The 72,089-nt window shown below is 41.2% G+C and overlaps 1 protein-coding gene and 2 long non-coding RNA genes across 6 annotated transcripts; 2 read left to right on the top strand and 1 right to left on the bottom strand.

The window, feature by feature from the left end:
- The first annotated feature begins 33,843 nt into the window (after positions 1–33,843).
- Positions 33,844–45,045, top strand: LOC130153138 (uncharacterized). 3 transcript variants are annotated; one of them, XR_008823234.1, is made up of 3 exons: positions 33,844–34,020; positions 44,603–44,832; positions 44,959–45,045. It is a non-coding gene; the product is annotated as an uncharacterized LOC130153138 (long non-coding RNA). The 3 variants fall into 3 exon arrangements; XR_008823233.1 differs by lacking the exon at positions 33,844–34,020 and adding an exon at positions 36,179–36,931; XR_008823232.1 differs by lacking the exon at positions 33,844–34,020 and adding an exon at positions 40,896–44,399.
- Positions 45,046–52,203: 7,158 nt separating this feature from the next.
- On the top strand, positions 52,204–54,658 carry LOC130152779 (uncharacterized). Its single transcript, XR_008823106.1, has 3 exons — positions 52,204–52,250; positions 52,343–52,445; positions 53,083–54,658. It is a non-coding gene; the product is annotated as an uncharacterized LOC130152779 (long non-coding RNA).
- Positions 54,659–55,738: 1,080 nt separating this feature from the next.
- MBIP (MAP3K12 binding inhibitory protein 1) lies at positions 55,739–71,846 on the bottom strand. 2 transcript variants are annotated; one of them, XM_056346756.1, is made up of 9 exons: positions 71,671–71,846; positions 67,361–67,480; positions 65,442–65,663; positions 65,243–65,339; positions 63,671–63,736; positions 61,828–61,980; positions 59,211–59,308; positions 57,822–57,860; positions 55,739–56,680 (listed from the first exon to the last, which is right to left on the bottom strand). In XM_056346756.1, the coding sequence occupies exons 1-9, from the start codon at positions 71,788–71,790 to the stop codon at positions 56,573–56,575; spliced, it is 1,023 nt and encodes a 340-aa protein (XP_056202731.1). In that variant the 5' UTR covers positions 71,791–71,846; the 3' UTR covers positions 55,739–56,572. The 2 variants fall into 2 exon arrangements, with proteins under 2 accessions (XP_056202731.1, XP_056202730.1); XM_056346755.1 differs by having other exon boundaries at positions 55,739–56,683; positions 71,671–71,845.
- Positions 71,847–72,089: the final 243 nt, after the last annotated feature.

Raw genomic sequence — 72,089 nt, 5'->3', positions numbered from 1 at the left:
GGAGTGAAGTAGTTACACTGTGTATGCAGCTGCATCATGCCCCTGTGTCCTCCTATAATGTGCCAAGTGAAAAGGAGGTCTGTGGGGAGGGTGGGCCAGGCTGTCATGGTGGGACCTACAACATGAAACCCTGCCTGCATAGCGCAGAGCTGCTGTAGAGCCCCTCTGACTATGGCACCTAGCGGGAAACTGAGCATGTTCCCAAGAAAGGACAGTAAAATTGCTATCAAAACCGCTATCCTCAGCAAAGTGTTTCAGTGACTAATTAGCAGCATTATAAAAGGGCCATACCTCATTTCAAGCCTGAATTTGCCTTGGTCCTACTTCCAGCAGCTGGAGCCTGTTGTACCTTTCCTCAGCAGACTGCAGAGGCCTTCGTTACATTTTTGATTCCTACACAGACACTTGTAGACTGTGATGAAGTGACCCTTTAGTACCTACCCCTTGTAGTTAGCTAAATAAATGCAATGTATTTAGTTGTTTGCTTTTGGACATATTTGCCATCCTTTTTTTATTGCCAGACACCCACCCTTGGATCAGGTGAATGCAAATCTTTTATTTAAGGCCCAGGTCTTGCGTCCGCTCTTTTTCAGGTTGACTAGAAAATTCAGTAAGAATTGATTATTCATTTTTTACCATTTTATGAATTTTATCATTTATCTATTATTCACTTTTATTGGGGGATTTTCTAAGTGCATCTGAGTGTGCGGGCACTGCTGAGGACAAGGAATGAATGTACCCTGAATCTGAGATGTTAATAGATTGATTATTTTTTTTTTAACTCATTTTTCTAAGCCCATTGGGTTTCCTTTCCTCTTCAGATTGATATTTTTGTTTTAAACTCATTATTTTAAGCCCATTGGGTTTCCTTTCCTCTTCAAGTGGAGCAAAAGCCATTCCAACGCTCCCCAAGGAATGGAGGGCTTCCCAAGGAAACAAAGAGATGGGCCATGTAAAATAAGAAATCACCTTGCAGCACTGGGAGAGACTCGGTGTGTTTGCCTGTGGGTTGTATGTGCCCTCATGAACTGTGTGCGCTGCTTCTGCGGTGCTGCCCGCACCACCCGTGCACCTGGAGCGGTGCAGGGGGCAGAGGGACAGGGGATAGGAGCTGATGGCAGAGGAGGGGTAAAGCCTCTCCCTGCGGCTGTGGCAGGGACAAAACCACTGCCTTGGATCTGCACTCAGTGTCAGGTTTGCTTTTGCTGTGGCGGCGCTGGAGGGTGTATGCTGCCTTCAGCTCAGGCTGCTGTGTGAAACCAAACCTCTCAGCGGGGATACAGCCCCTCACTGTGGAAAGCATCCCGCACCCCCCCATCATGGTACCCCCTCTGTCATATAGGGTCCCCATCCCATTCCCCTTTTGCGTTAGGGCTTTGTCTTCCCCTGGAGAGTGCTGGAAAATATTCCTGCAGCAGCCACAGTACAGGGCTGTGCCTGGCTCTGTTACAGTGCCTTCTTCTTGGAAATCTTGGGATGCCTTACCAGGATCACCTTCCCAGGTCAAACCTAGATTTAACTGGCAGTAAAACCTCAGTTCTGACTTACTATTAGTTTTATGATTGGTGATGTTTATTTAACTTCTCATCTATCACTGGCGTGGGATTGCATTACGGTACAATAAGTATGAGCACAGCTATTTATACACGTAGCAGTCAAGGGATTTGTACCCACTCTGCATTTATTTCTAATTACTGCAACATTTTGAACTAGAGTGAATGGGGGAAAAAATACTAAAATTAGTTTTCTAGGTCTGTGCCATTACATCTAGGTAAAATAAGCCACGGCTGGGGAGAAAAGTCTATGTTCAGCTTTCCTCTAAAGCACGGAGAAAGCAGAGAGGTGTGAGCCAAGCCACAGGCAGCAGGTGTGGTGGTGTAGCTTACTGCGTACACTTGGGACACTGCCACTGCAGAAGAGATGTCTGTGCTGGACTTGAAGGTGCGATGGCAGCAGGAGGTGGAGCACAGACTTCTGCAGGGCCTGGCACTTGGGTCATCGGGCTCTGGGATGTACCCTGGTTGCCAGATTGCATACTTGCACTGCTTTCATTAGTTGGATTAAAGCTGGAGCGGGTGTATTTCCAGACACTACAACACCCCCTTCACACTGCTCTGCAGATACACAAGCACACACGTGTGTGCACACACTCACACGCGCAAGCACACATACACAGACAAAGCCTGGAATCACCCACCCCTGCCCGGTGCTCTCCTTTGTTGCTGCAGCCGGTGCTCCTTGCTTTTGCTAACGGCATTGCACGTATAGACTGAGCATCATACTCTGGCTGCCTCTTACACCCAGGCTGATCTTACCATGCAAGAATAGCTAGCTACACAACATGGGATGTATCATTAAAAAACACCCCCATATTAAAAATCATCACAGAATTCATTCGGCCACGAGTGTCTTCTGAACTCAGTTGTGGGTTTCGTAGACTGGTGCCTTGCATCATTTGTAACTGAGCAGAATTAGCGAAAGATGTTACTTTTTCTGGGTTATTTTAAAATATCTGTCTGCATGGAGAGGTGCCTTTCTTTTTCAGTTCTTCTCCAGCCTGTGTGCCTCCTGGTGCTACAAAGCAGTAAATAAGTGTCTGTTGTTCAGATGTTATTCACCTTTCCCTTTTGTTCTAGCCAATTTTGTTGATACAGTGTGAGAAATGTTCATTTCTGAGAGCCATAGCGAGCGTTACATTTGTACTTCTGGCTTGTTGTCTTTTATTGCATAATAAAAAGTGAAGTCAAGTACTTTGTTATATCAGTAGATACTACTTTTGCCCACAATTAACCCTTCAAGCAATATATAAAGTATATAAAGTGTAATCCATGGAGTTTTTCAAATTATTGAAGGCTTTGTAGTGCGACAGTTCCTATAGTTCTACAGCCCCAGCAAGCTGGTTGTAAAACACATCTTACTGCTTTTGTACTTTTGTCTGACTTTTCTTTACACAACGGTTTACGGATGCATAGCATGCTCAGCCTGCTCATAAATTAGGCAGCATAACTATAATAGAAATCATGATGAGGCTTGAGTCTTGAACTGAATGTTATCACTCTATGTGTCAATAATGACTTCAAAGCAGCTGACATTATTAGTGAGCATCTCATGGCCATTGACGGCATTTTTTCTTACTCTTCTTAAATATCGCAGTTAAATTATGTAGACGAAATTACGACCTAGCCCATTGCATAAGATCTGAAGAAATAATTAAGGAATTAAATTAAATATTCCTGTTGAACACAGAAAGGTTCATGGCTGCTTTTAATGTAGAATGTTTTCTCGTTTATGAATCTTGAGGGGGAAAAATAGAAAGCATTTTTTTTAATTTCTATCCTGTTGGCACATTTTTAGCATCGGGTACAACTAACGCAGCTCATCAGAGTAATTAGCTATTTACCATTTAAATTGTGGTGAAAGTATCTTAAAACTTCTTTTGTGCTCTTATTGCTTTTTTAAGGAGCACATTTGTACACAAATCGCTTGGCATCTCTGTATCAAGGCTTTGATCTCCTGCACTATCAATTGTTGGCTCAGGTACAAGAGACTGTAAAATATACAAAGCTGTCTGCTCTAGACTCCAGTTGAAATAAAGAAGGAGGCTGTTTATACACAGCCACTCATTAGCTAAGTCAGTCAATATTTACATGTTGCAAGTATAATGCCTTCTTTATGTTAGATAAATTATTTAATTCAACCTCTATGAAACTTCCTTTCAAGAGGCTAATATTTACAAATAAATAACTTTTTAGTTCCTTAACTATAATCATAGCCTGAATACAATCCTTTTCATCCTTTTCTTTTTTATCCCAACTACTTGCTCAGCTTTGATAAAATATTAAGGAGTGTTTTATGATTGATACATGAAGCCATTTAAATTTCCTTGCCATATAATGTATTTTTTTGAAAATGTCATCAAGCTGGGCAACTAGCTTTTGTGTTGTGTTACATATGTTTTCCAAGTTTGCTGCTAATACTGTATGCTATAGTTGTGGCACGCCATCGTCTGAGAATTAAAGTTCAAGCCTATAGGATCTGGCAGTTTCTAGCATTGCCAGCATGTGTTTTACTGACAGAAATGCACGTAATGCATTAGATGACATACATCTGTTGATGACTTGTTTCTTGATTAATGCTTTCCAGCAAATTAGGGCTAGAAGCAACAGAACCTTTCTCTATTCATGCCTCTCTTGCTGTGTTTGGACTTTTTACAAATCTCCAGCCCAGCTCCGTTCTGGCCCGTAAAGGCAGCTGTAAGTGGAGGAAGAGCTCAGAGCTTTGTATCTTGTTATTTTAGTACCTGAAATGGCACAAAAATGTCATGATTGCAGATTATTATAATAATAAACAAGACAGTAGCAGCATCTTTTGGAAAGAACAGGAATGAGGGGGAAAAGATTTCTGGCCTTATGTACATACAAGAAAATACAGATGTGTGTTCATGTGTTTTCAGATACAGAGGGTGTTAAATCCTAAGCTCGTTAGGTCTTCAGTGTTTAAAAAAAATAGTGTGGGTTTGTGGGTTTGGAGGTTTTTTTGCGTTCAGACCACTTTTAGCATGTGGCTCAGAAATATTTTTTCCCCCATTTGTATATGTACATAAAGAAAAATATTTTCCTGCTATTATGTGTTTATAGCTGGTTTTGTATAGTCCTATTGTCCATGAATTATGTTAGTGGCATTTTTGTGTAAGTGTTTCAAAATATGTTTCAGAGATGTAAGAATGCAAGCGATGTTATTTGCAGATGTCACCTCTGACCGTTTTAGAATTTTTATGAGTTTCTCCAGTGGCTCTAGTAATAACTGTTTTCTTCAGCATTATTGTACCCAATAGTTAATAGTATATAGCCATTATTTCCTCAGTGAAAGTCCTTAGCACTGTGATAGTAAAGCTGTGTATGTCCTAAATGGATAAATGAGGAGTGTTTTGTATGGGGAATGTAGATACGTGTTAGGTTTCCCAATGCAGACAGACATATTCCACAAAGAAGAATGGAACATAGAGCAGTATTTTTCATTTTTTATTCCTTAAAATAAAGCAGAAAAAATAGTTTTATTCTTCTTCCGCCCTGACTCTTCTATTTGTGGATATTCCTAGAAATTCCACTGGTGCCTGTGATTTACTGACACTTGAAAGATTTATGTTCCACCTACTTTTCATCTTCTGTTGCAATTCATCCACTTACTGATGTCAGAGCCCAGGATAGCTATATAAAATTAAATACTTGCAGGTAAAGTGTTAGAAGAAGGGATGTGACCAAAAAACCATGGTCCAATTGACTTGGTGTGCTCCTAAGCTGTCTGAGGGGCCAACACAAACCCTCCCTCCCTCTCAAAGCCTTGCTGGCTCCCAGCAAGCGGAAGGCATCGCTCCCCTGGCCTGCAAAGACAGTGAGTCCTAATGGCTTGGTTATACCTTGGTCCCCCAGGGGGGTCAGGTCTCTGCTTTGGGTCCCCCTTCCAGCAGCTGCTGTCACCTCTCGCAGAGCCCAGGCAATTGCCGCAGGCGGTACATGGCTGTGGTTAAATGCCCTTCGCTCCCAGTGCAGCTTGGATGGGTGAGATCAGGCTGGGTGAGAGGTTTGGAGACCAAACGAAACAGGATAAACAAAAAAATTCTGATGTGTAAAGGGAGGGGAGAGAAGGGAGGGAGGAAGGGATGGGGGACAAGCAGATTATTTCCAGGTTATCTGTAAATCCACAGTGATTTGGTGTTTGAGGCTTATTTCCTATCAAAATTGTTGCTTGAGAATAGAAGGATACACTTTGCGTTGGTGTGCACGGCTACGCTTCTTGCTAGAGCCCAGGGCTTTCCCCAGCTTGGATCGCAATGCCGTGAGCATCTCATGAGCACCGTAGGCAGGGCTCCTTCTTCAACCACCTGAACTGCCCCCCTTCTTTTTGTTTTCTTTGTGGATACCGAGTGCCGATATTGAATTTCCGAGCAGCCTCGGTGCTGAGTGAGCCTGGCAGAGGCTGAGTGCAGGAAGCCTGAGCCGGCACGGGGCACTAAACCGGGACATACCTCTCCACCACTTGAGAGGTCGGAGTGGTGGAGCTGACTCATACCTTGTAGCCATCAGGCTCCTGGGGACTGGAGATACTGTGGAGCCAGTGTACTTGATTTTAAAGTGGGAGAGAGCTGCAAGATCCTCTCTTCACACAGCATTTCCTTCTTGAAGTGGTATTACTGTTGGCTCTAAAGAAAACACGTTCTCATGCTAAAGATTACACTAAAACCCACCATGTATTATTTATAGAGTAGCTCCCAGGGAATATTTCCTAATTTGAAGGAAAATCTTACGGATTTTTGATGGCCAAAAGATTTTCTACTCATTTGACCACTCATTTTCTACTCGTATTTGACTACTGTAAAATGATTCCCTGTTATTAGCGTAAAAGAGAGCTTTTGTGTTATTACTCCTTCTGCCTTAAAGATATGAAAAATACAGGTTTAAGGTGTCTCATGAAGTAAAGCAAAACCACCCATTAAGGTCTTTACTATGATCCTGTGTGATTCAGACCTGTGCTGTATGATGAACTGTAATAATGCCCTTTATATTTTATTTATATGAAAAAATGTCACAACATTTCATGCATGACAGCTCCTTGGTAGCTGGTAGGTTTAGGTTATTTCTCACTAGCCATATGTACTGCATACGGTCTGTGAAAGCACAGGAGCATACTTTTAAATTGTGTGGACAGTATATCAGAGAATCTCCCCATGCTACCAATTAATCTCATAAAATGTTAATGTAATCCCTTCACAAATATGTAAATGCAGTGCCACTACGGGTCTGGCAAATAATAAACAATAGTTATCTTATCCTGGGCTTTTCCTTCATGTAATTCTCAGCAATAATTTAGTCCTTGTCTTCCACTCTGAAGGATTTAAATGGAATGACCTTAATTCTGGTTTTGTTTGCTCTCTATCTACTAAGCAGCTGCAGTGAAGACGAAGACAAACAGTAGATTAACAGTGGTACCTTTTATAAGGCTGATTAGTTCTTAAAATATGCTCAGTGGAAACAAAAGAGCATGAAATGAGGTCTGAGGGAGAGGTTTTTACTCTTTTCATTGAAACTGCTACATTTCCTTCAGTAACCCACAGATACTGACTTTTCCATGAAATATTTTCTTGGAGGGCGGTTGTTTTTGCCAGCACAGCCTGTGTAATATTTCAGAAGTGCAAGGTACGTACTTCTAAAATCGTTTTATCTCATTTATTTTTCTGGTTCAGATGAGAACTTCGTGGTGGATGAATTAAAAATATTTACTGATATCGCATATCGTCCATTTTTTGGTGATTATATATATATAATCAGCTGTTAAAACCAACACTAGAGTTGATATGGGCAATAGCTGTAATGGGTGCAGCTGGTATTCCTGCAATTTATAAGCACTTGTGAGAAATATATTTTTAATATATCCAAAGTGTGCAGGAGAGGAGTGACTGGAGACAACGGGCTGACAACACGGTTTGTGGGGTGGCTCAACAGCACCTGACAACACCCTGCAAATGTAGGAAACAGTTTACCCATCAGTCAGCAAGGCAAAATGCACCAACCTAAGCTGGCGTTGGTTAACACCACTGCCTGATGAAAGGGTAAAATAATGCCTCCGTCGGGATTTCTGTTATTACTCCTATCTCCCCCAAAAGCTTACCCCTTCCACAACACCTGGTCTGCTCCGTTTGCTTGTTACCCAAGTGGAGGGGAAAGCAAGTTTGCTGATTTAGCCAGTTTGCTAAATCACCCACATCCCCTTCCTGAAGCACCTAGGCATTCCTTAGATGTCTCCTATCGAAATCCTGACCCGGCCTGACCCTGCTTATCAACCGCTTGTTGTTCTTTCAGCGAGTTGAAAGGATTACAGCAGATTAGCTAACACAGCTCCCTTCCCACATTGTTCTGTGTGACAGTCCGTTGTATAATAAACATAAAATAGCAATTTTAAAGCAAGTTTTAAGAGTGGGTGTACTGCTGATTTGCTGAATCTCATGTTTTGTTACAGTTGAATTAATTTCTGCCTTTTTTTTAATCTCTGTTCAGCAGCAGCTAGCTATTTTTTCCCCTGTTTTTTTCTGGATCTGATTTAGTTGTAATGAAATTCACCTCATGTCTAGTAAAATTCCATCCTCTGAGAAGACATTTTCCCACCTGATGTAAAATATATGTTTGTGTTTCATAGAAAGTATGCATAAATGCATTTTTCATCTTATTCTCATGTATGTTTTGATTTGTAAAATACAGTTGTTCATGTACCTAGCACCATCAAGAGTAGCCACACGTATTTGAGCATTAAAAAAATGGGTTCCCAGGAAGAACTTCACTTTGGAATTGTCATGAAATTACAGGAGCATGATGCTCACCCTGAATTTCTTGGAGAGGAGGTGAGAGGGTACAGCTGCTATAAAGCTGGGGCAAACGCATCATCAGAGGGAAATTCTAAGGGAAAGCCGAGCTCCTGAGTAAGTCACAAACCTGGATTACTGAGTTTGCAGTACTGTTGAGTTTAAAAGAAGACAGACAGTTTGGACAGTAACTTCAAAACCCTTTGGCCTGCAGGTCTGGCCTTATGGGAGACCCTGGGCCAGTGAGGACGCACCCAGAGAGCCAGGTTTTAGTCCTGCATCTCTTAAATTTGTGCAAACGGTTGTAACAAACTCTTGTCCTTTTGTATGCCAAAATCCATCCTCAGGGTTTTTTTTATAAGAAACCATCCTTTGAACTTCCTTTTCATCTCTCTAGTCAGAGAGCTCCACTTGCTTTGGAGAGCTGGCAAGCAGTCTTCATCCTCATCATCTTCAGCCCCACTGGTCACTGTGTTGTGTTTGCACGGCACGGAGCCATACGGAGCTATGGGCTCAGGATGCTGTGTGCTTTCTGCTTGCATTAGGAGAGATTTTAGGAATTCTGGAAGGGAAGCTGCTCTTATTTAGAAGCTGAACTGTGGCTCTGAGAGTGGAAATGTGAAATCACCTTTTGGGCTTGAGCAGTTGAATGGGAGCCAGCTGTTTGCCACCTACCTGGGTGAGTGTGCAAAGTTACACGTCACTTCTTGTGCACTTCAAGTTAAAGAGCTGTGAGACAGCCTTTATCTGGAAACTGCATAGCCATGGTAGCTGTGTCACTGGGGCTTGACCTAATAAGCCCTGCCAAGGTGCAGAAACAGCAGATTTTGCAGTTCTGTCACTTTTCTTGATCTCTGTCTGGAGCAAGTCCCTTTTCTCTCTCTGTCACTTGTTAGGTATGCAGAACAAACTCTTATTTTCTTTTTGTTGCCAAGTTATTAATTGATGTTCAGGAGAGGATGGGAGGAAAGACGCTTTGTCTGGCTCTGAAAAGCACCAGATGTGCTTTTTTGAATTGAGGAGAGGAATTAATTAAAATGAGGTAATAATATTAATCTGTCGACTGCAGTTAAGGTTGACTGTAACAGGAGGGGGAGCTCTCAGCGCATCAGGCAGGGAAAAGGGGGCTGGTGGGGAGCTCAGCTCTCCCAAACCAGAGAGGGGTTGGGGACCCTCCTGTGCTGTAGCAGGAATGGGGGAGGGATGTCTTGTCACTCCCTCCACTGAAATACCTGTGCGACCGCCGGGCTGCTGACACGCTCAACCCAAAGGCAGAAGCAGGAATGAATATTCAGTGATGAATGCGGGTGGAAATGCTGACGGGAGGAATGAAGTACAAATTAAGAAGCATTGGGATTCTTCTTAAAGTGTGTCTGTTTTGATTGCTATTTCTGTAGATTTTTGCTATGTATTATATTGTTTAACAGAGCAAAAGAAAAACAGAATACATGTTTACTGTGTACTAAGCTGTAAGTACCTTTTTCAGACATCAGTAATCATCCTTTCCAGCTGAGAAGGCAATACACTTGCAATAGAGCTCTCCAAAAAACAGCAATTGTCCTATTTTAATGTTTCTGAAGCTATCCCTTATGGAAAAGCTCTCCTGAATTTAATAAGGGTAAAACGAAGAGGGCTATATAGTAATTTCACAGAATTAGAAGAGAATTAGGAATTTAGCAAGAATTATACCTCTGCCGTAGATGAGGCTGGCATTAGCTGATGCGAGGCTGTGTGCAGACCTGCCTTGCTGTGTGAGTAAACAATCTGCGTGCGTGTGTGCGTGTGTGATAAATCCTGATTTACTGCCCCGTCTGGGAGGTTCTTGCCTGCACGTTCAGTGCCAGCAGTGCCAGGCGTGTGCCCGGAGGAGCGTGGCAGGGCAGGGCTGTGGCTGTGGCCAGATCCTGCTCTCGCAGGCGCTGGGGAAATGTGGGGCCAGCTGGAGTCCAAGGTGAACTTGAAGTTAGAGAGTCACTGTACCTCAGTGTTCCTCGGCAAATTGTATGAAGGCTACCAATTTCACCAGCTTTTAAAAGTAATTTCTGAGAAAATTAGAAATCTCTGAGAAAACTAGAAATGACAAGGGATTTGGGGATGTAATACCCATGAGAAGTAATTGTGGCACAGATGCCCAAGTAATTTTGTTATTTTGAAATCCCCACTCTTAAGCTTTAAAAGCACATGGACTCCATGGTAGGACAATCTTTTTTCCCCAAAGGACAAACCATTTTTCTGTTACACATAATAGTTATTAAAAAGTTTCATATTTGTGGCAATTTTTTTTCATCTCCACCTAAATTATTTTTGCATTAGTCGAAGAGCTACTCCTTAGAATACCTGTTTGTATTGGTTCCCTGCAAGGAAATCAGTGTCTCCTACTATTTCTTTTTACGTTCCCAATGTGATACGTGGAGCAGCTGAGCACCTGAGAGGCAAAAACTTCTTTCAGGTGCTAAGTGTGTGCCACCAGTAGTCCCCAGTGCAGGAGTCACACAGGGCAGGGGATGGTCCCAGCCCTGCTGACCTCAATAAACAGTCCAGACAAAAAAAAAAAAAAAAGCTTACTAAATAAGGAGGAAAAGGGGAAACGTCATTCTCATTTTACAGATGCAAAGGGGGGAAATTTATGTCAACAGGTATTACAACCCCATTTAAGCCACTCTGCAGGTTTTCAATTGCCTGTGCCAGCAGCCAAAATCTCGCCTCGCTCCACATGTGGGATATTGGGCAGCTGAAAGCGGCAGCACATGAACCTCAGCGGCTTCGCTAAAGCATCCATTCACGAGAGCATCCATATGCTGCTGGGTACAGGGTCTGGCCCTGCCAGCTGCACAGGTAAGCTGGGTTACCTGCAATACTAATTTTTGCTTTCTTTCTTTAAGACTCTTGAGTTTTATTGATAAATTGGTGCTGTTTCACCAGCAAACCCATGGAACTTTGGTGACATCCAGTGACAGGTTCTCCTGAAAGGTGGTTTTCCCCCTTGGAATGACAGGAGAGAAAGGCTGGTACCCTTCTGGTTTCCGCTAATGGGATCAGCAGATGAATTTGAGCACAGGCTGAAATTCAGAGACTCCCTCTCAAACCACACACTACTGATTGTTTTAAGGCAGTTGGGATTTACATTAGGTTTATCTTCAATCTTTAATGTGTAAATTGCTATTGAAAAGGTGATAATTAATCACAATGTAAAGGCAATATGTTGTCTGGTGATTCATTTAAATAAGCAAGACTGTTTGAAGAACTTTCTCAGGGCTTCTCCCATGATTTTCCTTGAGATGTTTCTTAAAGAAATTGACTGAACATCACAGTCAAACCTATGAATAGTCATGATGTTGTAATATTTTTCCAGATAGTTAAATTAACACTGGAGTAAAACCTCATTTCTTGGGGGGGAAAAAAAAATCGGTGATGACATACTCTGACAGTCATATAAAAAGTAATAAACTAACTGTGGTAGCTTACTTCAAGAGGCAGACATTCAGAGATTAAAATTTTGAAAACCGAATTACTGCGTTCACCTCCTAAAGTGTAGTGTTTGAAGCTAAACGGAATCTGGGGCTAAATGACATTGCAAGCTGGAGGGAAATCAATGAATATTTTAAAACTATACTCAAGCTAAATTGCCAAATGGTTAGCATTGTATAGTAACATTCAAATCACGGCAATTGTTCTTGTAATAAATATAATTTCTATAGCATTTCCTTAGATTATTCACTTAATCGCCAGTGCTATTTTACCTCTTTATAATAATGTGCGCTTTCTTTTTTTTAAAAAAAAAAAAAAAAAAAAGAACTTAGTTATTTCTTTGGTCAGGGCCTATTTGCTCCTTTTTTATGTGAGATTTTCAATCCTCGGCAATGATGCCGAGCAAAAAAGGTCCATCCACTTCACTTGTGATGCCTCGTGCATTACCTAAAGCACAACAGAACAATGCCAGACAACAGAGCCTTTCTCCCCGCTAACAATGCAGTCACCATGACAACCAGCAGAAGAACGTTTGGCCAGGAAAAGCTGGGAGCTTGGCGGACCAGCCTAATCAAAAAATGGAATAACATGACAACAATTACACTGATGAGTGAGAGGGAAGCTACAGATGCATTCAGACACCTATGGCACTGCCGGCTGGATGCATTCAGCATTTTTTTTTATTTTTTTTATTTTTTTTGTTTAGTGTCTTCTGTTTTTTAAGAGCCGGTAAATAGACAAGATCGAATTGTGTAACAGAATGTCAGTGCTCTAGTTAAATTGAAAATTCCTTTTCTTTTGCTGTGCTACTTCAAGCACACTGAAGAGGCTTTAGGAGAGATGAGGTTTTGAAGTGAAATATGTAATAGATACAATATGAGTGTCACAAGGCAACTTTATTTAGCTTTAAAAATGTAAACTCGGATTTTCAAATGCTCAGATGCAAATAAATGTCAGAGAATCGTGTTATGAATAATCGACCTCACCTTTCACTTTAATTTCAGAAAACTGGACTCGTGTCAAGCATTGATTAGAAGTGATGGCTTGTTGTTTTTAAACCAACCCCTTCTGCATATTAGTAGCCACTGTAAAATTTATTGCGGCGTTTTGTGCAGACCCCTCTTCCAGCTCCGGGAAACTTGAACTGCAACTGTACATGTGCCACAAATCAAGCAACAGACATAACAATGTACTTTGAAATATCCTAAATTTAGCATCGTGCCAATAGCCTTCTATTATAGCTCCCAATTGTACATTAGAAGTTCTGGTATTTTCTTTATAGGAAAGGAGTGAAGGGAATTTTCGCTGTTATTACTGAAAAATGTGTCTGCGATCTCTACTGTTGAGAATAATTTACGCATTTTAGGGAAGGCGATGGAGGAGGGAAGCTGCTGGTTTTAAATGGTGAGGTATTTGGGGATAGCCAGGAGGTGGTTTAGCAATTTGAAAACAGCGGTGGGTGCAGAACCCTGGCCATTTCTTTGTGTTTCTTTGACAATGGCATGCTGGAGCCATGCGGCCAGTCCTCTCCATACTACCCTCTGCCTTAGCCAAAACTGCCTCTATGCTCCCTCCTGCCCCCTTTCATGCCCTTGCTGGTTCCTGGGTAAATCTTGCAGCCAGCTTTAGATAAGATATCACATGGAATTATGAATTATTTAAATACATAATTAAAACCTCTATCTGAAAAAATGCTCAAGCAAACCCTTGACCCTGTTTGAGGCACTTTGAACCTGACTGATGGTGTAAAGCAGCCTTCAGCCATTGCAAAAAGAAAGCCAGAGGGATTCTCCTACCAGGAGCAAATCTTCACCTGGCACAGCCACCAGCACTCATCACTGAGCCTCCGCCACATAGGACTGGGAGACTGCTGGGGTCCAGGGATGGGCCATGTACAGCTCAACAACCTGAGGGTGGGATGTAATCTCACAGCAAAGCCGAGCAGTGCTTTACATGCAGTGGTCATCACACACTGAGATCATCTCCTTATGTTAGCATCATAAGAGATTTTAGGCTGCTAACTTCTACTGCTCTACCACTCTACCACTAAATTCTGCTCTTCCACTTGCTCGCCAGATTCCTAGCACCAGCTCCACATCTGAATTCAGTAGTCAGCTAGAGAGCCCCACAGACATCCTTAACCCCATAAGATACTTGTTTTGTACATGTACAAAATGCTTTCCCTCTTGCCCTCTGAGATGTTTGCATTTCACTCATGCTCATCATCTCCTTTGTGCAGCCATCTAAAACCCACCATCCCCATCGAAAATGCCTTAAGCATAGTTGAGCTCAGGCTCTTTGGAAATAAAGTTCCCAGACCAACAACGAACTCACCTCTCAACATGAAAGCCCATCACATTCATCTTGGAGCTGGGGATATTGGTGCTATGAGGAGGGACAGAGGCAAATTAGGAGATGAATTCAGGCTGTTTGGTGGGCACCATTTAGATTAAATTAGATGAGGTGTTGGACAGATTAGATAGAATAGGTCTGGGTGACAATGGTGAAGTTTAGCAGAAACCTTAGGAATAAGATAGAAACGGGGGGGGGGGGGGGGGGGGGGGGGGGGGGGGGGGGGAACTGGAGAGATTAAGAGAACAGGGACTGTGCCGAAGACGAGTTCAGGTCAGCCATACCTAGGCTGGAGGGTGGGGGTGGAGGACACATGAATCCAGAGGAGGCTAGAACAAGGCTGGGGCCGTAACCATGGTTGTACAGCAAGCTACCATCCTTGCCCTGGCACCCTTTTGCCCTTGGGTCTGTCCCTTCCTCCTACACCATGCCTGTTGTTGCTGCACCTGGCCTTCTCCTGCTTGCCTAATGAGTTCTAAACGTTAGAAGACCTGGGTTTGTTCTTCTTTTCTTCTTTCTTTTTTTTTTTTTTCTTTCCACAGAAGGCCATGCCCCCTTGTTCTACTGCTGGCCCTCCACCCCGTAAAATACCCTCAAGGCATCCATGAAGGGAGGTACAGAAAGGAGATACATCACAGCAAAGCAGAAGTTACTTCTGTGAGAAGTGGGGCAGCAAAGCCTCCATCTGCCTATGAGTGCCCTGTGAGAGAACTTGAACAAGCTGATATATTCTTGAGGAAGGCTATTTTCCTTAAAAATCTCTTTCTGTAAGAGAACTGTAAAGGCAGAGGCAGGTGCCTGCTCAGGAGATGGTGGCTCTGGGGAAGAAGGCCTGTCAGGTTGTTACAACACCTCAAGAGAAAAAGACAAACTGCACTGGTGCGTCAAATCAGAAAAGTAAGAGAGATCTTGCAAATGTAAGAACTGGAGGCATGTAGAAGGAGCAAATTACAAGGAAACAGGGCTTACGGTTCCCTCGTAAACCCCTGAGAAAGCAGACTATAAATCAGAAGCTGATAGAAGTGGCTCCAGCCAGGCTGTTGCTCTTGTGCTGTGTGTGCCTGAGCACGGGGGGCCAACGCTGGGATACGTCTGCTCTCGAGGTGGAGTCACTCACTGGTCTTGCCTTCTCCTTCCCTGGCTGTCCCGGTGACGAAGGGAGCAGGGAGATGGTGGGCTGTGCAGGTGTGCCGTGATGGTTTGGTGTGCCACTTAGTCAAAAATTGTCTTTATTAGCTCTGCAGGGCATGACTGTTCCTTTGGACTTTTCACATCGTTAAAGGAAAGATTAAACGCAATCATTTGAAAGGCTAATTCTGGAGGGATTTTGTCAATAACTTGCAGCCAGCCCAAAAGCCTTCTTAAAAACCCAGCTCAATTTTTACTTTATCCAGTTCTTTATCCATCTTTCAGTTCTTGGACTATTCCTCCACTTATCCTAGTAAACTAACAATTTCTTATGCTCTGCCACATCAAAGGCTTTTGTAAAACCTTAATTCTACCATGTCTGTTATATACAGAAGAAAATCCTTTATAAAAAAAGAAGCCATGACCTATTTTTGATAAAGTAAAAACAACATTGCATTTTCAAATGTTTTCAAACTTCATACATCTAATTGTTTTTTGAAGGGTATAAACCATATATCAGATAACCATCAACCTTTAAAATTATCAAAAGGTAAGTGTCCAGGTAATGCAATCCCATAAAGTAACATGTTGGTTAATATATGTGAAAGTAGAGTATCAGCTGCTTTACTAAGAAAAAGGAAGAAGAGGAGAAGGCACCAGGATAAGTTCCTGGGTAGAAAACATCGATATGACAAGGGTGGGTCAGAGCATGGGAAAGACAGGAATAAGGAATGGGGAAGGAGTATCCCCAGAAGGGTCTAAAGAGGAGGTTTACTCCAGAAGTCTCTCTTCTGGATCTGAGCTGCCTGCTTACTTCAAGTAAACAAGCACTTTTATTGCTTGCACATGTACATGACCAAAGGGGATGCTCCATAGCAAAAAAAAAAAAAAAAGTGTATATAATTTATACACCTTGAAATGTGGTATTTGCTTCCCTTAAAGTGCACCAGAAAGCTTTACATGCTACTGAGGTCAGGCCACCCCTGGTCTGTACTAGCCCAGGGCATTTTTTTGCTGTTTTAAATACAGGTGCTATGCTTGGTCTTTTTCAGTCAGACAATATCAGTCTGACTTGACAGGTTTTTATTTTTACTGCTTTCTATAGTGCTCACAATTTCATGTGTCAATCCTTTCAGCCATCTGGGATGAAGGTACCTTCCTTGAGCACACTGAGCTCTTCAAATTCCTCTTCCACCTAAGATAGAAAATTTTCTTACCAGTTCTAGATACTTTTCCTATTAGCCAAGCTGCTTGTGTTCCCAGGTTCTACTTTGTTATCCTAACTGAAACCTAATTTAAAATAATAATTTAGTTTGGTGACCATATAGATATTATTTTTAACCTCATCCTCTTTTCTTTGTTCTTTCTTCTCTATTGTGGAGAGCAGAGAACATTTCAGTGGCTAGTTTCCACTTCCTTTGGAAAAACATTTTGGGTAAAATCCTGACCCTGGTCTTTCCATCACTTTAACATCATGAAAATGTTTGCTTTCCCTTTAATATATAGTAAATAAGAGGTGTTCAAAACGTGCTTCTTGATCATGCCTGATTTTGATAATCCTATAACTCTGTATAAAGGATCCATAAAAAAATTCATCTGTCTTTATGCTTAGAAGATATCTTAGTAATACAAATTAGAGTATTATTGCTCCAAATCTTTTACTGAAGTACCAGCGCGCACACTTTTTCATTGATAGCAATGAGAAAAAATGTGATGGATACAAAAGACAGAGGAAAACATCGGTACCAATGCTGTATATTGTACATAATGTACAATTGTATATCATTGTATTGTATAGAATGTACATTATAGTTTGCAGTATATATACAAGTTAGTTTAGATGTTGACCTTCATGAATATGAAAATAAAACTCCAGATAGCATTCTGTCCCAATTAATGGAAAAGTTGTGTGGCCAAGTTTTTGCATATAATATTGTTTCTATTAAATATGTAGAAATATTTTCCCCTTGCATGTCATTCCAATTATTTTTTTTTTTTTAAAGAAAGGAATGTATTTCTTAGCATAGTACAATCTGTAAATTGCTGTGGGGGCTTATAGAGTTCAAACACCTCATTTATTTTCATTTTTCTTCCCCTGGTATTTAAAAATCATGATAACTGATAAAAAAACCCTGAACTCCAGAAGAAACATGGGGTTTAAGTTAGAAGATTGCTTAGTGTGTTAGTGGAACCAAATGGTAATATTTACACAATATATTTATTCTTTCACTTGAGTTTTTTCCTTTCTGCTTTTTATGTTTATCCTTTCTATAGAGTAACCATTTTCTGATTGGAGTTGCTTTTTTGGGCTTCTGATGTTTGAATTTCCCATCCATAATTAATATTACTCTAATAAATTTAGGAATGACTTAAAGTACTACCCTTCACCGTGGGTTGTTTGGGGCTATTTTCAGAGACTAGTGCACTTTTAGCAAGGGAACAGCCTGTACTCAGAGCTACTTGGAGCACAGCAAAGCCCTTGCTGCTCCCCACTCTGCTCCCCTCTGTTCCCCATTCCCCACTGACAGCACAATGACCCAGGGAGGATTTTTCTTCTTTTGTACTGTCCTGGTCCATCTCCATCCCCAGGACAAACTTCAAGAACTCACCAGAGTGCAGCTAGCAGGGGTATTTGCAGGTTTCTGGAGCACAATATGAGTCTCCATCCATCCATTGATAGTTCATTGAATATCTCACTGAATTTTCAGCATTGTAGGGCTTTCTTTTTGCTTCTTTTTTTCTTTCTGCTCCTTATTCTTCCTGTCCTGTCCTGTCCTGATCACTCATCTTCTTTTCCTTGTCCAAGGCCCCTCACTTTTCTTTCCATGGAGCCTCTTGTAACTAACATACCCATAAATAAAGTTGTACCCCTTGCAGCCTGACCCGGACAGTCTAGAGATGAAGTAAAATCCAGGCTGGTCTTACCTAAGGAGTTTGTTCTTTGTAAACAGTGAGAGATCTCTGTTCTCAAGGGGCAGTAGAAAAGCAGTCTATGTTCCTAAATACACAATAACTAGAATGCTAAAGAACGAACAACCACACTTGCAAATAAGGATCGTGTGTCAGTTTTCAAAGGCTTTGGGTAATTGTATCCAGAAGAAATTCACTATAGGTTCAGTGAATAAGCTTTCTGGAGGAAAAGCACGCCAATACTCCTAAATAGCACAGGGAATGCTGGCAAGCAAAGCACCCCTGAATCTGAGAAGAGGTTGAAATGCAACAGTAAGAATAACAAGCTGGGAACTCAATATAGCCTTTACCGTTTTCATTATATTTTTAAGTAAAAAGGGGAAAGTTGGATGATGTTCAGCTGACAGAATATCATCAACAGACACTGTTGCTGCTTCTCCTTGGACTAGAGGCAGCAAGTTGCACTCTTCTTTGAGCAGCCAGCAGCAGGAGCGGTTCCTCTGACACCTGCTCTGACAGGGTGGGCTCCTAGGAGGGGTCTGGCAGAGGTGAGGTCTGGGCTGTGGGGTGGATGGAAGCTAGAGACACACAGTCAGGAGATCTGCCTCAGCAGTGTCAAGTAAGTATTTCACCATAGAAAGGATCAGCTCAAGTCACAATGGTGATGCTGTGGTCCCCAAGACCCCACTGTGGGTCTCCAGGCTGGGTCAGTTTCTGGTAGGAGAAGCTCAGCAAGTATGTTGGACATTGAATAACAGACAGTCTAGCTCACACCTTCAGGCAAAAAGAAGCATGTCAGATGAGGACTCTGGGTCAGGTGTTGTTATATCTATGCTCTAGATCTAATTCCTGCAGAGTGTGTATGTGTGGTGACCCACAGTTATAAGCCTGCCTTCTTTTTTCGAGAGAATCATGGATCCAGTGAATCTGGAACAGACCGTGGTTGTTTTAGACACTGTTGTGTTTTACTTGAATAATAACAGAGCAGAAATTGCTTTCTTCCCTCTTATTTCATCCAAGATCCTTCTAACCTATCTTCAGTCCACACTACCTCACTAAAAGCTCACGTGACTTCTGCTTGGCCAAATCTCAGAAAACTGCATTACTGCCCTTTTTCTGCCATTAGCAATCGTCTCCTCCTTCAGCTCCAGCAGCTTCTAGATCTCCAGTAATTCACATGAAGAATTGTTCTCAGCCAGGTTTTTTTTTGTTGAGGTCTTGCAAAGCTTTGTCAGCGCCTTTTGCTTCTCTCTTCACATAAGTTTTCCCTGGCAGGCATTAAAGGTACATCTGTCACACCTACCTGCAAGCCCCTGTGGCTAAGAAATGCTAGGAAGGAGTGAGTCACAGAGTCACCAAATCAAGGTGACGCACAAACTCCTTCTAAACAGTACGTGGGGTCATTGTCATACCAAAAAAAAAAAAAAAAAAAGACAAAAAAAACCCCAACCAAACTTCTTTTTGTAGAAATTAACAATTAATAATCAATGTCTTGTCAAAATCAAATGAAATTTGGAGTTTTCTCTGTTTTTATTGAACTAAGTAACAAAATGCACTGACATCAATGGTTTTAAATCAGATTCTTACAAAAGATACCTTTTAATGCAGTGCAGAACCAGGCATATTTCTCTCCAAAAGACATAAAACCTTAAATAAAATCTAATACAACAAAACAGCAATTTGAGCGCTGAATTGTTTTCTAATATCTGGCTATGGAGACATATAATCACTGGTGCTGCATTCTTAAATTGAAGTTAAAAAAGATGGATAAAGAAATAATATCTAAATGGATATCAATGGAAAATAGGATTATTTAAGAAGACTCATCTCCTAGGTGGATAAAAATAAGATATTCAGGTAATTTTCAAAATGCAAAGCTATCTTATACAATGGAGACAGCTAAAAAGTACAGTTTGCTAGCCTGCAGTGAATGATTTGTAGTCATCAGGATCCTGCAGGTAATTGAGGATATCTGCATCGACATATTCTGCACTACTGCAAGAATATTATTGTAATGAACCAGCGCGCGTGTACGAGTGTAATTGCCCTCTAGTGCACAGCCTTGGAACTGATCCCAGCTGTGCCATAGGACCGCACTGCTCAAGAAAGGAAAAAGATACTGGGAAAAGGTCTGAGCCGGAGGGGAGCCAAATCCAAACCCCAGTGGCGTCAGGAGGCTCCGAGTAGCCACGGATGTGATAAGCGAGGGAATCCAGGTAACGCGTACCAAATCCGTCCTGTGGTCTGAACCAACACGCAGTAAGTGGAGATGACTGTGGAGTTTGCTTCAAAACTGCAGGGCTCCTCCAAACCCAAATGCTAACACAGACACGGCCATCAGGAGCCCAGATAACTGTGGGGCTCTTGTTCTGCATCCCCGCCAGCTGTTTACACAGGGTCATGTTTCACGACAGGCTCGGGGCAGGGGAGGGGGGGGAGTTCCATAACCTTGTAGCAAAATCTGGTATTTCTGTTAGCGTTGACCAAAACCACAGTGTTCTGAAGGTGCTAATTCTTTCCTCATATGTGCAAGAGAATGAGCCCTGTATTCCCCATGCAAATCACAGGTAAAATCCCCTCCATGCTGGTGAGCAAACATTGAACTAAAGTCCCTAAGTTGATAGCTCCAGCCTCCAAGTTGGATGTTTTCTTTGCATTACTTTTCACCGTGCAAGATGTCAGGATCTGTCAGTAAGGGAAAGGAATTTCTAGGCAAATCATCGCCCAGTGCAATATGTCCCTTTATGTGATGAAATTACTCGGTGACTTGTGTAGTTCACACACATGTCTCACTAGTAGTTTGGTCACAGATTTGAGTCCTCTGTTGGTCCTGGCACTGTGTCTGGTGTTCTAGTTAGTGTGGGTTACGTACGGTTATCTGTCTTCTCGCTGCTTTACTTGGTGTTACCTGACGGATGCCCCGTGGCCTACAAGGGACTGACCGTTAGCAGTATTTCAGCTCCTCGATTGCTGCGATAAGCTGCTATGGGTGAGGTAGAATAAAATAATGTAAAGACTAATTCAGTGCCTTCTAAATTTTCCCTTGGTTTGTTCTCTCCTCCATCCCTTGTGTTGCCACCTCACAACTTCTGAGCCCATTGGCCAGTTTCAACCATGTTTGTTGGAGTTTCCCACAAGAACGGTAAAAACTGGTGGTTGGGAAAAGGACAGGGAGGCCCAACGCTGAGCTTCTCCCAGGCTGAAGCTCCAACTTGAGCCCACCAAGGCCTGTTTTGCTCAGCCTGGGGGCTTGCCAGTCAGCAGCCACATGGCTTGAAGTGCCCCAGTAGTGTAGGCAGGAGACTGTAGGAGGTATCAGGGCCATGGAAGTGGTTTGTTTGCATAAGTGGCAAGTTGGAGATACAGCAGACAGGAGCGAGGTTACACAGCAGATGGGAGGTGCTGGTGTTCTGGCAGTGTGAAGATATAAGGGTGAGAACACAGATATATCGGTAACCAGCTTCACCCATTGGACTGCTTGTAGAATAGCCTGATGATGGTCAAAAGCAGAGCAAGGAGCTGAGTCCCTGCCATCCTCCCCAAGCAGGCAGAGCTTCTGCTAAAGCTGTGTTAGCACCAGCCTTATGGCAGCATCCCCCCACCATGCAGCACACAGCTGCAGCCCCTGCACCCTCCCCCAGCAGAACTGGCAGAAATAGAAGACGAAGAGTAAAGGGATCTTCAAAAAAAAAAATTAAATCTCCTAACATGGTTTTACTGCTCTTGTCTACTCTAGCTGCAAATTAACAGTCGCTATTGTTTTAATTAATCTGCCTTTTCTTGATTGCTTCAGTCCTAACTCTGGTTTGTAAGGTTGCGCTGCCCATTCTTTGCCCCTGACTACACTTCCATATAACAAGCTGGGTTCAAGTTGTTGACTCTCCTTAAGGTCTTTCCAGTATGGGATGAAGTCTGGATTCCTTCCAAGTTAGTGATAAAATTCCTACTGACCTTCACAGAATTTTGTCCGTAACGATCTCAGTATATCTCTTTATTATTTTATATAAGACCTCATCAAAGTTTTAAATCTGCTGAAGCTGTATCTGAGAGTTTGCACTCTTAAGAAAATCTACATGTCTTTCAGTCATCAACTTAAAAGAAAAAAGTCAATTTCTGCTGATCATTTTCCTGGTTTTCACACCATTGCTCTTCCTTTCAGAAAGAATAAATACATTTCCTATGCAGTTAGATCCTTTTTATAATAGTACCTGAGAAATGGCCTCTGCTACTAGACATTTGCAGCAAAAACTGTGTTATTACATTTAAATTTCTGAGACTCAGTAGCCAGCAAGTTGCTAGAGTTCTATTATAGTTGTGATACATGAACTGCACATTGTTATGGTAATGACATTTTTTTTTCCTTCCCTTTGAAGTAGCAGTGTAAATACATAGAATATCACATTGGTCTGGGAATGACATCTCCTTTGCCTCCACTCTGTGTACTGCACAGTGATCAGAACTGCATAAGAAAAAATTAAAACGCAGTATTGCTCATTCAGTGCTCCTGCTAGCTTAACAAACATCAAAACTAAACCAAAGCATCCATAAGCGTTAACTTCAAAATAAGTGAAGGGAAATATAAATGATACTTTTGCTGGCCATCAGCCATGGCATCCAGTAAGCTGGGCTTCAGGTTCAAGGATGGCCTTAGGGCAGAATCCAGATCTACACCACTGCGCCCTGAAAGCATCATGGTGGTTTATAGTGGCGGTAAAAAAACCACATTGTTTCTTCACATAGTCATCATAAAATATTACAGCTGACCAGATGGTGGAGCAATTACATTTCCATAGTTCTAAATGGCTATTTAGCTTATCCACTTGTGAACTGTTAATTAAAATTGGAAAAGATATCATTCACGTTCAAAAGGAAGACATAACTTTACGGGACATGCTTAAACAGACTCAAAAACTTTATGAAACCACAGATTCATTTCCTTCACCTTCCCACCCACCCTACTAAGAAGAACAAACCAAAAAATCCTTGACAATAGGGCTGCGGTGTAAAAAGATGAAAGGCAGGAAATTCCGGGAGCTGAGCTGTCCTGAGAGCACATGTACGCAACGTATCAAGTTTGCTGCAAAGGAGCCGAACTGTCCAGCCGCGTGGGTGAACACATGCTGCACTGCAAGTCACTCGGACACACTGAGGGATGAGCTGCTGTGGGGATGTAACTCCCTCCCCCAGAACCAGGTAGCACTGACATTAACAACACCTTGGGCCATCAGGACGCTTTTGTGACAGTATTTGTCTTTAATTCAGCTGCAACACAGATAGCTTGTGTGTTCAGATTTATGCAATATCAATATGCTGTTAAATTCTGTTGCAAACTAAGGTTTAATTTACCCATACAGATATACAGTTCAAAATACTTCCCTATCAGGGTAATGATATGTTCCTATATAAAGTGAATTTTTGTGCCATTGCCTTAATACCGGTGCACAAGAGATAATTCATTAACAAACAAAGGAGTCTTGGGGCTGAAGTGAATAAGGTAAGTAAGGTTTTTATGAAGAAGCAATATCTTTTACTGGACAATCGAATTGAATTGGAAAAAGAACAGACAATACTTTATGACTGAAACAGATGAGAGCAGAGGGGTTTAATGTCGTTTAATGCGTTCACTTTAAACCTCTCTCTTTAGGTAGTTCAAGCTAACTTTCCCAGGGTGCTTCTGTGTAGACTAACCATCAGGCTTCTGAAGACAGAGCTGTGACGTGCCGGGAGCCCTCAGCTCCCACCCAGCCTCCGGACGAAGCCAATTGAGCCTCAGCCTTTCTGTGGCATCACTCCTTTGACAAGGTAAGGCACAGGCTCCCCACCACCACTGAGCACGGCCACCACGTGCCCTGTGGTACCAGTGTGCAAGGGGGACGGGCGTGCTCCCTGGGGTGGGCTGCACTGCGCCCTGTCTCCCTTTTCCATCCCTCCTGGGGAGTCACCATCCTAATTTCGCTGGAGGATCGCAACTGCTGCAAGCCCGTATGGGCTTCTCTCTGCCTGTGGGGCAGGAGAGCACAGTCTGCTCTTGTTGTCCATAAGGTCAAAAATACCCAAAATAGCTCAAACAAGAAAACATAAAGAAAAAAAAAACGAGGAAGGGAGACCTATGTCTCATCCACTGTACAATGACTCCAGGCACCAGCAGAGCTCCGCAGTCAACGCGACCTTGGTAACCTGGGTTCATTGAGAAAAAGCAGACCTCGGTAACTGAAGTGGAGTTTGATGTCATTTGGAAACAATTAACATGCTAAATGCTTTTATAGTTTACCTACTGGGGGTGCTCAATGCACATTGCTGATAATTTCTGCCCATTTGATTTGTCAGTCATTTTTAAGTCCTCCTCCTGTTAAATGTATAATGTTTGAGGGAGCCACAGGAGAAGTGACCCAGACACCCACACCACAGTAACTGCACTATTGCTGTTCCAGAAGAATCAGCCAAGAATATAATTCACAATTATTCCTCTTCAAAGGATTCCTGAAGTGTCTTCTGTTACAGTACCCTACAACAGTACCTTAACATATACGGAATTATATGTTAGACATAATATTCTGATCCATTATGCAAGATCTTTAACTTAAAGTGTTCTCCCATAGAGACCACACTTTAGGATTTGTCCCCTTTCCAAGGAGAAGCTCACAGCTTTGTGCCTGCCCTTACCCCAGACCCCCAGGCTCTGCTGCACCCTCCCTCTGGCTGAGCAGCCCCCTGCGCCTGGCCAGGGAGGAGATGGCTGCAAGGCTCTTCCCCATCCACGGAGCAAAAGCTGCTCTTGTAGAGGACAGGCATGATCCTTGACTTTCCTGGACAATCTCCAGGGCAGTAACTGGAGGTAAATAAAATGGCAAGCAATCAGCTAAGGCAGCCTGGTTTGTTTTTTTTCTTGCTGTGGCAATTTCTGAATGCAGACCCCGAGCAAGAGCTCCTTCTCACAGGCTCCTGGCTCCTCACTTAGGACCTCATTAAGGATCTTTCCTGATGATTCCTTAGACTTTCTTTGTCATTTCCTGGCTCCCATATCCCTTCCTTTTAATACTGCAGCTGTCCTACGAAAGTATCTCAGGTAGTTTAAACTCTGCCTTGGCTGGCACTATCAGCACGTAGCAAACCAGCACTCGTGTTCATATCCAGGGTCCAAGATAGACTTGTACACCCTGCCCTCAAGCCTGCTTTTACCTCCGTGGCTTCACTTCCACATCTGTGAGAGCTAGCAGATGATGTAAATGTGAAGAACTGGATTTCTTAAAGCATTAGAAGGCAAGGGCTTTCAACAAAAAAAAATGAGGACCAAAAGTAGAACTATCTGCTGCCTCTTTTTTGAGCCCTGTCTGTAACAGTCCATCAAAGGAAAAGAGTCTGAGCTCCAGGAACAGAGCCGGCTCAAGCCTTTGCACCTGGGAAGGCCAAGTGGTTCCGTTTCTATTTTTAACACTTTGTTTATAGTGAAAAGCAAGTGCATTGAGTCTAGCTGTATTTTACAGAAAAAGCATCTTTAAGTGGGAACTGCACAAAACATACAAGTCCTCAAAACCCCCAAATTTAGGAGAGCTATAATTAACATTGGATGGAAATGCTTAAGTGATGCAAATTGCAGGTACCATCCTCACTTTTCTGCATTCAGGGAATCCCAAGTTACTTCACAGGGAATTACTGTAGGAACATTTTCATGGCCGTTTTTTGTTCAGCAGTGTTTGTGTTCGTTCTGCATTTAGTGAAGTGGGATGGAGAATCCACGTGACTGCGTGTGCTTTGAAGAGAACAACTGAAACCACCATACCAAGAGAGTCTGTGGGTATGACCTTTAGCAATATGTTAACAGTCCCACTTGCAAACTACTTGCAGGAATCAGTTTTCCTTTCCTTCACTTCAAAGTTGGATGCTGAATTATATGACTCTCCAATTCTTTTGACTGGTCTTTCTGTTCTCTGAAGATTGACTCATTTCCTGTATTTGAATAAGATAGTAAAAGTGGATATAAAATAATATTTTGCAATTGTAATCAGAATAGCTCTCAGTGCAGATATTAATAGTGAATTCTAAGGCTCTGCCCAATAACAGCTGAGTTTATGGTTTCATGGGCTAGATTCTGCTCTCATTTATTTCCCTGCAAACCCAGAGTAACTCTCCCAAGTCAGCGGACTTGCTCCGGATTTCTGCAAAGATAGCAGAGGTCTGCCTCTTGCTCCGTGTTTCTTCTGGGGGGTATGTGCATGTGCGTGTGTGTGTGTATGTGTGTGTGAGACACCGTCAGTCTGGATAGATAAATCAGGGCATAGATGAATCAGGCAAAATTAAAAGTGGTTCATTCTCTAAACTGAAACCTCTGCTTTGGGGATTCATTTTTATAAAGAGATCCATTACCTCACTGCTCCTCTGATCCAGGTAGATCCTATTTAAACTCTGTCACCTCCACCAGCTTTTACCTGTCATTTTTTTGCTGCAGTTTATACAATATTCTCCAGAACACTGAAGCATGAAAATTTGCAGAACTCAAAACAGAGGTACAGAAACAACAGGCAGAAATTAGGTATCTTTTATCAGCGAGGCATGTGGCTCTTAGTACTTTTAAGGAGAGGCTGTTGAGCAAGAGCTCTTTCAGAATGCAGTTTGGCTGTTAATTCTTGATTTTGCCAGCTGCTGTGTTGCCTCAGACTTTGCAGAAGTGTGTGCATATCCACATGTGCGTGTTTGAAGCTGTGTGGGAGGATCTCGTGCTGAATCTTGTTTTGCTGGTTGGAGTTCAGAGGCTCAACTGCAGAATGTAATTCTGCAATTTACTTCTCATTAATTCAGATCCGTAGCTTTCCTTTGGCCCGCCTGCCTTAAGCATACAGAGGAAAAACATCAAAACTGGTAACACAATGGAATTTCATGATCATCCCATGCCAGTTGTTTCATTTTTTGATGCAAACATCTATCATGTCTTTTTTTATTCAGCCTGAAGAAGTAAGAGAAAACATAAACCTGCCTTTGCTGAGACCAGGGCAAGTAGAGGAGAGTCTGCTCTGCCTGCAGGCTGGGGCAGCTGCTGCAGTGCACATTTTGAGTTACTCTTTGGTCTCAGAGGAGTTAGATGTCAAACACAGGGCTTCACATTGCTACATCAACCCCTTAATTCTGCGGTAAGTTAAAGATACCTTTGGTGTCTCTTTCATGGGGTACAGTGTGTGAAGTACATCGGTGGTCTGCTCGTTTCCTAGTGTGTATTGTTTTCCATGTTTCAAAGATTGCCACTTCACATTATAAATGGACCTTCCAGGAGAGCCGGTGTGAAAAAACACCCACAAAACCCAAATTGCTCTCTTATGACTAGACACATTAAAGCCAGTCCTTAAGTAACTTTTCTGAGCTCAGTATCTTACCCAGAAGTGTCATCCCAGATGCATGTTAAGAATACCGTTGGCCTTTTCTTTTTTTATGGTTCACAGGTTTGGAAGAGCATTCTGCAAGCTCCTGGTGAGGCTCAGTTTGTCCAATGTAACTACAGGAGTTAGGTTTAGCTGCAGTTCAAGTTTTCCATGTGTTCCTGGACATTGCAAAACAGCAGGTTTTGAAGCATGGTCACAGGCTGGTTGCTCAAGCTGGATTTTCAAGCAATGCTGTGAGAGGTCTGCACGTGTTGAACCTGGTGCTGTGCCCAGATCCAAATCATATCAGTCCTGTGATTAAACCAACAGGAAAAACTCGGTAATTTAGATACAGGTCACACATCCAAGGTTCTGCATATCCTACTCCCAGTGTCTGCATGCCAAATGGATTTCAGGAATCTGCAGCTTCAGAGGGAACAAGCTTTAGGGAAAATAAGAAAATTGCTGATCATATGGGCCAAGATTTAGAAACGTTACTTATGACTAAGTTTTGGGATAGGGAGGTGGGATGGAGGAAATGGTAGGAAAGAGGTTCACGGGCCTCTAGGGTTCACAGAGGTTCCTAATGAGGTGCCAGAGAGATGGGGCTGCCTGGGTACTCACAGCAAAGCAATGCCATGCCACAGTCCGATGACACCGTCTGAGGGAAAGGAAGGAAAGGCAGCCTGGTGTTGAGGTCCTGTTAGAGAGTCCACAAAGGTCAGGGAAGTTCAAGGTTGTCTCACACATCAGTCTGCGTGGATGACATACCATCTTCATGCCACCTCAGCTTCTCAGCTGGATATCTGCCTCCCAGGCCTTCTAGATGGTCCTGAAAGAATTATCAGCATGACCAATGCCAACATGACTGCCTCAGGTCCTTAGTCCAGTGCTAACCCCATTGCTTGCCCTTGCAGCCCTCACAGGCACTATTCATCTGGCCGAAGGCCCTGGTCCTCTTTGAGAGGAATTCTCCCTGGAACAACGAGTATGCACGACACATGCCAAATAATAATGAACTACTTGATTACCTAAATGGGACTGTGGGAGGTAGGGCTGATGGACCTAGCTGAATGCCAGATCACTATTAAAGCTGGGCTTAAAAATGGCACCATTTCAGTGTATCGTCTCTTGGCAGACTCTGCCTGCTCCGAGGACCCTTGCAAGGGATCTCACTGGGGTTGCTGTAGAGTGGAGAGCTGTCAATTCATGTGAGGAGGTCTACAAGCAGAAATATTTTATTAATGGAGTGTTTGGCTCTGGATTCTGTGGGAGAGCAAGGAGGCTTCCACACCGCTCCTCACCTTGTGTGAGACAGGGCAACTGGAAACGGTCCAGCGCCTGCAGGAGCTTACAGTCGTGGCAGACAGCAGTTAACGTGATGCTTTGCAATACAGCTTTAAGGGATGGGGAACTTTCTTGTCCAAAACAAATGATGGTGATGATGTGTTTCTTGGATATCATATATGTATACCAAATAAACCTTAATTCAGGGAAAAGAAAAAAAGCGTGATAAGGTATGCTTGGCACATACCTTGGCAATAAAATGCATTGATGGACATAATCTGTCATGGAGTAAGTCAGGTGCTGCTATTTCTTAATATCTGTCTCCTTTGGGTTTGACTGTGAATGCGGTTATATTTCCAAATATGTACTTGCTGATGTTTTCATTTCTTCAGCACTGATGACATAAAAGATCTTTGCACTGGGTACGCTGCTTGCCGAGGAAAATTCCACTTGAACTCCAGAGGAATCTGAAGAATTCTGACAGAAAGTTTGAGGGGGCAGGATTTTACTTTGCACTTTCTCTTGACTTAGGTCTGCTCCCTTTGAAAACAGCCGTAAAGCTAACATTGATTTAAATGGAAGTGTAAGTAAATCGATCCCGATTGCTTTTGGAAGCCCTGCCCTGAAAATTTTGAGTTTGCAAAACTGATTCTATTCCTACTGCTACTTTGTGCCTTGCAGTTTAAAAAGAAAGGCCTGTCTACTTAGATTTTCATTAGTGCAAGTTAAACTCATTTATTATAATCTTTCTTGAGGAGCAGTGTTGTTTCCCTTAGATTTGTAAAGTCTGGAAAAACTAATGCTTTCAAGAGATTGCACCTAGGAAAAAGAAAGGAAACACTGCTACTGTCAAAACCACTTGTTTTAACATTTTGGAAAAGGTTTTGATCATTAATTTATATGTGCATTTTAAGAAGCAATCTGTAAATGGAAGCAATATTAATTTTACAATAAAAATTTGAATTAAGTATTTAAATTCTTTGAATAGATAAATTTTACCCAGCAGAGGTTTTCTCCATGAAACTTCATTTGCTGGCTAACTTAAAAAATATTTGCCATCTCTTTGAATTCCATTTTGGAATTTCCTGGAAAATAGAAAATGCAGTTTCTGACAGTTGTAATATGTGGAAAAAGTTTCACTTTGTATTGCAGAATGAAAGGTTTGTTATATTTACAGAGCTGTACTCTTTCTAATGACATTCGTTATAGCATGGTTGAATACAAGGTATTTTTTTCTTCTGGAAGAAGGAATGTTGCTCTTATTTTTAAGGAAGGGCCTTGCATTTTGGAAAAAATAGTTGAAATAATTGGGGCTAAAAATAATTGAATTCTTAGTGTGGGAGTTGGCAGCTGAGAAGTTTTTGGGTGGATCGATGGGGAAAAACGAAGTAGAAGCCAGAGTCCTCATATCAAGCATTAGTGAGCTTGCTACTGGCAGAAGAGCTTGCGTTTGTCCTTGAAAAAGGACCCTGACATAGGAAAGAGTTAAAAGAAAAAATCTGAGAATCTGTCTACAATAAGAAAGTTTATCTACAGTAGGAAGGTAAAGAGGTACCACCCTTTTCAGCTTCTCCGGAAGAAGATGAAGAGCAGTCTTGACCGTGGTCTGTAATTTCTACAGAGAAATGATTTCTGATAGCCCAGGGCTCTTGAACTTTGCAGACCAAGACACAAGTAGGCAAAGAAAATTCAGACTAAAAATAAGGCAGTTTTATGGTGATGCTAATTAACTTTCAGAACAACTTGCCAAGAGATGGAGTGGATTTGCTGTCATTTGAAATCTCTAAATCAGGATTATGATTTTTTTTTCACTATGTGTCTTCCTGCTCATCCCTGGGATATAGACAATGCACAGGAATTACCAGCTGGAAACCTCTGTCCCATGTCATGCAAGGGATTAAGATAGTCCCTTCTGGCTGTAAGTCTGTGCATATATATTTTAGATAGAAGTGACAAATAAAAGAGTAGAAAGAATAGGATAGAAAGGTGCAAAGGTTGATGGTAGAATTGTCTGGTTACTGCAGATATTATGCTTTAATATTCAATCTTTGATTCATTTCTCTCAGGCTCAATCTTGAAAGGCTCAAGTCTTAAAATTTAAACTAAATAAGAAAAGAATGTGGCTGGAGGGATCTGCCATGGGATGGGTTTTGTACGTGAGGCACAGCCAGAGGGGCTGGGGGTGGGGAGGGAAGGTGGAAAATATGTGAATTAAGAGCAGGCAGCCAACTTGCTTATCTTTGCTGTTGTTTTTAAATCTATAGATTCCAAAGGCAGTGGATTATATTTATATAGATGTATAGAAAGAGGCTTTTGCTCTAAACAGCTCCTAATGCAGGTGAAAACCATGTATTGATTACTTAAAGAAAGTTAAAATAAAAGCAATTTTTCCCCCATTTCCACACATTGCAGCTTTTGGCCTATCCACTCATAGCTAAAAAAGCATTCTTTCCTGATAATCAAGCTTCAGCTGTCTGAATTTCAGGCCGAGCCTCTCATCTTGAGCTTTGCTGAAGAGCTTCTTTAATTAACCATTATACCACAGATGTTATTGATTTCTTTTTTTTTTTTTTTTTTTTCAAATCTGGTTGAAACATCATTGTGCTGGATCGTCGCCAAGACGAAGGCCTGAATTTTTTGTGCACTGCTTTTACTCCTTCTGCATACCTTATTAGTCTCCATGTCTGTTAAGTGCAACCCTTAGTATTGACTCAGAAAATCTAGCATTGATTTTTAGCCTTGCAGCCGTGATCTAAGGGCTCCTAATTTGGAATGTGGAAACCAGAGTTCTGCGAGAAGCTGTGTTACTGTACACTTCCTACAAGTAAGACCTTTCACTCTACCTTTTTTGCCAGACTTTTGATGTGGTTTAAACTTCTTGGAATTGTTTTGTTGCAAGAGGAACAGAGCAACATGTCCAAAGCATGTCTGCTTGCATGTAAATAAACATCTCTTTATAGATATTTAAAAAAAAAAACAAAACCAACAAACAAATGAGTAAATAAGGAGTCTGATTTGCAAAGGTGCTGTTCACCACAGTTTCTAATAATTTCAGCTGGGTTGTGGCAGCTCAGTTTCTCTGCAAACCTGTTTGCTCACCTTTAGCTGCGTAAGTGTAATTTGGGGAGCTAAATTTCGCTGCCCAGGTTTCAATATGTTGGTGGCAATTTTCTCTTTTATCCTGTCGTTGGGGTACTCGGGTCAGCATGGTGTAACACCTGGTAGAATTCATTCTTGAATTTAAGGACTTGTTAAACCAAGCCTGCACTGTCGGCGGGGGTGGGGAGAGGGGGTGCTATGCTTTGGGTTGGGGGCAAAGCGAAGCCCAAGCCTTGAGTGAATCTCAGCCTTCCTAACAACAGCACATTCCTTTCAAAATACGTCTTCCTCCGACGATGAATTCGAGAAGTAAAACAACGACAATAGGTTCTTAAATTCTGATAAGATTTCTCCGACTTTCGTGATACGTTATTTAAACATAATTTGAAGCCTTTAAAATACTGTAATGGCACCTCTTGACCTTTCCAAAATCACATGGAGCAAGAGATGGGGAAAAATGTTTATTTACTCAGTATTAGAAGCTAAATCCCTGTTCCTTCTTAGAACCGGTAGTTCTTTTATGCTGGGGAACTCATGCATGGCACTTCCATTCTTCAAACAAGAGCTAGACAGTCCTACTTGAACTGCAGAAACAATGACCTGCAGTCTATCCTATGCCTGAGTGATAAACAACAATGCAGCCCTCTTGACAAGCTCTGGCATCAAGCGTGGAGTCTTGCAGCTCAACATGTCTGCTGAACAGAAGTTAGAAAAAGAAAAGATCATCTTGTAAACAATTAATTAATGTTTGTCATGAATTATCATTTTTACTTCCTTCTCAAGAGGCTCAAAGGGAATAAAAAGGCATTTTTGCAGGTGGTGGCATTCAAAGTAAGGGCAATCAAATGTTTGAGAGCAGTGGCACAGCACTTTGAGTCTCTAAGGGTGAATGGTGCTAGGATTAGAGCACAGCAGGGGGTTGAGGGTTTCAGGTGTGAAGCTTAATGTTTGTGATCAGCAAAAAAAAGTCTTGAATTTATCTAAACTGCTCTTCTGCTAACAGTACTTCTAGCACATAAATGTTCTGAAAGTGACAAGTGTTCTCATTGCTCTTCTAATGCAAACATGATCTGCATTTGAAAGATGCATCCCTTTTGCCTAAATTAGAATGTGCATCACAAAGAGCGTAAGATGATGACCCAAAACCAGTTCTTTACACACACACTCTCTCTTTCTCTCTCTCCCTCTCCCTCCCTCCCTCTCTCTCTCTCTCTCTCTCTCTCTCTCTCGCGCACACACACACACACACACACACATACACACACAAACGCTTCAATTCAAGACACAGCCACAAAAATGCAAACTTCCACTCCTTTTTACACCGCTGCCGGAGCTGCCGCTCTGTCCATTATTCTGCCTGCACCGCAGGTTTGTAATTAGGATGCTTTACCACCGGTGCTTCAGTTCTTATCTAGCATCATTCACACAGAGTTTCGTGTCTTTGCAGCGCTGTGCACGAGTAGCTCAATTTTATTTCGGTCAAGCAGTTTTCCGGGATTTTATGCTGTGCCATCCTAATGCATGCACATTCCTCACCTCCTCCCTCTGCTTGTATTGCTGAGCACCACAGAGAAGATAGCATGACAGGAGTCCTAACAATAAGTTTAAGCTATTCTGAGGAAATTAATGGGTTTAGGATTTGTGTAGAATGCTTGCTATCCCTGGGAAAGAATAATAATAATAATAGTAATAATAAAGATTTTAGTAAATAAGACTAATAAATAGATTGCACAAATTAATTTCTGCCTCCCCTGGGACCACCTATTTTGCTTTTTTGAAAAATATTTTTCCTCTATTTAACTTTAAATAAAATCTCAGGAAGCAGCAGGAAAAATCCGTCCCTAAGGGGAAAAGCATTGGGCAACACAGGTTAGAAATGAAAACAGCAAGGGGAAAAGCCCTCAGATGTATGTACAAATGTAGGAAAACCTGCATGGATCCTCTGGTTTTGCTTCAGCTGTTTTCATGATGCTATATGCTGTTACAATTTGGTAGCCGGAGGGAGCGTGCTGTGTTCTAGAATTTGAAAACTATTGAGGCAGACAACGCAGGCTGCAGCCAGTAACCATAAAGGTAACTATACATATATATTCCTACGTCTTAATTGCACAATCAGAAGAGGGAGTCTTGTGTAATGATTTACTTCATGGGCCTGAGCTGGCCGTGTAAGACTGGGTGAATAACTTCAGCTTTCAGTTCATAAGCTCATCTATTTGTAAAATAAGATTTTTAATTGGCATAGAAGCCAATTATCTGGGAATTTTGACATGTGTCATTGTCATAAATTAATAAATTAATTTCATAAGATATTATGAGATAGAAAAGGAAGAGTGGTGAAGTAAAATAACTTCATTTTTTCCAGTCTTTTACACAAACTAATACGAACTGACAATAATTGATTAGTATATGTTTTCACCAGCTAACGCCTGAAGTTCAAGGACTGGATTTCTATTCACCCTAAGGTCCTTCCACCTCTCTTTGGCAGAGTGTCAGGGACTCCATGACGCAGCACTTTCTCGTCAGAAAAATCTCTCTTTGTCAAAACAAATTAGTTTTAATCTGCACTGCAGAAATATCTGTTTCTAGGCAGTGGTGGCAGGAGAAAGCGCCTCAGCTGTAGTTCAGCCCAGAGGGATGCTCTGCGGGAATAACCAATCTCCGGCTCACAGCTCGCACTCCACTTAATTTAGGCAGGGGTCTGGATGTGGTCTTTCCTACTCCAGTGAGTCTCTAATCCCCTTTTTCGAGTACCCATCATCAGGGCTGGAGGGAGTCTCTCTCAGTCTCTCTGTTTTGGAATTGTTTCTTTTGGGGTCACCCCTGAGCCTCACTCAAGCAAAGGCCTGATCACCCGGAGCCATCCATCTATTCTCACCCTTCCTGGCTGAGTCTTTCTTGTTTGCTTGCTTTTTGCAGAAATAACTAAGCAAGAAAGAAAAGTCTTCCTGAACCCCAGTGCGTAACGGGGAAAGGTTTGCAGCCCAGTAAAAGTTTTCTGCCTGGCTTACTGCAGTTCCCATGCCAAGACAATTTTGAATAGAGAACCCATGACTTGTGCCCCCACTTTAAGGACCCTTTTACTCTGCCAAAGTGGCTCAAGGGATCCTGGAAATGACAGGGATCTGGTCCAATATGTTTCCGCCTAAATTCCTGTTGCTGGCCGCTCATTAAGGTGGAGGCAGCAAATCACAAATATCAGGAGGTGCTGCGGGACTGTTTGTTTGTTTGTTTGTTTGCTTTCCCCCTCTCTCCCACTGCCTCTCCTTGCCTGATTTCAGATGTTACTGAAACAACTCACCCCACACACACCCCGTCTCGGAGGGGCCAATGTTTGGGGGAGACTGAGCTGGGACCTTTCCTCGCCGTCGGTCAGGCCCCGTGTCAAAACACTCCTGACTCCCGGGAAGTCGGCTCTGCTGAATCCCAAGGCTTGCCGGTGCCAGTCAGCTGCTGTTTGAACTAAGTCCTGACCGCAAAATCAAAAGTGGGTCCAAAGAAAGCTGTAAACAGTGTGCAATGAGCCATTTGAAGGCAGCTGATGCCTCATTTGGGGTGACATGTTGTGGCTGATGAGTGTGGATGATGTGGGGTTTTCGATAAGTGCCTCATCAGTATCCTCATCATGATCGTGTTGCTCAGCCACGGCGTGTGCCCTGACTTGATTGTAATTGCCTGAATCTGCTCCTGCTGCTCAGGAGCGCACAGTAATATGCAATAAAACAGCAAGAAGTGAATGTTAACCATCTGAGTTCTGACATGGCTGCTTGCAGTTCAAGTTTTCCATTAAGGACAAAAAAATCTATATCGACACACAAATATGGATATATAATTGCATGTTTAGAATAATTATTGTTTGTATATGCAATAAACGCGTTTTATAAATAATGCATGATGGTCATATACAGATACATAGAAAGATGTATCTATATACATCTTCCCCCTGACACCTGTATATACTGTATAAAAATGAACATCACATGCTCGTGGTGTGTAGGTAAATAGTAGAGGGATGAAGAGCATCAGGACCATATTTGGATTCAAATTTTTAGGAATGTAGGTAGAACCGGTAGTTAAATCTATGCATAGTCTTCATAAATCTTAATAACACGTGTGCATACAGATAAGTAATTGATTTTAGATGCAGTTAATCTACTCACGTAAATGTGTGCGTGTGTGTGCTTGTGCAGGTGTTGGGGGGGGCGGGTAAGGTACACATGCATATGTGCTTCATACCGCTAAATTAGTCTTTGGAGAGAATACAACTTATTTTTGCAAGTTAGCCAATTTGGATTAATTTCATAGCATAGCTGGCTGGAAAAAAAACCCACCAAACTTTCTGAACCCTGTGCCTGTGGGTCTGACAATGCAAAGTACTGAGAACTTGTGCCGAGGGGAAGCTCTTCAGATCAGAGACTTTTTGTAAAGTGGGAGCTGTCATTGTCCTGTTGGGGTCCCGGTGCCTGAGAGGAGTTCCGAGGTGTTGTGCTCATGCCCAGCAGTGGCAACAGAAAGGGCAGGCTTGTTGGTGGCTTGTCAAAAAATTGAATGTAATCAGAACGTGGGCTACGCTCCTTTTTAATAAACAAGTGTCATGGATGGTGTCCTTGACTTTAAAAAATGTTCAGCTTTGGTTGCAGGTCAGAAAGGTAATAAAACAGTTTACAGCTGTATAATCGTAATCTGTGGTGTCTCAGAGCCCAATACGACACCCTTGCAGTCAACAGCTTTGGGGTTACTGTATGCAGCTGGCTTTTTGGCAGTTTGGGGGACATTTAAATAATGAAATTTACACAGGCAAGCTCTGTTTGCATTCAGTTAATGCTTGGTGGAATGAATATCTGAGTTTTCTTCATTTCCACTGTGTTATTTAAGCATTTAAGTCAAAGTGCAGAAAAATGTTTCGAAATTGTTTTATGCAGCGGCTGTTGCTACTGTGCATCATCCTGTGTGCTCCGTGCCTGTGTGCAGAGGCTACCGCTGTAAGGTACAGGTCCTGCTACACCAAGACAGAAAGATCAGTGTTAAAGTGAAGGTGGAGAAGAGAGAAATTGTTATTTGCAGACCAAAATCGCCAGGGCATAAGATTGTTCAAACCCTTTAAAAATATTTCTCTTTCCCCAATTCAATTGAAATTTGCATTGCCTTGGAAATGTCCTTAATATCTTCATTATAGAAAACAAATCTGTACAGATTAAACACTCTAAGTCTGACCATTTGAGAGGTAAGACAATCATTATAATTATAAATACTTCTGTTGCCATGTGTGATCAAGTGGATTCGCTGTTGTAGCTTAAATATATTAACTTTAACCCTTTTTAATTACAGATTTAGCACAATGCTGACCGAGTCCCTCCTAGAATCCTGCATTCACCCTGGGCCTCTCTTTATGCTCAAAATATGTAGACAAATAGAGAGGAATTCCAAGGAGGATAGAAAACATGACTGAGAAGTTGGAAGGATTTGTTTATGAGGAAAGATTAGAAGAATGAAATGGGGAGCTTTAGTTAAATGGGATTAAAAGCAACTAATCTGCGTAGCGTTTGTACTTCCAGCGCATGAAACTCATCGTTCCTATTAAATTAACTACGCTTCCTTCTCCAAACTTCTATCTTAGATATATGATTACTGCTTTGCTTATTAAAAAATAACTTTTGCTATTAACGATTCTGATTTTGCATCATGTTAAGAAAAGAGCCTGCATTTGTTCAGCAGAGCAAAGTGGTAACAAAGGGATGGGTTATAACCGGGTGCAAGCATACAGAGTGTTCAGACAAGGAATGGCATTTCTCGACTCGGTAAATATTGATTCTGACTATCAGCAGAGAGAATTTTTTAAAGGGAACGATAGCTGGGCAAAAGCCCAGATTTTCTCTCACTACCTACAGGTAGTAAAACGGTTTTTCCGAAGGGGGGCTAGGAGCTCCGTTGCAAGAAACACAGACTACCAGTCCGGATTAAGAACTGGGACAAAATTTAGCATTGAAAGCAAGCTGACAGCCCTGAGTTATACAGGTTTACTCTTGAATTAAGTCATTCTTGCACTTGGTATTTTTTTCTTTTATCTTTTTTTTTTCTTTTAAAGTATGCATTGCTTTCCCATGCACAAACAACTTTGGATGTGATTCATTATTATCATTAGAAATCATCTTGAGAAAAAAATTCATTGTGATTTTTGCCAGGGACTTTCTAGACTTTCAAAAAGCAGTAGCATGTGTCTTGAAAACTTTTTATGCTCATTTAGATTAACTCAAAAGCAGAAGCTTTGTGCAAGCATAAATCAAAATTAATGCAGTGATAAATCAGGCCCCCCATCTTGGACCATTCTGAGTTCTAAATAATAAACCACAGAATCTCAAATACAAGGAAGGTGCAGCCTGGTGGAAACTGGCCTATTTGTTAACATTGCAGGATTAATGTGTCTTCAGAAGAAAAGTTTTCTTAAGAAATGAAGGATAGACAATTCTTTCAGATTGCAGTTCCTACTTAAAACGCATGACAAGAAAACTGTTTTTTCTCCTTGAAAGTTTGTGTAGCATCAGGATTCCTTTGCATAAAAGAAATACTACCTCATAATAAGATAAAAATGAGAATAAAAAAAAAAAAACAAACCCAAAACAAAAACAAAAAATCAAACCAGGAAGAAAACCTAAAATTCAGCAAAAATCAATTGTAAAAATTATTTTTCTAGCCCTTGTGTTCATAAACAAATGCATTGGCTCAGATTTTTTGCTCTGTAATGTTTAAAACTCCTATCTAGTACTGTCTATGCTGGGATAACCAATTTGGTGTGTTTGGGTGCCACTTCTAATTCCAACCTGGTGCTCTGAGCCCCTCCAGTATAGAAATGTTAATGCAGCATTTCTTGACCAAATGATCAAAGAAATCCTGCCAGATCCAAGCTGGGCGGCAAATTTGTCCTTTCCTCCCCCCTTGTGACCCTCTGTTCCTGCAACACACATGATATTACCCCCAGTCTTGCTTTCCTCTGCCCTAGCAGTATTCCCAGGAGGGTGGACGAAACCATCCCATAGGCTAGATGTGCTCACCAGGTTGCCATCCTTGAAACAAATGAAATTTTCTGAGATCTTGATTTTGCTCGAGCAACCATAGCAATGACCACATAAGGAGTTAAATGGCAGTAACGTGGGATTTAATGCTAGGTAGGAAGAATGACATCAGGTGAGAACGGGATTGTCCAATAGTGATGTTAGAAGTTATTCACATCTCCTTGCAAGTTGAAAAGGGTATTTGACTCAAAGAACTTTTTCTTTACAAGCTGTAAACTCAGAATTAAACTACACAAAAAAATGCTAAATTGCAGAAGATGGTGGGGTTTGGAATTTGAGACGGTTCTGCACTTTTATTTACATTTCTTCATCTGCAAATGCACTGACATGCGAATCGGCCTCTGCCCTCTGGTCAGTGGCTCTGGAGACACTTTCTGATCTTGAAGGCAACGGTGCAAAGGGGGAAAGAGTACATTTGGTTAAAACCCAGACTGGGAGGAGTTGATGGCAGTCCTGATGGCTGGCTCCCACAGCCAAGAGCTTTTACCAGACCTTGTGTGCTGGGAGCCCACGTTCCTTGGGACACCTGGTAGGGGTCAGAGCTGCCCACATGGAGCTGGATCCCAGCCAGCACCCTGTATGTGGCAGGGCGAAAGGAAAGGGCCTGTGCCATTACCACTGCTCCTGCCTCCCTGGGTGCGTTGGGATCGGGGAGGCTCATAACAGCTGTTGGAGCCAGTCCACCTGCGTGCTGCTCCCCGGCGTGCTGGAGATGCCAGCAGATCTCCAGGGGAGTGGAGAAGGCTGAGCAGCTATTCCAAGAAACGACTGGAATCTCTTATCTGAAGAGAATTGCTGGTTCCGAGCAGCAGAACCATGCCTGTTGTCAGTACCTGTCAGTTATATGATTTTTGGCTACAAAAAAGAAATGGACAAGATGCGCTTTGTTCATTCATTTTGAACACGGCATTTCATTTAAATTCTGTGTTGTGCCATGCTGCATGCTAGGAAATGTACCCTAGGATATTTTTAAAGCTATAAAAGTTCAGTAAATGGAGACTTCCCTGCAGGACTCAGCTATTAAATCTTTGCTTGAAAGTGAGAGCCACGTCCATTAAAAAAAATCATATTCTGGTGAGACTAATCACATCTTTGTACTACTAAAGTATGCTTAAATTCAGATGTTAATCACATAAATATTTGGCAGTTTTATGTCCTGTAGAACAAACGCCGCAATTTGGCAGAGTTAAATAACTCCTTATCTCTGAAGTTATCTCGAGAACACGGAAATATGTGGGACGCCTTCAGGGCAAAGGCAGAACATTTGCCACGTTGAGGCAAGAAGAATCGCTTCCCTCGCCATCACCTGGCCTGGCGCAGCCCCTCTGTGCTCCCAGAAGGAGCTGGGTGTTGCCAGCGGGTATAGATGTGAGGTTTGGGCCTTTGTACAGCGAGTGTGCAAGGGGTGGCGAGAGCCCACCCAGCCCCACTGGTACCCTGCAAGATGCCTTACGTGGTGGTGGCAAGGAGCCGGGTGCAGGTGTGCAGCAGGCTTGTGCTCCCAACAGAAAAACAAGGTCTGGTAGAAGGGAGAGCTAGGAACTCCTTTGGAGGAGATGGGTCATAAATCATCCTCCTGCCTGTTGGCTTTAGCAGAGTCGTTCCAGGGCAGGAGTAAAGCTGTACAAATGGTGTCCTGAGGTACGGCGTGGACCCATTTCATCCTCGCAGCCTTCACACATCCAGTGCAAAGGGCGTAATGCTGAATAACTAAGAATTTTAACCAAATGTACTTTTTCCCCCTTTGCACCGTTGCCTTCAAGATCAGAAAGTGTCTCCAGAGCCACCGACCAGAGGGTAGAGGCCGATTTGCATGTCAGTGTATTTGCAGGTGAGAAATGTAAATAAAAGTGCAGAACCGTCTCAAATTCCAAACCCCACCACCTTCTGCAATTTCTTCCCGTAGTCAGGTAAGCTACGTAACATAAACAAGTTGGTTGTTACTACGGGAAGAAAATCCAAACAAACCAGAATGTACGTAACATGTTTCATCCATAACGATGATGAGGACAGTCAGGGGCCAGCCCAGTTGCTTTCCACGCACAACCAAGGGCTCAGACTACAAATCTGATATGAGTAGCTGGGTGTGCAATAACTGCAGAATCAGCATCTTGCGTTGAAAGGACTCCTGCAAATCCTGCAGGAACATTTCAGTACTAGATGGTGTTGCTATGGGCACCAGAAGGAAGCTTAATATAAGAGAAACTGTCTGAGGAATTCATGGGGGATGGGTGTAAACAGAAAACGTACATAGGAATCGGAATGTCCCTGGCACTAAAAAGCAAATGGCATTTTGGGGTTTTTAATGTTCTGCTAGTAACATTTCAGTGTACGTCTTTCCAGAAGGAAAATATGAGCTGATACCTTTTTTCAAGTTGCCTAAAGTGAAAGACGGGTAAATAGATCTGGCTCTGTACGGTGTATCTGCATCCCGTGTAGGAGATGCATAATGAAATCTGGATGCTCCAGACATAATTTTTCCATTAGGGCAGATGTTCAAAATGGGAACAGAAAATGAAGGAAACAGAAGAACTGCAGTTCCCTCTAGTACTCAGGAAAAAAGATCCCACTCTGCCTTTGAGGACAGTTCAAACTTTAGGAAAAAATCACATCGGCAAGGGACAGCCAGATGATTTAATTCATGGCTAGATTTCACCCGTTCTGGCTGCCTCTCTGCCGGTGTAGGCTGCCTAAGTGGATGAAAAGAAAGAAAAAGTAACCAGTGTAGAATAACTGTGAGTGTATCTCAAGACAGACAATGAGAATGCAAAATTAAATTCTTGATGTGAAAAGGATGGGACAATGAGCCTCTCTCCCTAAGATACCTTCAGAGAGGATTCCATTTCAGAGCTTTCTTTCTTGCTTGCTTGCATTATTTTTCATTGACGCGTCCCAAAGAAAGGCTGAAAGCCTTTTATTATTTCTTATTTTCTTTTTCTTTCTAGTATGTGGTATAAGTTCTTTTTTTATATATATATTATTTTCCTGCCAATGTTAAAGCAGTTCCCATTTTTCTAGTTTGTTTCTGACACCTAGCTGTGATCAACAATGCTTCCCACTGAATCACTTCTTTCATCTATTCAGCTTCTGTTATTTCCCTTATCTCCTCTCCCCCCTTCACCAGCTTACCTCTCATTAACCCTCAGGGTTCCAAACATATTGTATCTCTCCCAAAGACACATACTTTTATTCAGACATAAGTCATTTTTGCTCGCTAGCCTCAGTTTCCATAATTCCCTAATAGAATAGCTGTGTGTAGTACATACTCTTTACGGCGCGGTGAACAATACACCCAGACGTTAATTTATACTCTTGCATTGTATGCTGTTCCACTTCACCTTTTTCCCCCTCTGAACTGATCGTCACACAAAACCTCATTCTTCTCTAACATAGGAAATATAGTTCAATGCACACATAAAAATCTGCTTGGCTAGCAATTTTGTTTGATCAACAAAACTATTATTTTCTAAGAGCGACTTTAACCCATGGCGATATATTTAAAATCATGTTTTAACTTTAAAAAGTGGTGGTAGTGATAGACTAAGCTACATTTCTGCTAGTATAGAATATACAGGAGGCTTCTAGGAAATAAGCTCTCTCTTATCCACGCCAGTATATTTATGGCTCATGTACAACTGCCTTTACTCTTCTGAGGACGAAAATGATGCAAAATCCAAGAGATTTTAATTCCTGACTGGTAGCTATAACTTTTGTGATTGAAACCGATGAAAACAGCTGGAAATACATCCAGCTATTCACGTAGACTTCCCTCTATGCTCTCCCTCCAGTTAACTGTGTAACCTAGCTCCTATCCTGAGGTCCTTTCCCAGCTAAAATTCATACAAAGGTTTTGGAAATGTGTGCTGTGTAGCAGGAGGTCAGAGTGTAAGTTCAGACGCACACAGAAGGGTCATTGCTCATCCTGGTAAACGGCGTACCTGTGTCAATAAGCTTACACAGGCATCTGTACTAAGAAAAAACAAGGTAATATACGGGAGATTATGTAAATAACTTCAGAATTCATCATGGATGTGAAAAGAAAACATGTTTTGGAAAACACGTTTGCTCCTTGCTACTTCAAGCATTATTAACACTGGCTCTTAAGAAAGGTTATTTAACACTCAGGGAAAGATTTGCTTTGTTCATACATTAATGGGCACGTTTATTGGAATCAGGTGGATGTTTTTATGTATCATGTTAAAGATACTGAACTGTGTGAATGGATTCATCTGTCTCAACTTAAAAACTAACAGTTTCATGAGCTGATGTTCATAAAACACAGATTATTTTTCTTTTTTAATTTGGGCAACAGTTCTCCCGATTGTATTAAGTAAAGCCTCGTTACCACTTGACTGTATGAAGCATCTTCTACCAAAAAAAAACAAAAAACAAAAAAAAAAAAACACTTAGAAAAATGAATGCATCCTTCATATTTTTAAATGAAATGTTTATACTAATTTATGGTAAACTTTCTCAAAATTCAGTAAGATTCTAGCACAGTTCAGTGCTGTCTTTTGAGCAAAAGCAAATCACACCCAATAACATTCTTGCAGATGTTAAAAATAATTCTCATCACTAAAAATTTCAAGTTCATGCCAGGAGCAAAATAAATATTTAAGTTACATTTTGTGCAAGTAGCCCTTGCTAATTTAATCCTGAGAGATACTCAGTCCTTTATAACTTAATCTCTCCTTCATCTTATGTTTGTTACTTCAGAAGGTTAGTTTTCAATTACAGACGAACTTACTGCTGCGTCAAAGGTTTAATTGAGCTCCTTTTAAAGTATCACAATTGTCACTATAAAATCCTGCATCCGCAGTAAGTGCGTTTACAGAGAACTTACAGCTTTAAATTTCACTTGGAAAAAAAAAAGCCTTATACTTTCCTGCAGGTTTTGAATGCTGATTTACTATAAAATAAGTGAATAATAATACCGGGTTATTTTGGAAAGTGTTCTTTCATGCAATCCCTGCATTTAGCACAATCCCAAAATGGCAGCCCAACAGGTGGTCCTTTCACCGCCTTCAGCCCAAACAATCGGAACAAAAAGGGACACCAAGAATCGAATGTGCTTCAGGATTTAAAAAGCTGTTCACTTCCCTTTGTTCATTTTCAGATTTAGCCATGTTCATTATTGTTGAGCCACAAATGCAGGACATTCTTTTTCGACCATTGGCCATAAATAGACACTGACGGAGGCTGACTAGCCAGCTAGCTGCTTTGTCACATGCAAGCGGAAACCGCCTCACAAAGCCGATGCATTCCTGGTGCCTCAATGGCCCTGGCAAGCACCGGTTGTGACACGCTGCAAATCTGGCAAAGTCGAGCTTAACAAAAGTATGGGTGACAAAGGCTGGAGTTTCTCTTCCTATATTTGCCTCTGTGGTAAGTATTTCATTCTGGCTTAACGAATTTGCCTGGGTGTCACGTTGACAGGCTCTTGAATGTCTAAAAATATACTTCTGCATTGTGGGCGCTCTTTGGGGGGAGCCCTTCGTTAACCAGTAATGACGGGCGTCAGGGGAGAAACCGAAGGCCGAGTACTTGTTTCGGGGTACTTTAAAAGTTGTGAAAATTCCTTGTTACAGCGATCTCAGGCTCAACACGTGTAACAAAAGATGGGCCCGGTCCTATGAGTCTTTAATGATGCCGGGAGACTTTACAGCTGCCTTCGCCGCTCAGCGAGGGATTACTGGCACAAGGAACAGGGGCAGAGGCACCAACCAGCCCTTCTTCCCTCAGGGGTACGAATAAATGCATAAAACATACGTTTTGGAGAAAAGGCAGAGCTATAATGATACCTCACTGTCCAAGCAGAGTAAGTGAATTTGTCCTCAAAATTTCTAATTTACCAAGTCCTCTTCTGCTACTGTATGCATTAAACGTAGTACACACAAGTTTTTGTTTTCTCTTTTTTTTTTTTTTTTTTTTTTGACATCTCCAGCCAAATTCAATACTTCCAGGCTCTTCCACTGCTATTACCTTGGGGATTTTCCAGTGTGAGTCCAGGGCTTCTGACGCCTGCCGCAATGTGGATGAGACCTGTGTCTGCAGGCAGTCCTGGTGTCTGGGATGAGGGTTTAAAACTAGACCCTCGTTAACTTGTTAGATTAAAATTAGACCCTGTTAACCTCTTACTTCCAGCATTTAATTGTTGGTGGAAAATGTGACTTGCTTCAAACCGTCTTATCAAAAGACACGTTGCGGATATAAATAAAAGATTAATGCATTTTAGTTCTAAAACAGCTATGTTCAGAATTGCTTACAACAGTAAAAAAAAGATCTTTGATCACTGCTGGTACCAGTTCCAGGTCATGCACAAGGAAGCACATGTCTCTCAAGCCCTACTGCTGCCAAAGGCAACAGCGTGGGCTGGAAGAAACCCACCCTCGGGCACAGAGCCTTGCCTATGTCGCTGCGGTAGCAGCTATGCCAAGCAGCGAGTTTTAGCTCTTCAGTTCAAAATGTTGAAACCAGTAATGAAAAAACTAGGCGTTGAATAGGTTGCTGAATGAAGCTGATGTTCTGTGCTGTTTGACAGCCAGGTATTTGTCTCATGGTGTACCTGAGCCCTTTGTGTGGGAGGAACCAGTTTATTAATGAATGAAAAGGCGAAAGCCAAGACCTGCCACTGAGATCCTGAAGATATTTGGGCGAATTCCTTCACTGCAGACCTCCCCTTCCAGGCTCCTGAACCCACTGGGGTGTTTTCCTTCCAAACCTTCAAGGAAGGCTGAGAGTCCTCATGGTGTTCCTCCAAAGTAGGAGGCTCCTGCCTTTTTTTTTTTTTTTTTTTTTTTTTTTTTGTAGTAGCAAAAGTAAAATCGTTCAGCTTTTTAATACATGAATGTAAAATCCATAACCCTCATAGATTTCACAGGGAATCAGTTAGTAAAATGTTTAGGCAACGACCAGCCAAAATGATCATTGGGTGCTAAATGATGAATATGTGCTGTAAGAAGATTTTGGCTTATTTCAGCTACAAAGTACACACAGGCCAGAAAAGTCAGCTCGTGAAAAGAAGAGTACAATGACACAGAAATAGGACTTGATGCTCTTTCTAATCTCATCCTTATTTTTAGTTTCATACTAGTCTTATTATCATTCCAAAATGTCCTAAACAGTCCTAAAAACTGTTTAAAATCAAGATATTTTTCGTAAAGAAAAGTACTTACACAAAACTTCTGCATACTGCTTTGCAAACTCAAGTCCAAGTTTCAAGCTAAAACTCTGGGGAAAAAAATAATTCTGTTTGCGTGGCAGTGATGATTTAAGGGAAAAGAAGTAGGAGTCACAGGACACAGAGAAACTTCACCAGAATAAATCAAACAGCACTGAAAGTCAATTAATGCAGAGGTAGAAGCAGGGAAGCATCCAGCTTTACCTCTCTCCAGACAGCAATAAGTCTCTTGCAAATTTAGCTGTCAGAAATGATTGCTTTGTTTTCGACAAGTGGCATTACTTCCTCTTATACTGGAATTAAAATTGATTGAAATTGATTCACGACTTTTCAATATTTCCCACACCCCTTCATTCCTTTCAATTTGAAAACATTATTTCAGTGAAATAAACACAGATATAAACAGCATATATATATGTTTTTCAGTTTGGGGGCTTTTTTACTTTGAGGCATCTAAGTATCAAGATGAGAGAATGCTATAACTAGTGGTTTTTGACTGGGTAGTAATTCATTCTCCATTAAGAAATGCTTTCAGAAATTATGTCCTCCTAAGGGAATGAGGCTTTAAATTTTTTTTTTACTGATTGTTCTGGGGGTGTGTGGAAAGAGGGAACAAAATAACCATAAATTCTTACACAGCCAGACAGAAAAGTTCAAATCAGAATGAAAGTTTTGCTATGCTGCTTGGTTTCCTATTCGAAGTCTTGCTGCTGCTTTCGGACGGACCTGGATGAAGGGCAGCGAGCCAGCAGTGATGCCAAGCGGTGGAGCTGGCCCCGGTGCGTGGCCAAGGGGGATAAGGAGCCTGCGCCAAGGGAAAGCGGAGCCTGGCAAAAGTGTGCTGATCACTCCAGGAGCTCGTGATGGCTTTTCACGGCGAAACCACCTGCAGCGTGGTTCTGCCCAAACTTCTTTGGCTTCAGCAGCTGTAAAACTATGTTTGTTTGTATTCAGCTGCATGACCAGTTTACCTAAAGTCTTGCAGCAGCAGAATATGGTATAATTCAGGTATCTTTACTCTGCAGCATTATTAAAACAAGATCCTGTTAGAAAGTTTGTTTATTCTTGTCCCAAATACAATATGTGACAGCATTATTTTAAGTGCAGGACCCAAACACATCACAAAAATTTCTTGATATATCATGACAGCAACCTCACAAGACAGCCAGTCTTTATGATCCCCATTCACCTACAGGGAACTGAGGTATAAAGCAAGGAAAGATAAAATGATTTGCACAGTTTCACCAGTAACTTGTGGATGTGGCAGGCACTGGACCAGTCCCTGTGAAATCTTCACAGAGAGGACTGTACAATGAGAACATGCTTTCTCCCAGAACATAAAAGTTTGTATTTAGTCTAATTTAATTCTTTGTTTTTCAGTGTTTCTTGCCCCTTGTACTTCATGCCTTTGCTGACTTCTGGTCAGCTGCAGAACCCCACATGAAGCCAGGGCACCTTGCTTTAAGACAGAGACCTGCGTGTCACCCCTACATAGACCCACGGGCAGCGGTGCAAGGACCTCCCTTACCCCAGTGGGCTTTCTCACATTTTCCAAGTAGCAAATAAGAAGCTCACCAAAAGCACGGGCAGAAAAAGGGAGGATGAGGGCAGTAATCTGAGCAAGAGAGAGCAGGTGGGAAAGGTAGCAGTGATTGCACAGCTGAATTGTCAATTTAGTCAGGAGGGAGTGACTAAAGTAAATACAGAGCAGCTGGAGTCATGTGGAACATGCTGGGATACCGCGAGGAGTGCTGGGCTGTGGCAGGATTTCTTTTTTGCCATGAAGGTATGCTGTGTTCTTGGTGACTGGTACCTGGTAAATCTGTTTTTCTAACTCTTGCTGTAGTAAATCTATTCTCTCAGAAGGAGAGGAGCAGGTAAAATTCACTGTTGTCACATACCAGTCTCTGGGAGACTGATGAATTGAAAGGATATAACAAATATTTTGTAATTTATCAGGTTTGTGGAGTTACAAAAATGACCATAACAGTCTCCCTAAAATCCCGATGGTGAAGCTGGCTCCTTCCTTAGTTAATCCGCCCTGAACCCTGGTTACAAGCTGCAACATTGATGTTAACTGAGAGAAAAGTGTTGCCTGGAGCCATTGCAGGAAGAACTGTGGGGCTCTGCATCGCCAGGAGTCAGAAACACCTTTTGCACTGAGATGTTCTGATAATAGCCTGGTTTTCTTCTGCACAGAAAGAGCTCTCCTCTATGCAGTTAATGACCCGATACCCTTTAGACTTCTTGGTGTGTGTAGCCCTCAGCAGCGGCAGCTTGTCAGAGCCGCATAACCAGAACTGGTTCCTTCCTCTCCTGTCAAACTGCTTTTTCTTTGTTTTCATCTCCTCTGTGCTAACAACCCTTCTGTGTAGTGTCCTGCAAGGTCACTCTCTGACAGTCCTTTGGCCCATCTTGCGTCACCCTGGTCTCTTCTCTACCTTCGCAGCTATCTGTGCTGGGTAAGTGTTCTCTCTTCTGCCGCTCCACCACCTAGAACAACCTTATTTTTTCTCTTGTTGACTCTGTCTTGTTTCAAATTCCATTTGAAATAGCTTTTCACCTTTGTTGTACCTATTTTTCTCATTCTCTGCTGCTTGCTTGCCTTGTAATTGCATTAGAGGCACTCGGTGAAACACTTTGGCAAAGCTAAAAAACAAGTCTGTATTCACAAATGTTATTGTACTGTATTAAAGTGGAATTCACAGGCCAGAACAGTTTGCTGTTTGATATGTGTTATTGTTGTGAAACTAAAGCAGAGATGAAACACTCCTTGTAAGTGTTGGTTTGGAACTGATGCTTCCCTCAACCGGTTCTGGATAGTGTATCAGTACTGTTTCTCCATGTGTAAGAAACAATTAGCATCAGCAACTTGTAACATACTGATTTTTAAATACTCCAAAGTCTCACAGTATTTTTCCTCCTTTTCAGTTTGGGACATGTAAAAAGGAAGAATTGCAAATGTTCACTTTAAAGAATCTTTCCTATTCCCATGATGTAAAATATGGTCTTGTCATGAGCTATTGCAACATGTCAGTGAAGATTTTTCCCTGCACTGAGGAATTCCAGTATCTGGCTGTCTCATGTTAAGCTGTGGTAGATAACTCGGGCAAGCATGACGTTTGCTGTCACACCCTCTATCTGGAGTTACTGGTGCTATAAACTGCTCAGCTGTGTCATCTGAACAGGTTGCCTTCCCACGATGGTAGTTTAGTCTGTCCTAAACAGAAGGTTCGCTCTGCCCTCCTCTCCCATTTTATGATGCTATTATTTGGTGACATCAAGTTCTGAAAAATTAATTTATACATGAAGGCAACAATCCATATATATTTTCTTTCCTTCACAAGTTTTGTGCAAAGGCTGTAGTTCAGGATTTTAGCCCGTTTGATAGTACCTACCCTCTTGGCCAGAGAAGCCAAGGTTAGTAAAACTCCTTGCTTGTTTTTCTTTAGATGTACTAGTGGTAAATTTGTGGACTGACCACAAAATTCATCCCCTGTGTGGTGGCCAAGCAAAGCAGCTGGCATGCTTAAGCAAACATCTACAGTACGATGCATACAAAATTACTGGCATGAAAGTGTACCTCTCATTACTGCAATAACTCTGCACACATCTTGCTTTCACTATACATACAAGTTACATACCCTTATACACACAGGTTACACATGTGAAGCTCCAACTACACTACACAGAGGTGGGATTACTATGTAATTAAGGGCACTCTGAATGATTTGGATGATTCGAGGTCTGGGGTTGATAACTGTTCTTCTGTATAAAGACAACTACAGTGCAGGTTATTCAAACTACTCCCTGTATACCCAGAAGACTCAGAAATTAAACCAAGCCAGATTGTTTACAGGCCAGCACTTGGTAAAGAATTGCTCATGCTACATGTTTTCACAGCAGGAGATTGATGGAGAACACCTAGCCGGCTTCTCTCCATTTTGACAGCCCAAAGGGAAGTGGGAATGTCTCCATCAAATGCAAAATTATGTATAAACCATGTATAAAATAATGTAGCATATGCATGTAGAGCTGTATGAGAGACTATGTATAGACTTACCACAGAACGAGCTCCAGAGGCACAGCTTCTATTCTCTCACAGGTGTTAGCAGGGGTGTAATTCTACTTTTGAGCCAAATGAGTTTGTGACAATCGATTTAGCCTGGCTGTAGCTACAAAACTTCATAACAGGGCATATTGCAGAACCGGTAAAATAGGTCATAATTAAGTAAGAAATGTTATTATATATATTTATGTATAAACAACTTATTTGTATTCATACTGGATTGTCTCCATAAATCTATTCTTGTCTCGGAGCCAGATAGAAATTTAATGTCATTGTTATGTTTAGGTGAACATCACAGTCTTATATTCCCCTCTTTGGCCTTGAATAAAAATCAGAGCAACAATAATATAAATGGTATGAAAGTAGTCATGAACAGTAGCCCATCTGTACTGGACAGAATTCTACAAATCAATTAGATGGTCATAAAAAGCTAAACAGATGTGGATGAATCGACTGTGGAAATAAAATGGATTGAACTCTTACGTTTATTGTTCATGTATAACCCTTTTCAATAACCAAGATGGGTAAATTACACTAATTAACCTTTAAAAATTTAGATGATTTCTAAATAATAGCTTCAAACAATGCCTATTCTTCCCATTGTTACTTCTAAGTGTTTTGTCCATGACAAGGCAGTTTCATTAGAAGATCTACAGAGGCAGTTGTTTAAATGTGCTTTTTCTTTTTTCTTATTTCTCAGTCATTAGACTTTCTACAGTACATACCCCCACCTCCCCCGGTCAGGTAGCGCTTGAAGTCAGAAGTCAAATCCATATATCCTAGGAAGCAATGGCAACAAAACTCATCTCCTGGAGACCACTTGATTTGGGTCTCGCTGCTCTTGGGTGGGATAGATTATCTGGCAGGACAGTAAATCCTATTCCCAGCCATAGGAGCGTGTTACCTGGGCTAGGGCAATGCTGGCAGCAAAGACAGTGTGTAGCCCAGCGCTTTTGGACAGGTAACCTGGATCCTCAGCCACCCACAGGGCTGCGGGTAGTTTGACCCGCTTTCTGCCATGCTTTTGTGGTAGCAAGCAATTGTGAGAGGATTATAGGGGTTCGCGTTAAAGCACAGCTCAAATCAAGGTAGAGAGATTCCTACAGCTATAGAAGCCTGAAGTACTCAGCAAGTCTTCAACAGGAAGGGTTAGGGAAAAGAAAACACTTGCTCTTATGGGGGAAGGGAAAAGGTATCTATAAGGGAATCTTTCTGGAGACCTTTTTTTTAATTCTTCAAAGCCTCCTCTCCATGTCTTCATTCAGAAGATGGTTCAGCATCTGTTGCAGTAGAAAATGTTGTTTGTTCTCACTGGTGCAAATGATTTGTAAACTCATCAATCAAAAATATATACTTAGTCTGTATTTTGACTACTTCAAATAATGTTTTTTGGCATTCTGGGGTTAAAATTTCTCAGTGGTGTTGCAAGGTCTTAATTAAAACAAGAGATAACTTCTGATGTATTTAAAAAAAAATTAAATATATCCAGCACCGATCACAATATATTGGATGGAATGGTGAATGGTTTGAGTTTCCTAAATTACTGATATCACCTGCTGATACGAGGGCTGTTCAAAAGGCCACTTCATTTTGGGGTTTATTTATTAAAATCCTGCACTCAACTGTAAGAAATTAGCCTCCTAGAGATGAATCGCTCCCTACTCAGGGAAGCCCAAAGCGAAGAAACCGATCATGCACATATTGCAGCACTGCACAATATGTGTAACACAAGCTCCCATGTTTTACTACATCTCTCGCACATGGTGCTAAACAGCAATGTCAAGCATTCCTAAGGAAGACAAATGTTCTTGGCTTAAAAGTGATGCTCTTAGACATCTTCCTCAAATAATTAATGCCAAATTTACAGTGCTGTATGATCTCCTTTTTTTTTTATCTTGTAACTGGAAGCCCTTAGCCTGTGTTTTGCACTTCATCTCAGTTATCAGACTCGGGCAAAACCTGGAAAGATGTCTGGATCAGGTCCCAGGTAAGCACAAAAAAGGAGACAGAATATCTCATTTTATCTGTGAAATTTTACATATTGCAGCTGGTATACATGCCTGTCCTGGCTTCTTGCAGTGGACATCAAGCCATTTCAGTTCTTGGTTGGCTACGGAGATGTGAAGCATTTCCTTCAAAGCATGGTCCTTGAAAACATCAGGACAGAAGAGATGCAGCTCAGGTAAGAGCCTTGGCAGCCTGGAATGCTCTGCAATCTCTCTCCAGCAGGACATTCCCTCTTTTCCTTACAGTTTATATAGCACAATAAGCTTGTTGGTGTTGGTAACATGGAATAGCTGTACACTGGAACAAGGGTAAACCTGTTCTGGATAAGTTAATTAAGCAATACCATTCTTAATTGCCTGCAATTTTCATATATATAGATTGGACGTGTGTGGGAAAGGTTCACAGAATTTCATCTGAACCTTGTGGTATACCATCCTGCAATGGGTTGCAGTTATGTTCAGTGCAAGAGATCCTCAACAGGGAAACCTTCTACACAAAATTACCATTGTGTAGCCCACATCCAGGTGGTTTTTATCTGCTAGCAAGTCAGGGATTCACATCACCCTAAGAGAATTGCTTTTCTTACTCTTGTGTGACTCCAGTAACAAATCCCAGAATCCAGCTATGGCATTCATGCATGCCTGCTGTGACCAGGGTTTCTACTACTGACTGGGGGTGAGGGGTAGTGGCGCTGGGACCTCCTCTCAAATGTCCACACGTTGAAGATGAGATAAACTTTTAATGAACAGCACACTTGCTTGTGAGCCTAAATTAATGAAGAATCTGCTCTATGTTTATTGTTTTTATGGCAGTGTGTTTGATCACGGAGTGAGATACCATCTTACAAAAAAACAGAAGCAAATTTTCTCAACTTGCTGGCAAATGAAGGAGCTCTGGACTGACAGCCAGGCAGAACGCTTGTTGCCATACAATAGGTGTTCTCGCCACGCTGCAGACAAGCTGCAGGCGGAGATGTTTCCACAAAAACGCTGTCCTTTCACAGGCAAACCTTTGCTGGGATTACGTACGCTGGAGGATGGTGAACTGGATCACGTAAGTGACCTACAAAAATGATTCTGTGTCGTTTTATCGATCCAGTAAATTCTTCTCTGGAGGGAACCTGCACATCTAAACCACTCCCTTTGTCCAGTTCAGATCCAAACCTGGCCTTTTTCCAAGTGAGAAATGTTGCTGTAGTAAGCAGAAGCCACAGTAGTGCTTTGTGTTACAAAGGCTTCTGGATGCCTTTTGGATGCCAGGAGCAGGCTGAGAGGAAAATATTGTATGAGGAAAGGTACCCTCAGTGTTACATTGTACTGCTAGCTCTAGCTGCAAGTGGAGCAGAAAAGACCATTAACAGGGATAAAAAGTTCTCTTCTTCAGAACGCTTCTGTGTGTCCCTTGGGAGGTAAAGGAGTGTAGGTCAGCCCAACATCTGTAAAGAGGTCTTGGTCAAGGTGTTGAGACATGCCAACAAGATAGTAGAACACCTTCTCTGCTTTTGCTTTGTTTATGGTTACCTTTCAGACTTCAGCTACTGCAGCCCCAACTATCAGCAAGCATCGTAGTATTTCAGGTGCGGAGGAAAACCAGCATAACTGGTAGTTCTGGAAAATGTGTAGTCTAAGAGGTCTGTCCTGCATCACCGTTATTATGGGGGTGTGGTGGACTGGGTAGCTCACCTGCTTCTGCAGAAGCAGTCCTTATGGTGGAAGTTAGTTGTAGAAGGTAAAGCCCAAAGAGACCAAAGGCAAGCAAGGATGAACTGGTAAGGCCAATAGCGTTGAATACCAGAATGATGTCCTGTTCCCCCATCCCTCTGCGCATAAAAGTCATATAGCAGAGCCAGGGGAAGGGAAACTTCCAACTGCTTGGCAGCTCTCTGAAATCTCCAACTACTGTAAATGTGCAGCTCACAGCAGAGAGTATCTTTCCAATTAATTTTTACAGGACAGGCACACTGCCCTTAAGTGTACAAGAAATTAACAACTTGAAACCAAAGGATGGCAAAGGTCTAATAACAAAGCAAGATGAATACCTTGATATTTTTCAAGTGTATCTGTAGAATTAATTTGATAAAGTATATAGGGCTAATACATTACCATCCAGAGTACTTCTGCTGTTGTCTCCTTAGCTATTGTTTTGCTACAATGCACCTTCATTATGCTTTCAACCCTTAACTGCTATGTTGCTGCCATCTTGAGAAAGAGGAGGAGGAGAATCCCATGGCAAGAGATCTTTCAAGTAGCAGGCAATTCACTACAGAAAATGCCACTTTGAAACTGCTAATGCAGTCTTTTTGTAACCAGTCTCCCTTGAGGAAAGTGGCATTGTTTGCAATTTATTCCAGAACTGCCCCCAGATGAGGACTGAAGTTAGTTGGTTGGGTTTTTTTTCTCTCTGTGTAAATATATATATATATATACACACACACACACACATGCAGTTGTTTTAATGTAAACTAACAACAAATAATTTCATCCTAGACAAATCTTTCAGACCTAGGTATCTGCCCACAGGTTAATCTCTTCTAGGGCTTCACTCCAGAATCTTCCAGAGAAAACTGCATAGTGCAAATGCACTAGATCTAGTCAGCATGTCTTACCTGTACTTGAATTATGATGCACATTGAGTGGAGGCTACTGCTTTATAAAAGCTAAATCCCTGTGGTCACCCTTCCTGTCCCCAGTTGTAACGGCTACCTCCTACCCCTCTCTCAAGTACTACTGCATGAAGTGTGTAATGTGAGGCACAATTATATATCCATATTGTACTCTTTTGAGTTATGGTTCTTGGGATGCAGAACAAAAACAAACCAAAACCCAGTTCTGTAGACAGAAAGCAAAGCTTATCTACTTGAGGTAAAAGTTGCAGCTCACTGTACTGCTTCACCAATATAACGCTCATAATATGAACTGCTAGGATTTTCACCAATGGCAATAATTCATATAAGTAATCTCTGTAGGGTACTGTACTGATATGGCGCATACAATCTGAGTAACGGTCCTACGCATAGGCAGATCTCAGTCTTCAACTGCAAAAGTACCTCTTTGTATCCAATATCGTATTTGAAATACTCCTATGACTGCTTGGGTTAATCTCTTCCTGAGTAGACACTAAGCATCTGGGCAGCCATCATGGTGTCTTCTTACCTGGAGCTACGACCAGAGCTCAGGCAGCTTTGTCTCCCAGCTCTGCTGATTTACTTTCAGAGAAGCATTAGGTGCAGTTGCTACCACAGATGTTAACCTAGGTAACACAAAAATCACAGGAAATGCCAACTATTCTTCAAAGTGCAAGACTGTGTCTAGTAAGTACTCTTTGTAACACCTGTCACAGAGACCGATACAGGGACATTGATAGTATGACCGCTGTAAGCAGAGCAGTTAACACAAAAGACTCCCTCTGTAACAGCTACTTTTCTTCTAAACTGGAATAAAGACAGAGACAGCAAATAAACTAAAGAACTGGTATCAATAGAAAATGGTTTATTTAAAAAAAACAAACGAAACAAAATCACACTTCAGTGTGTGGCCAAAGATCTGACTTTAATTTAAGCTATGTACCCAGCATCCGCGCGTCAGAAGTCATGTAAGCATGCATATGGAAGGAAGGGAAGGGAAGCTGGTGCATGCTGGTATGCTCCTCAAAACCTCCCCTGCAGGGGTGTTTAAAATATACAAAGTTTGTTAGCAGAGTATGAAGTTTGAATTCCTATAGGACATTGAGGAAGTGAAGAACATGTGTCTCCACACATTGTATTTCTAAAAGATGGTTAGGGAGATCCTATTTGCTGCATTTCTAACAGCTGTGAAAACAGTGACAAATATGAAAAAGCCACAGGTAAGCACACATATTGCAAGTTTTTTGTGATTTTTTTTCTTTCCTAAGACAGTTTACTTATGAAGAAGTTATTTACTTTTATTTCACAACTCTATGCAAACTACTTACATGAAATGTGTTCAAAAGAGAGATCTTTTGAATACTCAGTCATCAGGAATTACATGTGAAATGTAGTTTTTGTATGTGGGTTAAGACATTCCACATACGAACAATGCAGCAATCCTCCTTTATAACAGAAGGGAATGGATTATTAGAATGCTATTCCTAAAACATTCTTCATTTTAAAGTAATTATTTCATTAATAAGACTGGTTTTAAATGAGTGCTGAAAGGAAGCTTTCAAGATCATCGAAAAGGAGCTTACATGCGTGCTTTGCTTTCATTGCTAGAGTCATTCCTGATGAATGCTACTCAGGTATGTGTAAAGCATGATGAGGATTCTGAAGACATTTTTTTTTTTTTATCGAAGAAGCTGCTCAGCCTCTTTGGACTTGCTTTCTTTCGTTTTCCTCAGTAATGCCTGTTTTATAGCATTGATCTTTTCATCAAGTTCAGCCAATGAATAGTTCTGCTAAAAGAACAAAATAAAACCCACAATCATTTACATCTTGTAATTGCTAGAGAAGTTACTGCATATTGCATTAAGTGATAGAAATACTTTTGCAGAATTGTCTGAATCTAGTCTATGGCTATTTAAACTTGAAAGAAAAAGACTGCAAACTTTGAAGAAACTGACAGTCCTAATCACAGATCAATACATCCGTGCTATTTCCATTAGATGCTTGTTTAACCTGTTCATAAAAAGCCAAAAATTCTTTGATGTTAAAACACTGGATGAGAGTATCTAGATGATGTGGAACCCAGCTTTACAACTGAAGGGTTTTTTCCTACTGCCCCAAACCAATCACCTCTGGGCCCACTTAAAAAGCTCTTTCTGTAAGAGGAGATAAAAAAAATGTAAGGTTATCATCCTTTTTATAAAATATTTCAACCTATGGAGGATTTTTTTCTTGTATAAACAAGTCTACTTCCTCAAGCCTCAGATGGCCCATATCCCGTTCTAAGCATTCTCCCCAGTCCATCTGTGTTAAAGTACACTGGCCAGTAGCAGAGTGTTCCAGCTACAGTCTCACTTGCACAGAGGAGAAATTCTCTCTTGTGGCCTAAGGTACATGGGTAATGCCTTCCCTTATACGATGGTGTTGTGAAAATGGCAAGTTTTACTGACTTAGGTTAATATCTGCTATACTGTCATGTCTTTCTGCAATGCTTTTGCCGAGCCAGCCATTTCTACTTTTATTGTCTCTCCATAAACCAATAAAGTGAATGCAAAAAAAAAAAAAATTAAAAAATATCCCTAAAACCATCGAGCTATAAAGCAACCCCAGATGACGTTACTAGGAGGTTGATCAGAATTCACATATTGCCTGTTACCCCCAGCTTGATTATCATCATTACAGATTTATTTTATTCTATAATCCTTCTAAGTGGTGAAAACACTAACTAACCTACCCTAGTACAGACACTCAGAAGACTCATTTCATTGTGACACCTGTTAACTTTCTGTCTCCTTCCCTCTCTTTGCCAGAAAGCTATCCAATACTTATGCAGCTATTTCTGAGAAGTGAAGTATTTGTTTGGTAGAACTACTACTACTTTACAGTCAGAACATCCTAAACTTAAGGTAAACAAAAGTTAACAGTACTTACGTGGGGAGGTTGAACCTTTCTCCTCTTGCCAGAACAGCTCTAAAGAAAAGACATAATCAACACAGACTTAATGTTGCACTGACAGAGGACCACAAGTAATTCTGTAACAACAGTGACAAGAATCTTTGAAGTACAGAAAGAACACTGACTGCCATTCCACAGACTAAAGAAATCTTCTCTATAATTAAGTACTTTGGGTCATGAGAAATACTGCTGGAGTGCAGTCAGAAGCTGTTGAAGCTTCTTGATGCTGGCAGCTAACAACTATCAACTTAACCGAAGCTTTCTTCAGACAAAACCAAGATCAATATCCAGCTTTTGAAACTGTCAATATTTTTCTCCCTAAAATTTTCCTGCATCCTCACCGATATTCATGCAAAACTCAGGACAAAAAAAAAAGTTAATTACTGCACAACACTATTGCCCTCATCACAAGTTTTTTACCAGATTCCCATTCCTCAAAGATCCTAAAGCACTTTCCATGGAAATTGTACGTTTTAACTTCTGGTTGCCAACAACTTGAAGGAATAGCCTCACAAATAAAGGACTTTACTGGTCTCCAACACAAACAAAGAAATGAAACAAAAATTGATAATATTGTTATTGATTTCTAATTACTGACTCTTCTTTGGCTGGTCTCAAGGGAGAAGAGAAAAATTAAAATACGATCAACAGTAAAAGAGACATTCTTCCTGTTATGTGGGGAAAGAAGAACAAAATAACAGACAAGAAATTTCCCCAGCCAAGCAGAGACTGATGTAGTAACAACTAGTATTCTCTCTGTCCTAATCTCCTTCTGTGAAGGACAAGTTTTACTATTCAGAAAGAGACAGAACTCTGCCTGAAGACTAGTAACAAAGAAACCACAGTCATAGAATCACACAAAACAAATTTTAAAGGCTTCACTCTCTCAGCCTATTGGAAGTCATTCTACATAGCTGATCTTTAGCAATCAGACCATGTACAGAAGCCCAATGAATTTCAGCTGATTTAAGCCATTAATGATTTGTATTGAGATCAAAACTTTAGTCAATTTTCTTGTCATAAGAAACGCTTCAGATTTGAATGTGGGGTGGGTGAGGAGGGTAAGGAGAGAAATCCAACCTCTATAATGGATTTCTTGCAAACTAGTTTAGCTTGGGTGACTGGAATTCCACCCCCCTGCCCCCCCCACCCCACTCAATACTATTTTCTTTCAAATGAGAAATCAGGTAGAAACATGAACTTACATAGATGGTCAACATGAAATATAACCATTACACCAAGCCAGAGTTGTCTATCAGAAGTGTCTGCCCTTTGATACAGGTTTTTGCCTGTACATCAAAGATTCAAGCACAAAAGTCCTGAATGCATTTAGATATGCTAAAAGAAGTTGAGAGAATTACTTACTACAGAATGAAAATATTCAGGAGACAGTCCTTCCAGCTCAAGGATTTTATCTTCAAGCTTCTTAATTCTCTGATAAATGTCTCTTGGTACAGGACCACCTAATTACACCAGTACAAATACAAAGAAATCAGGAAAAGCACTTAAATAACTTTTATAACTAAAGACTGCAAGTTTTACAGGTGAATTCTTTGAGTCCAGCCATCAACCAGCAGCTAAAACAAAATGAGCAAATAGGATAATAAAAAGGAAGGGTAATTAATATGATTCAGGGTAAAACCTGGTTAATAAGCCAGTGCAGTCAGTGAAGACAATAGACAACTTTATCCAGGTGCTTGAAATACGTCTGACAAGGTCCCTGGAACAAGTAATGATCACTCTTACAATACATTGGTCACACACCAATGTTAGCACTTCAAAACAGACAGCATCATCAGGAGGGAGCAGATGGGATGGCAGACCACACATGAATTCAGCATTGATACCTAAGCTTGTTCTGAAGGAAACCTATCTCCACTGAGCCACAGAGGTTAGAGGGCAGGTATGAGTTGCACTTGACAAAGAACAGCGTTTCCCTGGCCATAGACAGGAGAAGCAGGAGCGGGAAATGCGTGTATGGAATGGAATAACACAGCTTTGGAAAAAAAACACAACCAAACAAAAAAAGCCCAACACCCCCTCCCAAAAAAACACAATAAAACACACAAACACCACAAAATCAACAGCAACAAAAAAACCCACCTCAACCCATTTGCTGTTTGCAGCTATAGTACAGCAGCTTGGGCTCAGTTCCCCATGTAAGAACAGTGCTGATGAAAAGATCAGCCTTAGAAAGCACTGTATTTATGCTACATAGTACTCTACAACTGAAATCCCTGTTTATCCCAACTAACTACTGACTATCCCAATTAAAATGATCATCTGGTTCTGAACAGTACTGACAACCAAAGCCTTAGCAAGCTTCTACTTCTCTTGCCACTCATTTCCATTTATTTCTAGGTCTGTTAGGTAAGACAGTTCTTTTCCACAAACTACTGAAATAAGCACTAATGTTGGGGTTTTTGCCATTCACCTATTTCCTCACTTCAGACAGGCAATTTTACGGGTAGCTTCCCTCCTTCAGTTCTGCTCTCTACTCATCACTCAGCAGCTGCTAATTAAATCGGCTCACCTCTCACTCTTCTTAATATTGCTGCCTTAATGCAAAGGGAAAAGAGCAGTGGTAGCACTAGAAAAAGCTGTTCCAAAAAACAGCAGGTGAGAATAGAACAACTCCTTCAGTCATCAGAAACAAAAAACTGGCGAGCAGGTAGCTGAGGCAGGTTACCTGCTCAGATAAATACTTATTGCACAGCTGCTTAGGTAAGTAGCAAATGATCTTGAGATCTTCTGATCCATGACTTCTGATTCAGACAGAAGTTGAGCTTGAATTGCACACTTTCATCCTCTTCCCCTATACTGTAGTTCAGCTGACCTCTTCCTTCAAACAAAATTATGTCACCTACTATAGGCACAACCTGGAAGGCAGGGCCCCTCCATTAGCTACCCCCAGTCACTATCCCTGATACAATCTGTAGTAGCTCTGGAGTTTATATGTAACCTTAAAGCTGGCCAGACACTTGCAAATTCTATTTCCATGCACAAAACTCACCTGACTTTTGAGACAGCTATACAGGCAAGTGTCAACCTCTGAATGCTGCCTCAGCAGTATCTAGGAGTATTCTGCTCTCCTTGCTGCCAGAGGACTTTGATCCATTATGCATTCACAGGCATCTAGTAATCCAGTCAATGTTTACCCTGTTCTTAGAGAATGGCTTGACATCTCTTCAGTCTTCAAAAGACCAAAAACGTCAGTGTGTGTCTGCAGTGTGATGTGTAGAACATTCACTTTATTAGGTGATGATCTGGGCTTCTATTCTGTTTTGTAAACATTTTTCAGGAAAAATGCAGATTCCCCCTTGGTAAGTGCCTCATTGATTTACATTCTAGAAAACTGGGGCTGGGGTGAGGAAAGCAACTACTTAAAAAACAGTCAGTAGCCTGGTGGCTATGACTTTGATTTTAGTGAAAGGTGTGGCACTCATTTTTGCAAGCCAAGGTGAAGTATTGACAATGGAGCTTCCCACATTTTGGAAAGTAAGCTTCTCACCTAACAGCATTTCAAGAATCATACACCTTTAGGAAAAGGTTTCAGGTTGCCTTTTTTTGGGTTCATCCTATCCCCAGCCCACAAGGTGTCCACAAAGCAGGACTGAGTCCTAACCTCAGCTTTTCCTGTTCAGTGGGTCAAGGCAGAAGGACTCCACTGGCTGAGAACGCCTACTTCTAAATATTCCAGACTGTTTTAAATCCCATTCTCAAGTGCATCTCCATCATTTGCCACCACATCAAGTGTAGATTTACTAAATGAGCATCCTAATTTGGGCATAAATCGGGGTTCCATATTGGCCATCAGGACCTAAACGTTAGATTGCAGTACATGGGGTAAGTAAACACTTCGGTGGACCTACCCATTGTTTTCACAGTCACAGTTTTTATAGACTTGCCCAATTTTACTACAGTAGTGATAACCACAGTACAAACTGGCACACTGATACCAAAATTAAAACATGATACAAACCTGTTTGTAACCGTAAGTGTGCTTCAATGTTTTGCAATCTCTCCTCAACAGCTTGGTTTCCACAATCATGAATAGGTACACTGGCTTTGAGACTGGACCCATGCGCTCCTTCAGATCTAGTCTGAGGTCCATACGTATTTACTACCCTGGAAACTAGGTAAAGAAAACACAAATTTAACATATATGCACATGAAACACAAAGTACATCTAAATAAACCAATTAAAATATTAAAAAATGAAAACCTGTGTTAAATCAATTTCACACCACTTTCCAGGTCCCATAGACAATATGATTAAAGGCTCAGGTAAAAATATTTTCCTGTTTTTGCATGAGTAACTAAACTAAACAAAAACCTAGGACTTTACATATGCAAAGTAAAAGAATTACTCATACATTCATGTAGAATGGTGGTATCAAGAATTTGTCATCAGCTGCTGATAAATAGCAGAAAACCCGATATCTATGTCAGCAGTTGCACATGTGAGCTGTTGTGAATGAAGAGAAGAGGCCAGACCTAAAGTTACAGGAAGCATCATAAATACACGAAGACGAGGGGAGGTAAACAACTAGAAGAATCGCTATGAATCCCAGCAAGGAAGTTCTAATTTTTGTTACTCAGGTGACAGCTTTAATGACTCTTCAGCTGCTTCTGGGTCCATCTTTTTCCCCCTGCTGAACCATGTTTTCTTCAGAAGATTTTGGTCACTCCTCTTTAAATCACAGTCATTTCTCAAGTCTTTCCTGATAGGACTACTGTGGTGTACTTAAAGACGTAAAAGACTATGTTGGCAACTCCAGACACTGAAGCACACGCCTTCTTACTCTGTACTTCATGAAGGCTACATATTACATTCTTGCTTCAGTTTATGCTGATTTTACTTCCAATTACTTTTTAAGAGTTACTAATGTTTCATTTATGAACTGTGGGCTTTAGTTACTTAGATGCAAACTTTTCTTTTTTCCTGTGGTACTCCACCATCCCTGTTACAAACTAGCACTCAGTTTAAAAAAGTGACTACTAAAAGGGGTTCTTAGTGAAAGATTATAAACTCAACCTCACTACCCCATCTCCCTCGTAGCTCACCAGACCTTTAAACGCCTAGACCTATCATCACGCCTCACAGTAGTGTTCTGAATTCTAAAATTCAGAATAACTAGTTGGTTTAGAACCAACATCAAGTGGATAACTGAATACTACCACTCTTAAAAGTGGAAGAGAGGGTTACTTACTCTCATTTTGGAGATTTTGTTTGTTTTTAAACACAGAGTAACTTGTGTACACCTAGAGAGCAACAGATGGACAAGCAGCCTTTTACAGGTAACTTCTGTTGGACAATCACTTTTACACTATGTAATCCTTTCCAAAAGGTAGTGCAGTGGCAAGCTTGTTCCCCAGCTTGTCATTCCCATAAGTCTATGTCTCAGAACTTCCACTGTGTCCCAAAGCTATTTCTAATTCAATATACTTACACTGACTAATGAAAAACAGGAGATAATTTTATTTAAAGTCAATTCCTTAACTGGACTGCTGACTTCACCTTACAAGAAAAACAAAGAACTGTTCAACTTCTCTGTCCTGCTTTATCTTTTGCATCTTTCCTTTCAGACAATGAAAATAGGCTACTTTGTTTTAGTCTTCGGTGCATAACCATCAGCTTAGTGAAGCAGTTATGGGATTGAAAACCTTGGAGAAGTAAGCAAAGATGATGTACTCACTAAAGTCAAAAATCAACATGTTAAGTTTGTAGTTTTTGAACATCCTATAAAAGTTTTAAAGTCAAAAATTCATCAATGCTGTTCCATCTGGACACTAAATAAATGGGTATTAAAATAACTGCTTACCCTTTATATGGCTTTTAAATCCAGGATATGGTGTAAAAATTGCATCTGTTCTGGCACAGCTATTTTCTAAATAAATAATAATAATATAAAAAGTGAGGTCCTAATTACATATTTAAAATTTAAAATATTCTAACCATTATCAGCTTTTAGGCTTTTAACAAATCTAATTAAAATTTTTCATACAACAGAAATACTTAATTCATTCTATAAATAGAATACTTTAACTATAGTTAACTAATACTTAACTATAGTTAATACTTTCACACACTTGCACGGACCTACTCGTTTTAATTGAATAAATCACTTCTATAAATGTATGCACACATGTATATCAAAGTTTATTTGATCAGGTCAAATTTCTTCCAATTTACATTTTATTTGGTTCTTACTTTTCACTGCGTTTCTCTGTAACTTCTTTCTTCCTATACAGTGTTTTCCCTGCTTACCACTGTTATTCTGGTTTTATGTCCTATTTTGAAACTGTTCTCCTATTTTCAGACTGGTCTAGTTTATTCATCAACATTCTTTTCTCACTTTCCTGCATTTATTCTGATGCCTGTGACTTCTCTCATTTGTCTAACCACAAAAACCTACAGTACAGACCGTCTTAGTTTATTCTAATGTTTATATTTTAATCTCTGCCCATATACACTAAGGCTTTACGTATATTTTATTATGCCTGAACATACAAAGGAAGGTCTTATCATCATTTCTTCTGTATGTAATTAACAATTTTAGGAATCTGTATTTTACTATCTAGTATATTCTACTAGACTTCAGATGTCATTTTCATTCCAACTAATACTTTCAAGGAGTTAAACTCTCTCGCTATAAAGCTTACGGAACAATAAGCTTTGATCTCTAAAAGCGTAAGTACACCACAGAGACAATGCACACCTGGCTTCATAGGTACTTAGAAAATGCCTCTGTACTACTTATGTATATAAAAGTGCCTTCTCTTTTAAGACACATTCAGTTACACAGTTACTGATAGTGCTAATGGGATCCAGCCTACTGGATGAATTTAAGATTGTTTGGTTATAGATACAGCAAATTGTGCCAGCTGGTGCATTAAAAACACCAATAGCATAAGTAATGTTGGAAGAAAAAAGTAATTCTAAGTAGCTAGTAATTCAAATTGATTGCAAAAAAATACTTCTTTGTAATTTGTTGTAATTTAACTAGCATTAAATTAACTTCAATTTGAATATGCAATTCACAAGACATTTCTGAATTGCAATTTTGTTGACTTTGGAAGGAACATCTAGCTAAAACATAAGAAACAATAGCTACAAAATCATCTGATTTAAGATAGCAGTTCTTAAAGCGAACACAGTAATAACTATAATCTTTCTGTATGGGATGCATTAAACACTGTCATCCAGTGACTACTTTCTTTTTTTTGTCTCTCTGACAACATCTGCAGTGCACATGCAAGTTCGTAACTTTAAACGGAAGTTACTCTTAAAATAAAGTTCCGCTTTAAATATAAAATAGTGCTTTTGAAAAATAAAAAAATAACAAAACCCAACTTAAATTGCTATGAAGATTAAAGTCTGGCTAGCCAGTTACCTTGATTACAATCAATAACATTGCAAAATTCCCTGACATTATTTTCATTGATCTCAGCTTGTTTCCTCTCGATGAAGGCTGATATCCGCCTGTCAATCTGCAGGTAATAAACATGATGGCATATATCTATTTCATTCTTTAAATTCAAAATTTAGAAAGGTCTTTTTTTTTTTTTTTTTAATTTAGGTACATCACTTACTTCTGCTTTTCCAGCTTTTATTTGGACCACCTCTGGATCAAAATGAACATGAGCATCCTTCTGATCTCTCAAGTCATAACTTGCATACTTTTCTTCAATCTGACAGTTACCATCATAAGCATCTAAACTTGTTTCACAAGTTTGGCCTTCTGTTTTACCTGCAGGTTCAATATGGCCTATATTTTCTTCTTTAATCAATGACTGGAGTTTTTCTAAAAGAGGCTGAACAAAGCAAACAGTATGTTAGGGTAAAAAAGAAAAAAAAGCCAAAAAATCCACAAAACAAAAAGCCAAGTATTATTACAATTTCTAAAACAGACCAACTGAAATAATTTTAGGAATCACATCTGCCTCTGATGGAACACAGTAATAAAAGAATAAAAAAAAAAGGAGAAAAAAAAGTTCCAAATATTGTGCACACCATGATTCTGGCCTTTTTGACCTATGCTTTTCAGAGGTTTGTATAAGACAAATTTCTGCAAAAATCTGCCTGCTACTCATCTGTTACTAGCTAAATCAAAGCTTCAATCATTGGCACCAATGCCACTTAATTAAAATGTCATTCAAATGCCTACTCAGAAGAGTAAGGCTTAGTATTTTTCCTCCTTAACACGAAAGCCAATGCTTTCACACTGTAAAGCCATTACTTTATCAGCACCGCACTACATTCTCCACTTGAAACCGCAGTTGCCCAAGTGAATGAGAGAACACAGACATAAAATATATAGGCGTTATCCTGAACACATGCTTTTTTTGACACGGTTGATTATCTGCTTAGGTCATGAAATTAAATGAGAGAATGCACTGACATCTGTAGCAGCAAAAATAAAATGCTTGTCCTACCACAATAACTCTTACACAACATGTATCGACAAAACCTCAGTACATATGTATGTCACACTTCCTTTTTTAATTTTTCATATTTCACCATTTATTTTTCCCTCTATAAATTATTTATTTTTATTTTAAGACAACATGATTTTTACTGGTCACATTTTCTGAAACAGAATCAAATTCCTGCATGCAACGTTCTTACAGTTGGATATGATTTTTACTTGCTTTTGTCTTGCATATTTTCTTTTTTTGTTTATTACACCAACGATTTGGTGGATGCCTGGAAAACATAAAGGGTCTTTATTTTACCTATAGATAAGCAAATACAGGAACTTCCTTTTTTGCCCTCTCAGTACTACACACTTGAAATAATTCATTGACTAGCTGAAGCAAAAAACTGGTATTCAAATCCCCACCTTTTATAGATGAACTACCAAGGTCAAAAGACTGCTCAGTTACCAGCTGACAAACTGCTCACCCTCCCTGCCATGCAACTAAATTACACATACTTTTGGCAGGGTCGGAAAGTTTCAAATAGTTAAAAGAAATGACAGTAATGGTGACTGGCTACTTGGTAAGATGAGACATTAATGTCAAAGAAATTACTCTTTTTAAAAAAAAACCTACGCTGAAAATATATTTAATTGCAGTAAGACACTCCAGGATGTGTCATGCTGGGATAATGCCACTTCTTGAACCACTGAAAGCACTCCATGAGCCTCAAAACTCACCCAACGCATGGAATCATTATCATAGCATGACACACACCTGCCGTGTCTTATTGCTTAATTACAACCCACCATAGATGGAAATGTATCACATTTACAATGCAAGTCTAGAAATCAATGAGGCTGCATTTATTCAGCCTGCTCACCTCCAGTGGCTATTCACACCACTAATCTGAAAAATCCATGAGTACCTATGAAGCACAGTGGAATCCCAAGCGTATAGTACTTTTGCATTCTTCTTTGTTGGACACAGGAATGTAAGATCAAAATGACTGAAATTTTACAGTTTAGATAATACAACTATATTCAGCTGTTGATGACTTCTGTCAAGTCAAACATGTCCAACAAAATATTTACCTGCAAACATAAAATATGCTGTTGAAGTGCACTAAAGAGCAACGCTGGCTGAAGTGCTGATGTGCTTTGAAGTTTGCTCCAATCGATTACAACTTTCACGATATCGTCTCCAAGGTTAAGCTTCAAGGGGGCAAAACAAACACAACAAGAAATTACGTTATGAAGTATACAAGACTTCTACAGGACAACAATTATGCTCAGTCTCATACAGACACCATTTTTATATGAGGATAGGTTTGACATTAATTATAACTCAAGCTGCTGTCATTTTCAAAGAAAGATAGTAGAGTTAAAAATTCCTTACTATCTCATCACACTTTCATTGTATTAATGTAGTCTTTAACTTTAGTCAACTCTCAATTCAATTAACTATCGTATGAAAACATACTGTTCACTTTAATTGCTTAAATCTTTTAACAGATGATAGAACCACCAGTAGGAAGAAACATGCACCCAAGATCGTAGCCTCCTGTAAATTCATGCATTTTATTCTGAGATTTGCAAGGGTATCTATGCCTGTATGACCAAGGTCTTGATACTGCACCATACCACACTTGAAATTTTTACTTGCTCGTAATCCAAAGGAAGTTTTATATGAAAAATGTTTCAAAAAATGAATCGTTAAAAAATCTCAATGTTAAAGAAACTCTTGACTATACAGCTTCACTATCAAACCCATTTCCAAATCACACTGCTCCCCTTCATATGCATTCAGATTAAAACAATTGCCATAGTCTGTTCTCTTTGCCAAGGAATTGCAGTATTTTACTCCCAAAACAATAAAGAGAAATACACATCATAAGTTTTATTTAAAGGAACTATGTATCTTCTACAAGCTAAAAATAAACTTTCACTTTCTAATAAAGTTGATTGTTAATCACTGATGAACTACACCCTTTCACACCCACCTCTGCCATTTTTGTTACACTAAAGCTCTTCTCAAAGTCTCGAAGCAACGAGCAGTTTCATTTCCCAAGGCCAAGTAGCTTGCTCTCCGACCAAAAAACCCCGTAAGTGATCCCCCAGATTCTAAATACAGATAAAACTCTTGTTTAAAATCAAGAGGACCTACAGGTACTCTGAGACACAGAAATACCAAGTCATGTGCATATGACAGAGACAGACAGACAGACCAACTGACCGAGCTCAGGCAGATGTCAAAAGTGACATACGGTCTAGAGATATCTAACTTCTAATGGCACCAAATATTATGAGCAAGAACATAGAATCCATATACACTCGTTTCCTGAATCCCCCATACATTGTATGAGGAAACAATGAGAAATTACACATCACCCTGAAGGCAAAGCCACGGATAATAAATTGTTCTACATTAGTTTTAAATGCCAGCATTATCGTAATTTTGTATGTAAAGAACTACAAGCCGAAGCCTTCCTTCTTTAGTCAATGAACAGCCTTGTAAAATCCAGTATTAGATTCCAAATTACACTGCAAAGGAGATGGTCTGAGTAGATACATAATGTATTTTAGATAATTTTCAAACAAATGGTTGTTCCTGTTTAGTACTTAAACTACGCAGGATGTAAGAAAAGTAATGTTTTAGGAAACAGGTGTTTTGAACACCTTAGAAAATCAAGAATGTATTTAGAATTTAGTAAGAACAAAACTTCAACAACTAAGCCACTGTGCATATGTGATCATGAGGCATATATTTCTTCCCAAAGTTTCTAAAGTAACATCTGCTATATGCTATTTTACAGCCCACTGACAAGGTAAAAAAAGGCATAGATATAAGTCATCATAATGAAACAAAACAGGAGTCCTACTGCAATTTCTTAATAAGCCTCCTTTTTCAAACAGACTCAGCTGATGTGTGCCTTCATATGTGATGCCTGTGACTCCTGTCCAGGTGGTTCAACGAATGTACAAAAACAGTAGCACTTCTGACTTAGCATAATTTAGAGGCCAGTTATATTTTAAACTCATAAACAATGTTTTTAAATATAAGGAATAAACTCCTCCTGCATCCAAATATGTTTGTTGTAAAATAAATTTCTTTTTCTCAGTGTTTCCCATTCGTCTACCTGTAAGAACTGTGACAAGCAAGTTTATAAATTCTGTGATTTGGTAACTTCAAAGCCTTTGTACATTTACAAGTCCACAGTCTATTCTGTAGCAATTTACAGGATCATAAGTCATTTCAGGCCTTTGAAATTGTTTTATGGAAGACATTGATTGTCACTTGGGGCTTAAAGAACTTTTCAGGATCAGTCATATTGGTTTTAAGTGTTTTTATCCCCAGATGTCTTCCTTAAAATATTCCTGTGCCAGAAATAGTCCTGTTTACAGTCCAACCTGCTAGCATAAATCCAACTTAAACTACTATGATGGATCACAAACTGCAGCAGCTAACGATCTGGCACATGTTCACTAATGTCTATAAAAGGGAAATGGGGAATCAGTATTTTCAGTCAAAAATGCAAGATGGATTGCTTGTCAGTAAGCTGGTAAAGCGCCACAGTTAAATCTACCAGAACAGAAGTGCCAGCAGACAAGAGCGTAACTCAACAACTGGAAGCAATCATGACTGAGCAACTAAAAGGGCCTCCTCAGCTAAGATGGAGCAACCAGACCCCTACTCATAGTTCAGTGCAATGCACCATAAAATGAGTTTGTTGTCATCAAAAGACTACACTCCAAACACCAACAAAACCAATTTTACTCTGCACCATAAACTACTGTAACTACTGAGGGAATGTAGCTACTCTAAACTGGTTTCTTGCAATTGTCTGTGCACACCTAAGTAGTGTTAAAAATCACTAAGCTCTCTGCAGTGACATGCCAGGCATAAAGCAAACTCTGGAGAACAAGCAAGCTACTGAAGAGGAGAAAGAAACTACAGTCTTTCATGTGGTTTTGAAAACAATTAATTGAACTTGTGACAAGTACCCTATTTAAGAGCTTAGGAAACTTTTCCTTTATTATTCTTTGTTTTCTCCATCCGTACCAGAGTTCAATTTTTCACTCGGGCAAGACTGTAAGAACAGTATGAATGACAGTATCACATCTAGGTAAACAGACAGTCACTAGTCCTTCCCCGATTACATTTAGAACTTTCACCAGGAAGAATTATGGGATATTTCATCCTTGACACATAGGCAGTTTTCCTGTCTCAGTAACGCTAAGAAGCTGCAGTGTATGATGATCAAGTTGTTTAGCACTGCACTCCTGTTCAAAAGCTAGGGGAGTTTTTAATCACTTTTGAAGACAGAAAAACTGAGACTCTTACTAGTCAGCACTTGAATTTTCAGGCACTTAAATTCTGGATGACTTTGGTTTGAAAAGGGAGACAACTACTAGCAGACTTTGAGATGAGAAGCAAATATAATACACAATTCTATTCTGATGACAGGTGAAAAGCTCTAAAAAATAATTTCATGTCAGTCAGCAGCGACTACTAAACAGCCTCTGTATCTAAGAGTGTCTGTTTCTGAGTATTTTTGTAACATGAACACATGTTAAGTTATATTACCTCCCACAGATGTCACCCATCATCTGGCCTCAAACCTTCAAACTGCTAATTTCAGAAGCAAGAGTGTGCTGCTTCTGCCTTCCCAGAACTACATGTATGCTTCCACAGGGGAAAAGAAACTAATCTGTAAATTATTTATGGTAATAATTAAGTTGTTACTAAAACCTTCTCCTGATAAGGGCCTCCCACCACTACCATAACATCTGTTAAATAATTCATAGCCATTACTAAACCTAAAGTAGGTAGTTCAACTGAAGTACCGCAGAACAAAGCTGCTTTACAAATCCTGACCCACTGAGATGCACTGTGTGTTTCGCACCGAGGCAAGGCTAACTCCAAGCTCCCGATCATTTCTTTTGATTTAATACACAGTAAGCTTTTCAATTCCGAATCATTAATTGCTAAAATAGCGCAACTAGGCAAACTGCCGTTTCCCATGGGAAGGATCATCCGTGGAAGTACCAGATGACACGCAACACCCGGTCACTACGAGGTGACCGGGCGAGGGCGGGCAGGGCAGGGCAGGGCAGGGCGGCGATGCCGCTGCAGGCCGCGCTCCGCCCGCCACCACAGCCCCGACCGGGGCCCGCCGCTCCCGCCAGCAGCCGTGAGCAACGCGCAGCGGCGAGCCCGCTCCCCGGCCTGCGGCGGCCTTCGCTTCCCTCCGGCGCCGCACCTGGTCCCCGGAGGCCGGGCGGGCCCCGCAGGCCGCAAGAGGGGCAGGGGCGCGCCCTGCTCGGGCCCCCAGGGCGGGGGGAGCCGCTGCAGTGCCGGGCCCGCGGCGCCCGGGCCGCCCCGCCGCCCTGCCCGCACTCACCTGCCCCGCCAGCCCGGCCAGGCAGCGCAGGGCGCTGCTCGCCACCTCCGAGGCCGCAGGGTCGGCGCCGATCTCCAGAGCGTGGCCGCCGGGCTGGAGAGGGCTGGGGGCCGCCGCCATGACACCGGGCCGAGCCGCGGCCGCCAGCAACGTCCCCGGCGTCGCTCCGCGATGACGAACCCTCGGGTGGCAGTGCCCGGTGGCCCCGCCCCCGCAGGCTGATGGACAGGCGCGGCAGCCAATGGCGGGCGGCGCGGGGGACGCGGCCGGGCGCTACCGGCAGCGCGGGGGCTCCGCGGGCCGGGCTGCGGGGCTCGGCCGGGGGCCGCCCTGCCTTGCCCTGCCCTGCCCTGCCCTGCGCGTAGCCGCGGCAGCTCGGGCGGCTTCCCCCTGGCAGCAGGGCTGGGGCCGCGGGGGCA

This window comes from Falco biarmicus, chromosome 7 (genome assembly GCF_023638135.1).
Source record: "Falco biarmicus isolate bFalBia1 chromosome 7, bFalBia1.pri, whole genome shotgun sequence".
Classification (NCBI taxonomy): Eukaryota; Metazoa; Chordata; class Aves; order Falconiformes; family Falconidae; genus Falco; species Falco biarmicus.
This window is presented reverse-complemented; position numbering and strand designations above follow the sequence as displayed.

What these genes read in the sequence shown, in the direction of transcription:
- MBIP (XM_056346755.1), bottom strand. Translation starts at nt 71,790, where the DNA reads ATGGCGGCGGCCCCCAGCCCTCTCCAGCCCGGCGGCCACGCTCTGGAG. An exon ending in AGCATATTTTATGTTTGCAG is followed by an intron (nt 65,664 to 67,360) that starts GTAAATATTTTG and finishes TGCTTTGTTCAG; the next exon opens with CCTCTTTTAGAAAAACTCCA. An exon ending in ACACTTACGGTTACAAACAG is followed by an intron (nt 59,309 to 61,827) that starts GTTTGTATCATG and finishes TGGTGTAATTAG; the next exon opens with GTGGTCCTGTACCAAGAGAC.